A 70,275-nucleotide genomic window follows, 5' to 3' on the forward strand; every position below is an offset into this window, starting at 1 on the left:
AAATATGTTGATATGGATTATTATTGTTAAAGTAACAGTCTTTAATTTTATTTAGTGGGAATGCTGATACAGCATTCCAACTATCTGTTATGCTACGCACAAAATTCTTTATTAGTCCGCTGGGTTATTTGCGCCTCTTCTTCTCCTACATAGAAACATCGCAGAAACTCTGTTCAAACTTCAAACATTCAGCTCGCTCGGGAATCGATTGCTATTACTTTTATCATTCATAACTTTCATAATTCCGGAGGTACATCCCATAATTCATCAACATTTTAACATGGAAGTCAATGGAGAAACTCTTCAGACTTCAACAATCTTCATGCAACTTCAACTGCTAACTGCTCCTTCTTCAACTGCTAACTGCTTCTTCTTACTTTCACTCAGAATCCTCATTCCAACTTTAAAATGTTACACATCTTTCTGACATTATTCGTGTAACACAACCTTTAAATCTGATTATTACTTTTAGAGATATTAAACATTGTTCAGACCTTGGTAAAGAGGCCTTCTTCAGATTTTAGAGTGTGTGATGTCACAGCTAGAGTGGAGGACAGATTTAATTTTGCCTTCATATTTTCTTTTAAACCTGCCATAATCCCCAAACCCTACATTCCTGAGACATAATTTTTCATGAGAAACGTAGGAAAACATCTCGTTGCTTGAAAAAAAAAAGCAAAATAATTTTATTAAATGCCTCTTGAGGGTTCAGCCTCATCGTTCCCCACCACAGCAGCCGCACACGTTTAGGTAATCTGCCAAAAAGGCCACATTATTAACCCGAAAGTACACAAAAAGTACACTTCAGATGCTCAAGTTCCTTGACATGCTTCACGCTTTGACATTTTACCGATATCTGTTACGGTTCTTCAACAAAACGTTCACATGTAAGAGGTTTATCTCTCAGTCAGAACAATGAAAATGCTCTCCTCTCACCATGGAAACCTTTGATCTCTGGACACATCGTTAGCTCAAATATAAACACCTGTGTCATGGAATGCGATGATGTCATAACTCCAACTGACATGCTCAGAGCAGCAGACTTCAGATAATGGTTAACACAGCTCTACGTCAATCATGGGGTGTCATCATATGCCGTTTCCAGGGAAACGCATCCCTCGCCATAAAACAAGATGTCACTATAACTCCAATGGACACGGTTCGATCGTCTCCCAAACTTCGCTTCGATATCACCGGTCCATGCCTCAACAGCTCTACGCCAAATCTGAAATCTCACAATAGGCTGTTGCCATGGAAACGCATCCCTCGCCATAAAACACGATGTCACTGTAACTCCAACGGACACGGTCCTGACGTCCCACAATCTTCTCCTGTATATCACCTCTCCATGCCTCAACAGCTCTATGTCAAATCTGACATCTCACCATATGCCGTTTCCATGGAATCCCTCGCCATAAAACACGATGTTGTCGTAACGCCTATGAAAAGGGTCAAAACAGCACCAGACTTCAGATAATGGTTAATGGACCAGCTTTCAACATGTTTATGTGCCATTAGTGAGTTTTCCTCAAAAGCTGTTGCCATGGCAACGCATCCCTTGCCGTAAAACAAGATATTGCTATAATTCCTATGAAAATGGTCAAAAAGTGCTCAAACTTCACATGTGTGCTAATAGTCCAGCCGTGAAGACATCTATTTGACAGTTTTAAGATTTTTTCAAATGCCGTTGCCTTGGCAACACAATGCTCACTCTGAAACACGGTTTTCTCACAACTTCAGTTTCGAAATGGTCCAAAACTTCACAGGTTTGGTAACGATGCAGCCATCAACACATCTAAGCGTATTATGGGGTGTCATCAAATGCCGTTGCCAATGGCAACAGATAATTCGCCATCAAGTTAGTTCAAAAGTTTGCAGTTCAAAGATTCTGCTGATTTTCCAAGCCTTTTTACTTTATTTTCTTCTCTCATCACACATTCAAGCCCCCAGTGTTCATGTATCATTTCAATCTAAATTATTCACTCTCTTCTTACACATTACATTTCAGCATAGCAATTCAGCGTCAGCTTTTCAGAATAAAGCATTCCCACTAGCAATTTCTTCAGGAATTGCATTCTCTAGTTGTGAATAATCTTTTATTAGGTTTCTTTTATTTAAGTTATTATCTTTATCAAAAGTACCAGTATGTAATCATCTGTAGGAGTGTTCTTGAAAAAACAATCAGTTCGTAATGAGAGCGTGCTCCTCATGATGAGACTGCCCTGCAGCTATAATTGGTACCTTTTATAAATGATTAAACAATTAAAGTAAACAAACCCACAATTTTCTCCAGTAGGACAATCATAAAGGTAATTCATTTTTGAGTTGATTGCACATTCTTTGTTAATGAATAGAGATCCTCCCCGATGGGATCAGCAGACGGAGGGAAAGTAATGGATATCATAGCGGCCTGCGCTCATCTCTCCAAAGGAACTGAGTGGAACGGCAAAGTGAAGGTGGCAACATCTTAAAACAAGATACAGGCTTTAAAACAACATTATTCTCACTGGCAGATTTATGTTGCTTGTACTTCATGTTTTATATCAGTGGGTGTTTCTCAATGTCGAGTACTCTTGCTTGGTAGCACATGTCTTCCGAGTCACTTGCTTCAGAAGCGAGGCAAAAATACTTCCTGGCATTCGGAAAACAAAGAGTGGAACAGGCGAGCATGTGTGCGTCATATGAGAGGCCCGCCTTACATTTTCCGCCACAGATTTGGGAACAATTGGTCCGTGCGCAAAGCATTGTGGGGATTTTAAGACCGCGGAGTCTACACATGTATAGTCTAGAAATGTCTCGCTACAAAAATCAGCTCCTAACGTCTAACCCTATCGTCTATTCCTTGACCTCTGTGTGAAACGTCACAGGGTTAAGGGATAGTGGATAGGAGAATTCAAAAGGACTCGTACCCCTTTCACACCAAGGCTTTTCCCGTTCTAGCTCCGTGCTAGAGCTTTTCTGGTTCGGAACCAGTTCTTCAGTTCAGCTCCCGCTCTGTTCACACCGCTCAGAGCCCGACTGGTGCTGCGTCATTGCGTCATCGTTTGTGTCATGACGTAACCGTTTGCGTGCCTGTCTCATAAAGCCAAACCGCGCGGCACCCCATCACATCGACAACAACAACAATGGCCGATTGTTTTGAAGCGCTAATCGTTTTGCTCTGTCGAAACGAAATGGAAGAAATGGTACGACTTTACTACCAACTTTACAGTCGTTACATGCTACATTCAAAAGTTCTTTACAATCATCATCAACTTCAACGACGATTCCGTAGGAGAAAGAAGGTAAATCTACGTCCTATTCGATGGCGTTAGAGCTAGCTGCTGTTAGGCTCTGCATGCGCCAAGCTCAAAATACCCAGATTTGCAGCCTTAATTACTATGGTATAACATTCAAACTGATTCTCAATGTTATTTCCACAGATCATGTTGAAGCTGGTGGAAAGGCGGATGTTGCGTGTTATTTGGACACAGCCCAGATCCGACTTATGCGGTGCTTGCTTTCTAGACCGACAACTTTTTGGTGCTTGAAACAAACCGGATTCTGGAGCTTCCGCTGCGGTGTGAACAGGAAAAACCGGTGCTTTTCAAGCTCCAGCTCTGAACCGGCCCTGGAACCGCGTTGGTGTGAAAGGGGCATTAGGAGAAGAGACTGCGGTACTTTAGAGAATCCGACTGCACTTTCACTATCCGACGTGTTTATGATGTGCCAGCGGACGTCATAAATGCACGTCTATTGCTGTGGGGAAACTATGGAAACTACAATTTTCTATACAGCGGACTACAACATTGATGTAATAAGATTGATGGACTACTGTAAACTCATCTAGAGACTCTGCACCGTGCTCTGATGCTGTTGTTTTATGCTTTATGAACGTGGACAACAGAGAAACATATTCTTCATGACCAAAGTTGGAATTGAAATAAAAAAGAAAAGTGAAACAAACTGTCCTTCACTGCAAATATAGCTGCTACAACCCGCTGCTGCAGATACACTCTTTACAACATCAGGAGAATACGTCCCCAGCTGACCCAGAAAGCGACGCAGGTTCTGGTCCAGACTCTTGTCATCTCACGCCTAGACTACTGCAACTCCCTCCTGGCTGGTCTACCTGCATGCGCCATCCGACCTCTGCAGCTCATCCAGAATGCAGCGGCTCGTCTGGTCTTCAACCTTCCTAAATTCTCCCACACCACTCCGCTCCTCCGCTCCCTTCACTGGCTTCCAGTAACTGCTAGAATCTACTTCAAGACAATGGTACTTGCGTACCATGCTGCGAATGGATCTGGCCCTTCCTACATCCAGGACATGGTTAAACCGTAACACCCCAGCACGTGCACTCGCTCTGCATCAGCCAAACAGCACGCTGCACCGCACTGCGAGGGCGACCCAAGTCCCCATCAGCAAAAACACGTGGATATGCTATCCTGGCTCCAAAATGGTGGAATGAGCTCCCCATTGACATCAGGACAGCAGAAAGCTTACACATCTTCCGGCGCAGATTGAAAACTCATCTGTTTCGACTCCACTTCGAGCGATAGAACTATTAACAAAGCACTTATATACTAATAAAGGACTGGCTTATGCTAAAGCCAGTTGAGTAGCACTTGAAATGTTTTAGCTCTATGAAACCTGATGTACTTATATGATTCTTTTTCTTCAAGTTTGTATTTTGTCGGTCGAACTCACTTATTGTAAGTCGCTTTGGATAAAAGCGTCAGCTAAATGCAATGTAATGTAATGAAACTTATGCTTGTCACCCTCTCCCTCCGGTCCACATTAATACAAATGATCCCAATACGTATGACTGTATGAAAAGATCTTTAAAAATAGAAGCTGGTAACTTTTATATTTTTATTATGATCAATAAATCTCACGAAAAGACCAAAACTACTATTTGTTTGCAAAAAAAGTATTTTCCAACAAAAGACGGGAAGTGTCGTTTTTAGCAAAGGTGATTTGTCCCCAGGTGTGCTGAGGACTATCTGTGGATTAATACACATAGGGCTGTGGTCTGTATTAACGGTAACAGGAGGGTGATTTACATTATGTTTAATTCAAAATAAAATGTAGTGCCCTTGTTCATTGTAATGAAAGGACATGTCACCCAGTTATGCATTTTGAGTTATAAATCAGTTCAACTCAAAGGTAGGTGGATCAATTCCTTGATGTTGTTGGTCATTTAGGATTTATTGACAATAATACAAATGTAGAATAATGCCGCTTACTGTAACTCTATGACGAAAAGTTGGAGATCTGACTCTTCCTCAAACAGAGCGTTTTTCTTCTTCTGTAATTATTCATAAAAGAGAATGCATGAGCTGTAATTACACCACCTTTGTCTTTGTTGCCGTCTCTGTCCAGTGTGTCCTAAGGAACATTACAGTGCCATTATCAAAGAACAACCCTCTTTTTATGTGCTGAAACCCTTTTATTACATAGTTAATGATCCAGAAAGTATCTTATCTCTAGCTCTGTGCGTCTACCTGAATAATGTCCTGCTCATCCTCCCTCATGTTCTCTCCCCCTGCCCTCTTGTTCTATATTTCCTCTCACTTCAGTGCCTCCTCTGCACCTTGTCTGTTTTGACACTTCATTAAGACTGATTCAGAATTCTTCATATTATAGCGAGGATGCTCACTTCCAGAGGGGCAGTGCTGTGTTGTATCTAATCAAAGGCCCCCAGCCTACCTGCTAATTATAGCCTGTCATATTCAAGAGAGTCATTTCAAACTGCAGGTCCTTTATTTTGTCCTTTTGTCGTTAATGGATAATTGCTGTGGTGTTTCTGCTCTGCAATTGCCACGAAATTACCTGTCAGTCAAACAATGGTGGTGGCAGCTGTGTTTGCTAATGTTTTGTGTAGACAAAGTTTGAGTTTTTAAAAGTATAACTGCTCTTCAACAAAAAAGCACTACCTATAAAATGTGCAGTGATGACATATTTTTTGGAGAAAGACCTGGAAATAGGGATTCATATTTACATAATGAAACCCCTATTATCGTTTTTGAAGCGTAAACGCAACTGCCAGGATTAAAAAGCTATCGTTATGCTAGATAAAACGGACTACATCACAGTCACATGACTTATGGTCACCACCGCTAAGCTAAAGGTGGCTAATGCTTGACGTAAAGTTTAGTCTTATTTAGTCACCTACTAACAACCACCTTTTCTATGATTGACAGAAGTTTAAGCCATTCATAAATGGAGTTTTTACTGACGTATTTCATGTTGAATATGTTAGAATGTTTAAGCAATATTAACCACAGACCTACATTCATGCATCTAGCCAAGAGCATGTTTAACAAATGTATTTGACTTCAAGGTAAGAGAACCTGAAGTGGTAACATCCTAACTCTTTTCCGGATTTTAGGACTTATTCCTGAACCACTCTAAGGAGGACATATTATGCTCATATTCAGGTTCTTACTTTTCACCCTCTGTCTGAAGCCAGAGCCCAGTCTGCTCTGATTGGTAAACTGGCCAGCTCTGTTGTGATTGGTCAACTGCTTAAACATGTCCCACCCCCTTATCACATACATTGGGTTGGAGTGCTAGCCAACAGAAGCACGTCATTATCTGTCACTATGTTACGGAAGTAAACAAAGGAAAATAATGGAGGCATTTCAGGCAGGGGGGGGGGGGGAAGAAACTCCATCTGGAGGGAACACAGGGATTTAAAGGTGGCGTCGGTAATTTGGAGAAACCAGCTCGAGTGCGCTCTAATTTAAAATACACAACCTGAAAAAATCTGCCACTTCCTTACAGAGCCCCTCCTCCAACACACACGAACGCGCACATGACCAATGAGGGCACGAGATAAGTTTGTGCACAGATGCAAGGCTGACAGGCAGGTAGGCCATCCAGTTATTTTAGCCCGGCCGGCTCAGATGATTGTCCTGCTTTTTACAGCGCCACGGCTTCCACAGATTAAATGTTGTATGGATTTGTTGTCAAAGCACTTAAAATATTCATTGCTATCGGGATGTTAAGAGCATTCCATGGAATATAACAAAAAGCGTATCTTGATCCGGTTTCTCACCTACCCAACTTTTAACCTTTGCAGATCATCAACATCCAGAAAAAACCTACACTACAGGAAAGGAAACAAAACCAAAACATAATAAGGCCCCTTTAATGTTCGGTATAGACTAAATGGGGTTAAAAAGTAACATAAAGGAAAATCAAAAACTGTCATGAGGAATGGCTAAAAGTTAATGCAGTTTCTTTCTAAGGTGTTTTATAGACTGTCTCACATCTGAACCTTAAGCCGACAGCAGAGCAGTATGGAGTCAAATTTGGGTCAATATTCTAGCGTGCAAAAAAAGCTACTCACGAGCGGAACATGTGCTTTTACACGCGCATAAAATGACCCTCGCGCGCAGATTAAACCCCCGCGAGCAGAGACAGCCCTCTTGCTCACTCGCTCGAGTGTCAGCCTCACTCACTCGCTTCGCGAAGTCTGTCTGCGCGCGCGTGAAAAGTTTCTGACACTTTGGGGCGGAGCCACTGGACTTTGATTGACAGCTGCCAGGAAACCTGGAGTTGCCAGGTTTGATAAATGCCTGAACTACCAAGAGCCGAGGAGTGACAGCAGCAATATCAGTTGGACGAGATTGAATGGTAAAGATGTCCATAAAAAAAACATTATATTCGTAAAGTGTATAGCTAATATATATATATATATATATATATATATTAATTAATTTTATATAAAACAATATATTTTTGAGTGGGCTGTATCTGTCGAAAACTGCTAGCTACTGTCTGCTGTATGCACCTCTTATGAAATGAACTATAAATGAACTATAGTATTACTATAGTAAACTATAAGAGTTTTATAGTGTCCTATAGTAAGTTTGTAGTGTTCTGTAATATTTCAATAGTAATACTATGTATCTAGATCTTTGTAGTATTCCTATATTATTTTAAATAGTTTAACTATAGTATAATATATATAGTGTTTCATAGTTGTTTTTTAAACACACTATAGACCACTCCTGGTAATATCATGATATTGTCATAGTGAATGCATATTATTACTATAGTGTTTGTAAAAGTACTACTATAGTTTTTTTTTTGGTGTTTCCGTATTAAGACTATATTATTTTAAATAGTACTACCATAGTATAATATATAGTGTTTCTGTAGTCGTTTTTTTAACACACTATAGAACACTCCTATAGTAATAGTATGATATTGTCATAATGAATGCATATTATTACTATAGTGTCTGTAAAAGCATTACACTCCTAGAATTAATGTGTCATTTTTTGTATATCAAATTAATTGATAGTCCAAGCATTTATCAAACCTGGCAACTCTGGGCTTCCTGGCAGCTGTCAATCAAAGTCCAGTGGCTCCTCGGCAAAAGTTTGTTGTTTTGTGTCAGTTTTACGTCGCCCCCTCCATTAACATTATTCCTAATTGTTCCACAATGTTTATCATCATTAAATTAATATCTATATATGTTATACTATACTTGCACTGCTTACCGTTTCATACTTTATATATCTTAGCATATTCATACACACTGTTCATACTGCTCACAGGCTGCTGTGTATATTCATACCCCTCACTGTTTATTCATCATTCAATTATTCTATATTTTATTCTGTAGATTGTGTAAATTACTTTTCACTTTACTGCTTGTTGCACTCCTGGTTGGAAGCTAAACTGCATTTCGTTGTCTCAGTACCTGTAATATGTTCAATAACAATAAAGTTGAATCTAATCTTGAGCAGGAACACATTTATTTACTTAGTACATATCTGACATTAACAATTAAACACGTGTGCATTCTTTATAAATGCAAACCGAGTCACGCCGATTCCGGAGGTGGCGGTGTGCACCTTAAAGTTGTTTGCAATCCGCCAAAAAACCGAGAGAAGAAGAAGAAGGCGAATAAGTAGAAGAAGAAGAAGCCGACTCGGAGCTGTCCGACTTCAGGCGAGCTTTTTGAGACCTCCCCCGGCTGCGATCGGCTATTCTCGTCTACTTTCGAGGCGAGCCGCAACGCGTCTCAAACAAGCCTACTTTTCACACGCGCGCAGACAGACTCCACGAGCGAGTGAGGCTGAGGTTGCGTTCGGATAGTTTAAAAATCAGCTCCTAAATTCTAACCCAATCTCCTATTCCTTGACCTCTGAGTGAAACGTCACGGGGTTAAGGGATAGTGGATAGGAGAATTCAAAAGGACTTAGGAGAAGAGACTGCGGTACTTTAGAGAATCCGAATGCACTTTCACTATCCGACGTGTTTATGATGCGCCAGCGCAGGTCATTGTGTGCTGCTGTGGGGAAACTATGGAAACTACAGTTTTCTATATACAACGGACTACAACATGGATGTTTAATAAGAACGACGGACTCATCTAGAGACTCTGCACCGTGCTCTGACGCTGTTGCTTTATGCTTTATGAACAACAGAGAAACATATTCGTCATGTTGGTCAAGTTACTTTTAAAAAGTAACTGGTAATAGTTATAGTTACTTCTCTCAAAAGTAACTAGTTACTTTATTAGTTACTAAATTATAAAAGTAACTAGTAACAAGTTACTTTACTTTAAAAATAATAACAATAAAAATACAAGTTTTTTGTGTTGTTTTTTGCTGACTAGTTCTCTGAAGGCAACAGACTCGACCGTTGCGATGGGCAGCATGTCCTCAACAACATACCTGGCAATCTATTTAGTTGACTCTGGGTGACGTGGCGATTTGAAAGAATCGTTTTTTGGCTGTTTAGATGGTGTTGCTCCATCTGGGTCACTGCCGGTGGTTGAGACGGTAGGGTCTTTGGCGACTAGTTTTATAGCCCCATGCAAGGGTGTAACTTTGGTTTGAGAATTGGGGGGGACACAAAACAGGGGGTCCTCCGCAATGAAACATTGTTCTCTATTTAATACCATTTCCTGCCTTTCTACAAATATATATTAGGGACTATGGTGTTAACTAATCCAAGAAAAATGTGTAGTGTATATTAGGGGTTTCACCAACTAATCGACTAGTCGACTAGTGGACTACCTCTACCACTAGTCGGCGCTGTAGGCCCTAGTCATCTAGTCGTGAACAAAATGGAGGCAAACGTGGGAGATGATGATGCCGACATTGGCGCTGAGGTGCTGCAAAATGCTCCAGCAAAACACGTCCAACTTTCAGGGGTCCTCATCTTATGCGTAAATGCGCCGCACCTATGCACTCTACAGTTTCAGTTTTAGCTCCGGCACTAAAAGTTCACGAGCGTGCTCCACTAGCACCCCCTCTTTGAACAGCTGTTTGGACCTCATTTTGAAAGCAACAAGAAAACACCGGTCAACAGTGGCGCGGATGAGCTACGGGATTACTGCCAGCAGACACCCCATATCCCCACAATGGATAACCCTCTGAAGTGGTGGGCACAAAACACGAACCGCTTCTCCCGTTTAGCCAAGCTTTCCAGGAGCTACCTGGCTAGCCACCAGCACAAGTGAACGGATGTTTTTCCTGGCAGGCAACACTGTCACCCGACAGCGGTCAAGCCCCCTTCCCTCACATGTTGATGCGTTGGTCTTCCTTAACGCAAACCAAAAAACCTGGAAGGGTGGACATCGTTATCGAGGAGGACAGTGACAGCGAGTAAAGTGTTGCGCAATGCACACTGGATTTACGTAGCATTTATGTTCTTAACAGAGTTTTTGCAGTAGATTTGGTGAGTCCAGTTACTGTTTTTTATTTAATCAGCCATTTAACTCATGTAACCCAAATTAAAATGCTGCTTTGTTACAGTGTTTAGTGTAACTGTATGCATTGCAATACAAAATACAGTTTTACACCTCTCTTTGTGTGTCTTTATTATGATGTAACAACTAGTCGACTAGTCGACTACTATTTTTAAAAACTTGTCGACTAGTAAATATTGGTAGTTGTGAAACCCCTAGTGCAGGCCTATCCCAGCTAACAATTGCACGTGGCTGCCACGTTACAGCCACGTGATGCTGTTGTTGTGACAACGTGACAATTTACGTGGAGGCCACGTGATTTTGTATGGTTGAAATAACGTGGTCACCACATTGAAATATAACGTTGAAATGTAACGTTCACACCACCTTTAGACCACTTTCTATTTGCAATTATATTTTATTTCGATTAGCTTTAATTATGTCAAAGTAATCAACACAACTCAAATTTTAATAATACACTTCTTAGACAATTTTATTTGTATTTCAATGGTTCAAATGCATAATACATCATGACATGATTCAAATTGACATAGATATATATCAATAAGAAATTCCATAAACCCATAATTAATTTTAGGACATGTAGACAGTAGAATGATGTTTTTTATCATATTTCTACAATTATGGAAATTTAAATATTCTCTGCAAACTTAAGGTGTATAAGTAACCAGTTTAATTTGTATGTTCCTGAACAAAAGAACATAATGAAGCCATGGTCAAATGTAGTAACACAAAGAGGGATATAAATGATATCAATTGCAATCTCTTTATATGAAGGCATAACAGGTTTACCTAAACTACTTTCTAAGTACCTCAAGGAAATAACCTAACAATAGATAAAACATTGTCCAAGGTAATACAATAATAGCTGGCCAGCTGAACATTTGTGGCTTTCGAACCGAGACCTTGTAGACTAAATGAACATTTACGTTGGTGGCGCTATATGTATTTATTCAGTTATTATATATATGAATGGCAGTAACATGTATCTACTACGTAGGTGAATTTAAATGAAATAAAATATTTATTTATTCAGTTATTATATTTTTTGTACAAGCTGGCCGAAACGTCCGCCCCGACAAATATACCTGGCCAAAACGTCCGTTGGCCGAAACGTCCGTGCACCAAAGACCAGGCATAATATGTGAAATGTTAATCTGAATCTGTATCTATATCGACTGCAGATGCGACGCTCTTCCTTCTCTTTGCAGCAGGTTCCTAAAAAGCAAGAACGCACATTAGGGAATACATGGTATATTAGAAAATAAAATCCTTAATTGTTCCTAATTGATGAGTAGTGATAATGATAACTAACTTTGTGAGAATGCAAATATTTAAGTACTGATGACACATACTATATGTCAAAGTGGTAAATGTATGTATTATGTAAATGCTTTATTGACAGACATTTGGAGAGATGGACCAAATATTTAAGTAAGTCACTAGAATCCACTATCACCTTGTATTTTGGCCCTCCTTTTTTCTTCGGTGCATATTTGAGATTTTCGGACAGTTGCTCCTCCACCTCGGAAGCCTTGGCTTTAGGATGGTTTTTCAAGCATGCTCCTGTAGGAAAAGTAGCACAAAACTGCTAACCCCAAGCAATGCACGGAAGAAAGGAAGAGTAACAAGTATATGTACTGGTGAAAGAATTAACACTAAAACAACTATTCCTCACAAATCTAAACTAAATAATCCTAAGTCAGTTTTATATTTTAATATTTGTAATTAGAATGGTATTCACAGACGAACACAGGATACATCCCCCAAATCTTTACTGGCACCAAATATTCAAGATGGCCAGACAAATGGGTTTCTTGCTGAACCATTTCCCTCATTATCATGATCACCCACTGGGGACCAGTATCTCGCACTTGGGACCAATATCCCCATTAGCGCCGATGTAGGATCAATATCCCCCATTATCACCCACCTGGGACCATTATTGCTAACCGAGATGATTACCCCCCATGAACAGCTGAAAAATGTACGCGGTAGTATGGCCAAACCCCGGAGAAAATTAAGAAAATCCAAGATGGCCACAACAATAAAGATATAAAAATAGAATCAGCACCAAAATCATGAGGGTTCTTGGCCCATGGATGACCAATACTCATACAAATAAGTAAATTAGAATGTCACATAGTTTTTGAAAGATCCACTAACGAAGATGCAGACCCAGACACGTACCCACTCATGCACATGAAACATAACATCCCCAAAATGGTCGTTTCGGTTATAATAAATGATAATCAACATGTTATATTGAGTATCTCTGGAGTGCATCAGGCGAGCTTCATAAAATACTGAAGAAGCAATTGCATGCCATTTATGACTTAAACACTTACTGATGAGGACCTTGGTGACCGACTGGTCAATCAACGCGTTCTTGCCCTTCTTTCCCTTGAGGCTATACGTTGACCATAAGGCATTGGTTCCCAACTTGGAGAGCATCCTCCGGATGGTGTCTCCGATGTTGTGGCCACCCAAGGAAGTCATATAGCATGTCTGCAATGTAGATAATTAGTTTTCTTAGTAAAAAACCCTTGAGTACATCCAAGTGAAAATGCTAAATTGTCAGATATATATAACAAAGGCAGCATTGAATATAACTACTACAGTTTTAAAAATAATTCAGTGGTCCCAATTATGTCTATCTATCTATCTATCTATCTATCTATCTATCTATCTATCTATCTATCTATCTATCTATCTATCTATCTATCTATCTATCTATCTATCTATCTATCTATCTATGCCTGCCTGCCTGCCTGCCTGCCTGCCTGCCTGCCTGCCTGCCTGCCTGCCTGCCTGTTTAGCTGTCTGTGTGCCTGTCTGCCTGCCTGCCTGTCTGCCTATCTGTCTCTTTGGAAGATGGAGTTACTTCTTCATAACATTTAAGCGATTCTTAACAAAATAAGTTTTTCTTTCACAATGGAACATACCAATTGTCTCTTGAAGGCCTTATCTGTAAGCCTCTCACAAAGCCTATCCAGCTCCTCAGTACTGCTGACAGGGTCTGGTAGTACATCGTCCAACTCCTCTCCTGCTGCTCTGCTGGCACTTCTCAAGAAGCGCAGCATTCTAAGGATTTCCCCCTGTGACTCTTCAAGGTTTTGCATACGCATCAGCATCCTGCTCTGGAATCCTGTAGCAAGATAACACAATTCCACATTTTTAAATACTATGCTTAGAATTTGCATCTATTCACACACATACATGTATAATGCATTAAGGCAATTGCGACAAATGATTCATTACATTTCATGTTGCGTTGAAGTTAAACACATATTTCAAGCAACGGCAAGTGCTAGATCCCAAGCTAAACGTAAATGGAATGAGAAAAAAATGCGAAAAGGATGCCATAATCATCAATCAATTTGTCTCAAAAGAACACAATGTTTAGAATGAAGAAATCAAAATTGAATATTTTCTGGATCACAATTTTGAAAGATATTCTTGAAGTAAAACTGTTACATTAGGCTTTGTTACCTGTTGGCTCACTTTCAGGATTTATTGCAGCAGATGTAGAAGCTCTGGGTGTTGTGGGGGTGCTGAAAACATAACATGAAATTATTACTTCACTGCAGTACATGCCAACAGTAAGCCATAGTTACATGGCATGAGTAGTAACAGAGATTCGCTACAGCTTAATATCAGATTGGTCTAATGTACTACATGTACTAGTCTAAATGCTTTAGCACGGGGTGACTGTACCAATGAATGGCCTAGACCAGGGGTTCTTAACCTTTTTGACCTTGAGGCCCAATTTTTATAGTACAAAGTGGCCCGGGGCCCATTAAATATTAACACTGTATAGGTTTAATTGACCTCATTCTCGGTTTGATTTGTATTCAATAATAAACCAAATCCACTAACTGTTTAACAAGCAAAAACCTTATCAAATAAAATGACATGATAAAATGGGATCATCACAAATACTTTTATTAAACATGTGTATGTAAACCTACACATACTGTATCAAGACACCGAACAGGCTGATAATTCCTGGACCAAATCAAGCTGTGACAAGAAAAAATGTCAAGGATCAAGTCAGGCTTTTAAATAATAATAAAAAAGACCAATATTAGGATTTTACTTTAAATTAATAAAATATATATATATATATATATATATATATATATATATATAAATAATCAATCAATCAATAAAAGGGGGTGATAAAATAAATGCATTCAAATAATATAAATCTATTTTTAAATTAAATAAATAAACTAAATGAAATTGAAATAAAGTGCAAATGAAACTATAGCCTTATAATCTGCAAAGCTATTTGAAAATTGCTTCAGCAGTCTCCATTTTTGCATGGCAGAACCAGAATAATCTTTATATCTGTGACAAATGAACAATGACACAAATAATAACAACAATGAACAACAATAACAACAATAATACAACTCCCTTTTTATCTTGACCTCTTAATGAGACACTTGGGCCTGCTTCTGAGACATAATCAGATCCAGTCTGGGTGGAATGGGAGAAAGGCTCACTCTCAGAGTAGACTCCAGTGTTGCTCTGAGTCTGTTTCGGGCTTTGGTCTTAGTTGTGGCCACAATGGAGAATCCTGATTCACACAGGTACGTAGTTGTGAATGGGAGAAGGAGTTTCACAGCCCTCAGTGCAAGACATGGGTACTCCTTTGAGACAGCAACCCAAAATGAGCCCAGGTCCAGTTTGCCCCACTGCAGCTTTAAAGTGCTGTCAGTGGAAACGTCCAGAAGCTGGGATTCCAGGTGTGAGGGCAAAGCAACATCATTTGCAGTGGGATCCACTGAAAATGGGTCCAAAATCCACATGTTTCCCTCTCTGGGATCCTCAGGAAAGTAGTCACCAAATTTCTCTGCCAGTTGTGAGAGGTGCTGGGAGACTGAGTCGCTGATCTTCACCTGAGGGGAGTTTTCCAAAATGTCAGACAAAAGTGGAAACATGTCCATCCTATTTTCCTGGGCCCTCTTGGTCCACAAAGCAAGTTTCCTCTTGAAAGCTTCAACTTTGTCTGCAAAACAAAATATGTTGCTGTTTCTTCCTTGAAGTGAGGTGTTCAGTTGGTTCAGTAGTGAAAAAATGTCACAGAGGTAGGCAAGTTTTGCTGTGAACATTGTGTCAGCATAGTAATCTACAAGATTAGATTTTTTCTCACTGAGAAAAGAGAAGACCTCATTCCTCAGTTCAAACAAACGATTGAGGACCAGTCCTCTGGAAAGCCATCTCACTTCACTGTGATATAGCAGTTGGACATGATCTGCTTCTATGTCCTCACAAAGCTTAGCAAAACATCTGGAGTTCACAGCATTGTTTTTAATAAAGTTTATGGTTTTCACACTTACATCCATCACCTGGTGGAGGTCTGGTGACATCTTTTTTGCTGCAAGGCTTTCACGGTGGAGAAAACAGTGTGTCCATTTAGCTTCTGGTGCACGATCAAGGATCTGTCTAATGACACCATGATGCCTGCCAGTCATTGATGCTGCACCGTCACTGCACACCCCGACACAGTTCTGCCAGTCCAGGCCGTTCTCAGTGAAGTAGTTATCCATGCAGCGGAAACATTCCTGAGCCGTAGTTCGTGTTGGTAGCTCTCCACAAAACAGTATGTCTTCGTGCAAACTACTGTCCCAGCGATAGCGAACAAAAACAAGCAGCAGTGCAGCATTCGTGACATCCGTGGACTCGTCTAATTGCAAAGAAAAACAAGGGCTGCTTTTTATTCTTTCTATAAGTTGATGCTGTATGTCTGATGCCATGTCCGCGATACGGTGACTCACAGTGTCGTTTGAGAGTGGGATGGTCAGCAGCTTTTTTGCAGCGGCCTCTCCGACCATCTCACGGCACATATCAACAGCGGCAGGCAGAACCAACTCCTCCGCTATGGTGAATGCTTTCTTACTCTGTGCCACACGTCTGGCTACGAGGTAGCTCGCTTTCAATGCACATTTAGAGTTGCTTGTCAGTGACACGACAGACCTTTTCTGCATCTGCAGCCCACTTTCCTTCCTCTTAAAATATTCCACCGGCTTTCCCACGAGATTCGGGTGCTTGGTCTCTAGATGCCGCTGTAGTTTTGAGGGCTTGAGGGCTTCGTTGGACAGCATTAGCCCACACTCCACACACTGGGCTTTTGGCACTGCCTCTGTTCCTCCATTTACGAAACCGTATTTAATGAAGTCGAGATTGTATTTCCGTAAAAACTTTGTCTTTTGGGTGGGGGGGTTGGCAGGACATTCGTCTTCATTTTTTCTTTTTAAAAACTTCTCCATTTTTGCCGCTTCATCTATGTGTATTGGCGCTTGTTAACAACTGAGTGGTAATAAAGATACATTGACAAAAAAAAAAACGCCACCACGTGGTCGAAAGCTGCACGCAGTCTCGCGGCCCTTGCGGCCCACAGGTGCAAAACTGAAAGTTTTTTGTGGCCCTCTGGGGGGCGCTGGCGGCCCAAGTGTGGGCCGCGGCCCTATGGTTAAGAATCACTGGCCTAGACCAATCATGGTGAGCAATGAGATATACATGTACGTACTACTCTCAGTAAATACTTGGGTAAAACTACAAAGCCTCAGATTCCTTACCTGGTATGGAAGGGTAGCTTTCCTCCACGATGATCCTCAGACAGTCGTGCACTTGAAGTCATCACTGTATACAGAGATAGTAATGTAATTAATTTATAAATGTCTGTATCAGAATATTTAAATTAATATAAAGTGAAAGGCTAAATGGAGCAAAGTGAAAACAGTGGTGCCCCTTTTGAGTGACCTCATTTTAAGACCACCTCTCTTGGGAGACCACTACAGCATGCACCAATGGCTACACATCCCATGCTATTGAACCTCTTATGAGAGACCACCCTTTATGACAGATCGGTTTGGCTTGGCAGATGGGGTGGTCTCTCAAGAGGACCAATGTATATCATTACTCGAAACAGTTTTTTTTTTTAAATATGAAGACAAATGCACAATGTCAATAGTCCTAAATACCTGATCTTGTGTCACTGTTAGGACACACAGGAGACTGGATTCTATGCCCAGAAATAGACCTGGAAGGGGTACTGCTACTTGGTGATATCGCTCTCGGTGCAGAACAGCCTTAAACAGAATTTAATGAGTGCGGTTATCGATAAAACATTATTAATGCATTTTTCATTAGGACATGAAAGCAATACTTTATTTTCACTGCAAGAAGATACTCCCAAAATATCAATTTACCGGTACTGATCTACCTGGTACTGCATAAATGTCTGTACCAAAAAGTAATCATTGTTCTATATGTCAAAATAGCCCATAGTTAGCCAGTTAGATACTGTGTTTAAGAAAAGGTTGGACCTCCTGGGAATAAAATTAGCATACAAGCAAATGCTGTTTTTTTCCTTTTGTGACTCAAGCTTCATGTTGAAACTAAAATAATTGAAATTAACAGTTGAGGATATAGCTCTACTTGATCCTTGTGCCAACCTCATTTACCATTTGTCCGTTGAGGAGGTGTTGGTAGCTCGGCCAGAACTAGAGCAGGGACACTGTCACTTGCCTCCAGTATCTCCCCTTCTTCGTCTGTATTAACATTATTTAATAAAGATTAACAGGTGAAGTGAAGCACCACATTAAATGACATTTAATAAAGAAAACTGAAAGGGTTAATATTTCTTATTCCGTTGAACTGTTTTTCTATTAATTTGTGGCAATTATGAAGCCATCTATGTCGTCACATATTTAAATATACTCTTATGCCCAATTCTCTGTATTTACCATCAGCATCTTCAGTTTCTGAAACCTGAAACTTTGCAGGCTTCTTAGTTTTCTGTCGACATTCTTCTGTGTCAGTCTCTACATTGGAGGTATCCTCAGCCTTTCTCGCCCTTTCTTGAGCCTTCTCATAGGTGTCTGAAGTTGGAAACAATATGTTATATTAAGAGACCTGATATACTGACAAGGTAATAAAATTAACGTCATTCTGTTTCCTTTTTTCACTTCAATTTATTACAGTTCCCGCTTAGTACACAAAACTAGCATGAATTATGTACTTAATCTAACGTTTCAAACTGTAAATATTAAATGCTTCCTACCTCCAAATGAAAATATCCTAACTTCATAAAGCTTCCATTTCTCTTTGTCAGGCAGCTCCCCTCTTCTGGCTTTTGAAGAGGCTCCACCCCTTGCTGGCCAATAGCAACACAGACGCTGAAATATAACAGCAGCGACTGAATGTAGTTAAAATGTTTTAATGAATTGCGTAGTGATATACAGTGGTCCTGTATTGAGATCAAGGGCTATACATCCCATGTTATTGAAACTCTTATGAGAAGTGACCTCTCTTAAGAGACCACTTTTTTGGCCGGTTTTTGGTGGTCTCACGAGGCCTGTAGATAGTAAAGATGATAAAAGCTTAAGGCGCAGTCACCGAAATGTCACTAACACCCCCCCCCCCCCCCCCCCCCCCCTTGACTCCTGACTAGTACACCTCCACTGAGTGTGGAGGGAGTGGAAAAGTGCGTCCACCAGTGGGAAAAAGGGCCAAAATTCCTCTAAAGGGGGAAGAAAAGCCCCCTAGACACCACCGCCCCAACCAACCACATATGTGAAACGCTTTAAGTTCTATTTTTTATCAAACGGCTGCAAACCCATATATTTGACAATGTTCCAAGTACATGCATGTATTTACTTACATCTCTTGTTGACTGTATCCATGACTTGTGGACGACTTCAACAGCCATCTCGTCCACAAACTCTACTACAACAAATTCGCCCAACATCTTTTACCTGAAGACCAAGACACAAAAGCTGTTTATCACTAAGCTTACTATCATATATTTAATTGCTACATCATCTGTGGTATACTTTGGATAAACTATAACCCATGCAGAACAACTAAATACTTGCAAACTTTGTAGCAGTGGTGCTTATTGAAATGAAATAATGCACTTAACTATTATAATCCATGCAGAATGGTAAGAAACACCGCCTTTCTGCCATTCCCTTTCTCAACCATGATGGCTTTAGTGTGGAGGCTTTTTCTTGTCAGGAGCTTCATGCAGCTGTCGTTCAAGTGGGTGCAATATACTCCAATAATCTGGGAATCGCAGGGCTCCATGAAGACAGATTCAGTTCTGTTGTACACCCTGCACAACACTTTCTTATTTCCCTCTTCATCTTTCTCATTTGATAAAGCCACCGCCTCACAACAAGATGGACCATCCAAAATAAATGCATTGTTCGGCTTCTGTAGTTGCATGGTGCTTTCTGCCCTTGTCAAACATGTTGTGCATGGAGCGTTTTCCAACTCGTGAATCCTTTTCACAATCTGTGCCAGGGCATTCTTCCCAGAACGGACCATTCTCTTCATCTTATGGAGGTAGTTTTCAAATGGGAAGGCCGCACAGCTGTCCAGGCTTCCAAACCGCTCAGCATCAGCGGATATGTGGAGCATGGCATACACGTTGTACACAAGGAACTCCTTGCCATAGAGTTCACGACCCCTCCGTACAAAGTAGACTAAAAGGTTGTGAGCATACTCCTTATGAATTTGCACAAGAGTTGGTGAAACAAGAATGCACATAGCAACAGATATGGCCATGAAATGATCATAAAGGTCATTCCTAAGAATGCCTTTGAGCACCAGCTTTCCTGTATACAGCAAAAATTGACGGTACTCAGTAGCCTTCCATCTTTCAATATCTCCAAGGCCTCTGGGTTTCCGCGCAAAACTATTTGGAATACACCTCCGAAGGTCCAGAAGTTTTTCACTGATTTCTTCTATGTGTGTCGCAGGGAGCCTCATTTCCTTTTTGCCTCTGACCCACAGAAGAATTAGCCTTCGTGTGACCCCAAGACAGGCCTGGTGCATATAATCCATAGAAAATACATTCACAGCATCCACTTGAAGAATAGTGAAAGGGGAAACTCCTTTATGGTGTTCTTCTTGAGACTGATCCCTGAATGACTGGTTTGTTCTTAGCACAATGTTGTCAATGTCTTGGTATGTCAGCCTGCCATACCAAACACCTCTCTGCGTACATTTTTCACAACCGTAGTATCCAGAATACTGTTTTGTAGCCCGCACCATTGCTTTTGCAGGAGCATCGCAAACGATGCACTTCAGTATCACTTGAATTGCATTGTCTACTGAATGCCATGTTGCAAGATGTGATTCAATTCTGTTATTGTGTCAAGTAAGAAATCTAAATTGCTTGGTTTTGAATTGCCACATGTTATGGCAACAGGGAAGACAGTGACTGGTTCCATCATTATTGCACACAAGACTGGCCACACACATGTATTCGAGCTGCGGAAAAGAGGGAGACCATCGATATTGAAAGAAATTTCAATGCTGTCTGTATTGTGCAGTATTTCCTGGGGGTACTTGTCCAAGGTCTTCACCAAGGAATCTTCAAGTCCCAAATATACATAACTCATGCCCGATTTTTCTTCAGTTGTCACCTTCTTGTCTGTTTTTAATAACGTACGAGCTGTTGATGGCAGATTCTTATGTCCAATCTTCTTGAACACTTTGAGTAGGTCATCTACTGCCATATGTTTTATTTGGTGTGCATTGACCCATGGCACTAAGTATTCAGCTACCGGTACATGTTGTTCTTCTTCTTCTGATTCAGATGAAAGGATGACTGGATTTGCGTCAATGAAGTCCCACATTGACCCATCATCATCGCTCTCAGCATCAGCATTTTGTCCATTTTCTTCTTCCACAGACTCGCTTTCCAAAGTAACATGTTCATTCATTGGAACATCAGCTGCCTCATCTGAATTGCATGCAACATCTAACACAAAGTCAGTAATGTCACTATCACTGTCACTGTGTCTTGTCTGGACCTTTTTATTCATACGTGATGCCGATCTTTTGGCTGAAACCCACTTTCTATTGTATTGTGTACGACGCCGCCTCTTCTCATCCATTTTGCTGCAAAACAAGATTGCGCATGCATATGATCAAATTAAAATAAAAAAACATGCCCATGCAGGGGTGGATCCAGGAATTGAAAATAGGGGGGGGGGGGCAAGCCCCCCTGGATACACTACTGCCATGCACCACTGCCTGCACGGTAAGATTGTATGTTCCTCATTTCTTTTAAGTTAAGAATATGAGCGATCAACAAATATTACTACTTTTTGCCCCATTGCAATTTGTACAAGGTTTAGTTGCAAATGCTGATGGAAGACTATTGATTACTTCAGGATGTTACTTTTTCCAACTTAATCAACTTAAATAAATTCAGGGCAAAAGATAATCATAAAAACATAATTTCAACTGGCTGAAAACTATCAACCAATGTCCATTCAAAAACATAAAGAGTCTGTTACTCTGAAAAGTTGAATTTTGCATAGATCTAGACTACATAAAAAAAAATATATATATATAGCAGCCATAATTTAGCATCCTCTAGCTTTCTTGATGGAAATTCACTAAAAATCTGCAGTGTTCAACTTCACATTGTCATCTAAATTACCCTTCTAAAGTTCTATAACCTTAAATACCAACTTCTAGCATTGAAGGACCTAAACACAGTGTGTACCTGTGTTTAGGTCTTTCTTAGCCAACTTCATGCTCTATTATTAATCTACAATAAAGAGCCAGCGACGGATCCAAAGGGGGCGGGGGGTGCATTGCAGCAAGGGGCGCATGCCCCCCCCCCCCCCCCCATATGTGTTGTCCTAGACTGTGTAATTTCAGACCAGGATGTCCCTATTAAACTTTTGGTTGCCCCCCCCCCCCCCCCCCCCCCCCTATTGGTCGCCGAAATCACATACAGTCAAGCTGTGTCCACAGTCAAGCTGTGTCCACGTATGCATGGCCTATACTATTACTATGGCCCAACACTACGAGACTGCCAACGAAGCACAGCACTGGTCGCCCTACTCCTGGTCCTCCGTTGCAAATACATGGAATTCAATAAACATTGAATAGCATATCATGCAGTTTGTCTGTGCCTTTTCCTCCGTGTTGTCCTGGTTTGCTGTGCTGCCTCCTAGTCGCCACCATGGTTTGCTGTGCTGCCTGGGGATGCTCAAATCGCTCTGAGAAAGGAGTACGAATGTACGGCTTCCCCACTGACACAGAGCGGAGGAAAAAATGGCTGGCACAAGTCAGCAGGAGCATTTTCATGACCAACAGCAAAAAAATATGTGAGGTTAGGTTATTGTATACAAACACTGCATTTGCACTTTTTCACAAAACGAAAACCACACCATTGGGAAAGCTTAATGTTTTGTTTAATACAAAAAAACAGGGCAAGGCTTGAAAAACACTGAGAGTTGAGACTCAGGGTGCAGGGTGAGGGTCTCAGTGCAGGTATTCAGGCTCCATTGAATCCCCCTCTGGTTCTTGTGCTGAAAGAGGGAGTAACAGACAGGAGAAAGGGTTATACACACCTATATAGCACACCTATTGGATGGGAAATTGCCTTGGGGAGATAAGATGTGGTCTTTGTTCCCAACTGAAGTTATGGAACTTTATTATTTGTGAGTTTAACAAAGTATGACAAATAGCATCAGTAACAGTGATATGAATTTCTATAAAGTTGTCTCACATTCTTGGTCATATTTTATATACAGTATATAATGAGTATAACATGTCCAGTAAGTATAAAGTGTTTCCTAATACTGTGTATTCAACCACTATGGTATAGTGTATGGTACTATGGTATGGTATCCTAGCTTAATCTGTTATCTGTAAACGTTCCCTAAATCCACTAATTTAGGGATAATCCACTGACATCCTTTAATACACATGTTAATTTGAATCAGATGTACTGATAATATCCGCAATATAAATCTTTAAGCTTCTTCTTACCTTTAAAAGTCCGTCACGAACGGTCTATTATGCTGCAACTCTACAGCTCTGCTAGCCTTGGCGCTAACTTCCGAGGAACGATTGAGAGGCTCCACGATCCGCCATTGCTGTAAAAAAGTGGTCCATTGGAGTGAACGGAGATGACATAACTCTCAGTCTATACGGCGCTGGGCCTAACGTTCCAGAGATTGACAGCGTGTCCTCGTTTTCGCAGATCCGTTTAACCGTTTGTAGGTCGCTGAACGGCATTAATTTTAACCAGCGCTAGTGGGGGCATCGAGGGACAGGAAAGGGTGTCGAACTGGGAAAAACGATCAAATAACTGTCTGTTTTGCAAAATACATCCCATCTTCTGGGAGAATAGATGGATATTTGAGGGACTATATAATTTGTATGCGTATGGATCGACCAGGATGTGAAGTGGTAAATCCAGAACACTGAGAAAAGGCGCGAACGAAATTTGCCGTGATTGGTTGAATTCTTAGGCTGGTGAGAGCATATACAGTTATAAACATCAACAGCAACAAATGGACGAACAATATTCAACTACATAATAGAGTAGACTCCATCTATTTGCATACAAATCATATGTATGTGCACCCACTTGCATGGAAAGGAAAACGTTATATTTCAACGTGGCCACAACGTGGTATTTATACGTTATATTTCAACGTGGCCACAACGTGGTATTTTCTTTGTAAAACCACCCAAGTAATATTTTTTGCACAAATTACTATCCTTCAAACTCATATTCTGACAAAAAGGAAATAAATAAATAAATCTATAACATTAAACAAATCAGTATTTTTAGACGGGTGCTTGTGGTGAACCACAACGTTGGGGCCACGTGGCTACCACGTTGTGCACAGTGCCACCAAACTACCACTTTTAGGCCACGTGGTGGCAACGTGGCGTGTTAGCTGGGATTCAACTGGCGGCCCGCGGGCCAGATGCGGCCCAGAACCAACTCCCGAGTGGCCCAGCCTCCCGTAGCCAAATTCCTACACTAGTACAGACCATGAACGCAACACTCCGCATTGCATAGAAACCACCAAACCACAACGCAGCACGTTTTTTGAAAGTGCATCTAGTGGTGCTAGTAACGGTGGTCCTATGATAGCAACTCTAAAATATGTCTCTCTCAACTCTGAAGCGTAAACAGAGACAAAACGGTCATTTATCTTGTGGAGCAGATCCAAGTCAAGCTGGACCTTTTTGCGACCGACTTGAGCAAGGGTCGGAAGCTGCATTTTCCGACGCTCCCCAAACACATCACATCTCCGGCACAAATCACGGATGGGATGACAGATTTCATTGCGAGGTTGAAAGAGAACTTTGCCGATCGATTGGATGGACTTGCTCTGCCCACAGAGGTGATGGGCTTTGCCAGAGACCCCTTCACTGTTGCCATAGAGGGGGACGTATCAACCAGAGCAAAGGAAGTGGTCCCCTGCATCGACAAGGGGAAATATACATTGGAACTTATTGACATGCAGCGCACTAATGGGCCAGCGAAGCTTTGGAGTGATGTCAACAAACATCAGTTCCCTAACGTTCAGAAAGTAGCGATCTGTGTGCTCAGTATGTTTGGATCAACATACAAATGTGAATCAAGCTTTTCACACATGAACTCAATCAATAGTAGCACTCGCTGCTCCCTGACTGACAGCACTCTTCACCAATGTTTTAGGATTGACATCCTATGAGCCAAAAATCACTGCTCTTGTTTAAAACAAAAAATGTCCCTTCTCCCATTGAGAAAGTCAGCGATGACCAATCACAAATGAGGTGATAGTAAGCACCTAGTTTACTATAGTAGACGTGTAGTGTAGTATTCATTCATATAGTTACCCGTATCCCTTGTTATGAGTTTGTGCACTGAAGGGTTTGACAGTTCTTTCTGTATTCATTTAAATGCACTTTGTAATGTGTCTGGGTCAAATGTGACCAAAACGTATGATTTTTTTGTTATTACTTGAAAGTGAAAAAATAGTATTGCTTTGTGTTGCATCGGAGCTCTTTAGCAGTTTTTTTTGTATGTGAGGACATTTATTAAGACTGCTATTATTGTATTCAGTAAATGCACTTTTTGATGTGCCTGGTTCAAAAAACATAAGCTGAATATTTGACTTCTAAAGCAAACAAATGTAATGCTACAACTGTGCACTTTTTTTTCAGATTCTGTTAAATTAATGCTAATTTGTTGTGTTTTTATGCACTTTTTGACCTACATTTGTTAGATGAACAATGAATAAAAATTGCATGTTTTTCATCGCAGTAATATGTGTTGGTTTAAAATGTGTCACTACCCGCTTTTTACAGGGCGCTGAATGTCTGGCCCAGCTGAATTTTGTAGTTATAAAATCTGGCCCAACTGAATGTGTAGTTGAATAGCCCTGCCCTAGTGTATATAATGAGTGTGCAAACTTATCTATCCATGAACCTGTTTTATTTGTGATGACCTCACATCCTATAGGTGGGTCCGGGGGCATGCACGGTTTTTCTTTAAAATTGAAGTTAAAGCATCAATCTGGTGCACAAATTAAGAGATTTATGGATACAACTCTCAACACTCATATGAAACAGAACTGTATATATTTCAATACTCCAAAAACCATTAGAATATGCTCGCAACCAATAACACATCATTGATCAACTCCTCTCTCCTATCTTTATCTTACCTAGTCTGCATTCTTTCTTTTTATTTATGCATATTTCACTAATCACTTCCCTTTCAAACTGTGTTTTTAATTTTTTACTGACATTGGAATTATTTATTATTTATTTTGAACAACGATATTAAATAGATGGAAATATTTGTTTAGACCAAACCGTTTGAGACCCACTGAGATAACTAAGGTTTACAATCACTCAGCGAGTCCTTTACCTCCCTGAGCTGACGTTATCTCAGCCTCTCAGTCTGACAGGAGAGGACTCTCCCTCTCCTTATTGTTGAAAAAGCTTCTAATCTCCGTTAGCTCCGAGCTAGCACCAGATACAACAACCCCTGTAACTCTCTCTGTCTCTCTCTGTCTCTCACACAAACTGCGCTCCTGCCACACACACAAACAGACGCTCCTCCGTGATGATGACCACTTGCATAAAAATAAAAAAAACACATTTGAAAAGTCGGGGACACACAAACGAGATTTCGAAAAGTTGGGGGGACATGTCCCCCCTGTCCCCAGTGGAAATTACGCCCATGGCCCCGTAATATTTTGTGCGTCCTTTATCCCCACAAATAGAAAATAGTGGTTATATCTCCAAGTTGTAAATGCGCTGCTGCTCTCGCTGATACTTGCATCTGCCATTGTGTGTGTGTGTGTGTGCTGGTGGTGAGCGTTGCCGTGTGTGTGTGTGTTAGCATTAGCAAGTGTTTGTGTGTCTGTGTATGTTCCCCATAAGGCAAGACCCGCCCAACTCTGTCTCTGATTGGCTTACCCTGAAATGTTACCCCGCGTTAACCAATCATCACTCCTCTCTGGTTACTTTAACTTTTTGATGGTGCTGTGCGAGGACATCGCTGTATTCGCCTGTAAGTTACATCTGCAGGGAGAGTCGGTTCAGTTCCATCACATAATGTAACGCAGTAACGCACCCATTTAAATCACAGTAACTATAACAGCGTTACTTAATTGGAATAGGTAGATAGTAACGCTATTAGTTACCGCAAAAAGTAGTTGCGTTACAGTAACGCGGTAGTCCCAACACTGGTCATGACAAAAATTGGAATTGAAAAAAAAATGAAAGTGAAACTTATGCTCGTCACCCTCTCCCTCCGGTCCACATTAATACAATACAATACAATAATAATGCAAGAGTAATCCACCACCATTTGCAGAGATTATTTTCATACTGCGTACTGAGGAAGATAAACAGGCTAACAAAGCCAGTAGAATGAAACAACATTTCGGCTTCACAAAGTCTAAAGCCATCTCAAACATGCAAGCTGTAAACTTGCCCTGCACGGATGATGTCGAAAGCGTGTCAAAAGAAACTAATGACGTATTCTTAGACATAACCACAGACTTAAAGAAGCAAATTGCTGAACTTCAGGTTCAGATGGCGACACTCAGGGCATGCAGTTCAGAGAAGCCTGTGAAGAAAAAACGGTGAGTGTAAAAGAGAAATGCAATAATAAAGACAAACAAGCAGAAAACCAACTGCAGCAAGTTACTACAAGGTTGAGGCCGAGGCCATGGTATTGCTTCAAATGTGGTGAGGATGGCCACATACTATCCGTGTGCAGTAACTTGCCAAATCCCACACTTGTAGAAACCAAGAAAACAGTACTTCGAGAGAAGCAGCGTGCCTGGGACAGCCAAAACCGTCCTGCCACAACTCCTTTAAACTAGAACAGGCTTCTGTTGAGGGGCAAATGGAAGCCAATAAAACAACATGTTCCCCATCAACAGGCAAAATCGTGATTCACAACCACGGAGTCACAAAGAACAGTAAATTGCCAAAACGTCTAGTTGGAAGCAAATGTACAGGCGAAGTTAATGTGGGTGAGGTGGACTGTAGTTGTTTACTAGACACAGGATCACAGGTCACCACTGTAACCAAGTCCTTTTATCAAGCTCATTTATCTGAGCATCCTGTCAAACCAATAAGTGACATACTTGAGGTAGAAGGAGCTAATGGACAACAAGTTCCTTACTTGGGCTATGGAGAAATCAACTTGAAGTTTCCTAAAGCCTTTCTTGAATCAGAGCCTGAAATGACAACCTTGGCTTTAGTTGTCCTTGATAGGCGGTCAAACCAAGGTGTTCCATTGTTAATTGGCACCAACATTTTGGACCCACTGTATGAAAAGTATTGTACAGATCATTCACTTACCTCACATTGCTATGGCTACCAACAGGTTCTTCACACACTGCAACTGAGGAGAAACCAAGCAAAAGTGGAGAACTTGGTTTTGTGAAACTCAAGGGAGGATTGCAAGTAGTCCTTCCTGCAAAGCAAAAAGTTCTTCTTGAAGGTCACATGTGTGTCGATTCAATCAGCACAGAAAAGTATGCACTGGTAGAGCAACCATCCAACTCAACCTTGCCAGGTGGCATTTTTGTGGAATGTGCTTTCATTTCTTTACCAAAGCATGGAGCAAAGAAGTTACCTGTTCTCTTGAGAAATGACACTGAACATGACATAATTCTACCCACCAACCGTGTTATTGCAGAATTAACAGTTGTAGATTCTGTCCTGGAGGGTCAGCAATCAGTTGAAAAAGATGGTCAGAAGACTCATGTTGACTGCTCTAGTCATCAAACACAAGACAAAAATACGAAAGAGGCATTTTCCTTTTGGTCCTTCTCTTCCTGAGGAGTGGAAAGAATGAGTCACTAAGAAGCTGAGCACATTTTCTGATGTCTTCGCTCAGCACGATCTTGACTTTGGCCATACAAACAAAGTTCAACACCACATCAAACTGAAGGATGAGAAAACATTCAAACAGAGAGCACGCCCAATTCATCCACATGATTATGAGGCAGTGAAAAAACCTCTCAAAACTCTCCTTGATGCAGGTGTAATCCGAGAATCTGAATCCCCATTTTCATCACCAATAGTTGTGGTAAGACAGAAAAATGGTGATATACGTTTATGTATTGACTATAGGAAACTGAACCTGCAGACGATCAAAGACGCATACGCATTGCCAAACCTTGAGGAGTCATTTTCTGCTCTCACGGGTTCCAAGTGGTTCTCAGTAATGGACTTGAAGGCTGGATATTATCAGATCGAGATGAACGAAAGTGACAAGCAAAAAACTGCCTTTGTGTGTCCCTTTGGTTTCTGGGAGTTTAACCGGATGCCCCAAGGGATCACCAATGCTCCGAGCACGTTCCAACGGTTAATGGAGAAGTGCATGAGTGACATCAACCTTAAGGAAGTTCTGGTTTTCCTGGATGACATAATTGTCTTTTCAGACACATTGGAAGAGCATGAGAGAAGGCTCAGTCATGTACTCAGCCGTCTCAGGGAGTATGGTTTGAAGCTTTCCCCTGATAAATGTAAGTTCTTCCAGAATTCCGTCCGTTATCTGGGCCATATTGTTTCCAGCGATGGAGTTAAAACTGATCCTGAAAAGGCTGAAGCCTTAAAAACTAGGCCGAGACCGCAGAACTTAAAAGAACTCCAATCTTTCCTTGGATTTACCGGTTATTACCGAAAGTTTGTTGAAGATTATTCAAAGATAGTCAAACCCTTAACCAACCTCACTGCAGGTTACCCACCTCAACGAAAAGGGGTCAAAGTCAGCGTTGGTGATGGTAAATACCTCAAACCGAAAGAATCATTTGGTGATCGCTGGAATGAAGAGTGTCAGCAGGCCTTTGAGGACATAGTACACAAACTAACATCGTCCCCTGTCCTTGGCTATGCAGACCCAAAACGTCCCTATGTGCTCCACACCGATGCCAGCACAACAGGATTGGGAGCTGCCTTGTATCAAGAGCAGAACGGAGAAATGCGTGCGATTGCTTATGCTAGTAGAGGACTCTCTCGCAGCGAGGCGAGGTATCCAGCGCACAAGCTCGAGTTCTTAGCCCTTAAGTGGGCAGTTACAGTAAAGTTTCACGACTATCTGTACGGCAACTCCTTTACTGTTGTTACAGACAACAATCCGTTGACTTACCTACTTACCACAGCCAAGCTTGATGCTGCAAGCTACCGTTGGCTAGCTGCATTATCCACATTCACCTTTGACATCAAATATCTGGCTGGTAAGCAGAATATGGATGCGGATGGTCTGTCTAGACGACCCCATGGTGCACTGGAAAATGATGCCATTTCAGAAGAGGAAAGCCAAAGGATTGGCAGGTTCACCTCCCAGCTGTTGGCATCCAAGAAAGAATTTGAGCTCTTGACCCCAGACATTGTTAAAGCTACTTGCCAAAGACACACTGTTGGACTCAGTCAGGAGCACTCCACTTCCTTTGGCTATGTAGAATCACTTGTCATTAATGCTGAAGAAAGTCTTGCTATCTTTGATGAGAGTGAGTCAAATGAGGGAGTCTTTACAGTGCCAAAATACAGCGAGTCTGACCTTACAAAACTTCAAAGAGAAGACCCTGTCATCAGTAAGGTCCTAAGCTTGATGGAATGCAGCAACATCTTACCTGGAAATTACACAGCAGAATTCCCTGAAATGCGTCAGTCAGACAGTCGAAACACAAAATATATACTTGCCATTACAGATTACTTTACCAAATATGCTGTTGCTATTCCTACCAGAGACCAGAAAGCAAGCACCGTTGCTAAAACCTTGTGGGAACACTTCCTGGTCCATTATGTTTTCCTGAACGCCTACATAGTGATCAGGGTCGAGACTTTGAGTCTCATACCATTAAAGAGCTATGTGCATTAGCAGGCATACGGAAGGTGAGACAAAGTCCTTACCATCCCAGGGGAAACCCTGTTGAACGCTACAATCGAACACTACTCAGCATGTTGGGTACTCTGAAGGACAAAGAGAAAGCACAGTGGAGAGAACATGTCAAACCTCTCACTCATGCTTACAACTGTACCAGAGATGACGTCACTGGTTTTTCCCCATATGAGCTAATGTTTGGGAGACAGCCAAGGCTACCCATAGACATAGCTTTTGGATTGCCAGTAAAAGACAAAGAGTCCCACTCACACTCTCAATATGTGAGGAACCTTAAATCTAATCTTGAAGAAAGCTATCAAGTTGCGAAAGAAAACTCTCACAAGGTTGCAGAGAAAAACAAGAAGCGATTTGATAAAGCTGTCAGAGAATGTACACTGGAGGTTGGAGATAGAGTTCTGGTTCGTAATCTCCGGCTGCGAAACAAACATAAATTGGCAGATCGTTTATGTAGTTAACAGATGGATGGGAGACTTACCTGTTTACTCTGTGAAACCTGAAAGGGAGGAAGGAGCAAATTGGAATTTACACAGAGACCTTCTACTACCTTGTGGATTTCTTCCTGAAATTGAAAAAGAAGAAGAAAAGAGCAAAAGTAGTTCAAGAAACCCAGAACAAGACAGCAAAGTGCCATCCAAAAGGATTAGGAACCGTCTGCTTCAGACACCGACAATGATGACAGCTGGTACACTATACCAGATGTCCTTGACAGGAGGTTTGTCAAAGTGTATCAAGTACCAAAACGCAACCGAGTACCTGTCACAGGCGAACACATGAATAGACCTGCAAACTCTCAACCATTCTGTGTCGATGCAAGTTCAGTTCCAGAAGCATTAATACAAAATGAGGGTCATCACTTTGAAAGAGAAAATTGTTTAAGTGTGCATGACTCACCAGAAAGGGAGGATGAAGAGGGTAACATCTGTGATGAAACATCTGTCATACGAGCAGATGAGCACCCAAAGACACCAACACTCAATGAAACAGAAAACTTGGATCCACAAATCATTCCTGAAATGGAAATTCAAAACTTACCTGGAGACCTGCTTGATGTTCCTTCAGCTGGAGCCAGTTCAGAACCTGTAGAAGTAATTCCTGCTGAACTGGAAGCTGCGGATTTCCCTTCTGTGGAAGATTTAACAAACCCAGACGAGGCAACTGTTCATGAGGAGATGGAGTCAAGTCAAGGAAAGACAGAGGAACAGACAGAAGCAAATAATCCTGTAAGGAGATCACTCAGACAACGTGAGCCGTCACGTCGGTTCCATTATCCTGAGCTTGGAAATCCACTAGTTTCTGTTGTTACTTCCTTGTTTCAAGGATTGAGTACTGCCATTGTTAATTTTCTTAATGATCGTAACAGTACAGATTGGTTTACAGACATTCCTAATGCGGTTACAGAACCAGTTACCCAGCAGCCCTTTAAGCATGCACAGGGGCAAGCATATATTTAAGGGGGGAGGGTGTAACCCACTGGATAAACCAAGGTTACAAGGTTAACAAAGCTTATTGGTTCATAATGCAATCATGATTGCAGTTGGACTCAAATCCGCCAAGTCCCGCCTCCTCACTCAGGTTAGTGAGGGCACGTTGAAGACGTGTGTGAGGGAGCAGCGTCACGCTGGAAGAACGGAGACACTTTTGATCATCATATGCAAAAAACAGCGCAAATTGAGAGTTACCGGGGCGGCAGTGGACCAATCTCTGAGGCTGTTGCTGGAGGTTGGAGCTGCTTTGGAAAGCGGGAGTTTTCATTGTTTTATTTTCCTCGGTGAGTGAAGCAACACGCTACATGCTACATGCTAGTTGCTGCCTGCATGCTGCGGGCCTCGTGGTGTGTTAGCCACCTAGCTCTTTTGAGAGTTCAGTTAAATTGAGCGAATATGAGTTATGGTTGATTACAGTAGCTACTGTATATAGTGTGTATTACTATACAGTGCTAATAAGCACTAGACATTTATTTTGTTTACTACCATCTTGATCTAAATTTCATGATTTCATGGTTATTGACGTCAGTGTGTTTTTACTAGTGCATGTAGAATGAATCTTTTATTTACAATGCAACAGTTTTCCATATTATGGTATCTAAATGTGTTGTATATTTGCATTGATAATTTAGCACTGCACAGTTATGATATTTGATGCACATGTGTTGAAGATACATTTGCAATGTTTTAAGCTGTGTTATATTACACAGGCTGGGTTTTTTATGATACCCTTGGATTGTGGATTCTGGATTTTCTTGATTCTGGATTGTGGACTCTGGATTTTCTCCCTGACGAGGGGGATGGCGAGCTACCAATGACAACCTGAATACCTCATCTTTCCACTACCAGTGGTAGGATTTTGAGAGGACCTTACAGGAACTGATGAAAGAACTATTTTCTTTTGGGGGTTTATTTTAATTTTATTTGGGGTGCACCCAAGTGTCAAGCGCTTTATTTAGAAGAATGTTGTTTATTCCTGTGCCAATATATATATTTTTTCCTTTATAAAATCTCAGTATTCACTTCATTCACTCTGGTGTTCGACTTAAGTTATTACCCATCCTTTAAGAACCTGGAAGACTGGTCCAGTTTTCACACACCTGACAGACTGGTTACAAAAACATAGCACTTTGGCAACTTACCATATACGTTTTAAAATGCTTAATAAGCACTGTAACTTTCATGATATAATTTCTCCGTCATAATCGTTTGTGTCCGTGAACGGCCGACTGTTGTGTGACGTCAAATGCTGCGGCTGCAAGGCATTGTGGGGCAGCATTTTCTCCTCTCCTTTGGGTTAGGGAGGTCCAGTGGTTCCTAAGCTAAAGGAGGTTATAAAGGAAGTTTGAAACTTCCTTTCCTATCATTCTAGAGAATTCGAACGGCACTTATCATGGCTGCCACTGAGGGACTTCCGGGTCATTTCACTCGGTTAGGAAGGTTCCTAAGCTAAATGGACTATTCCAGCGCCATATAGACTGAGAGTTACGTCATCTCCGTTCACTTCAATGGACCACTTGAGGAGCAAAACTGCAAGACTGCAAACTCACAAGACAGGCAGGTGGAAGAGCAATGTTTAGTCCAAATATTTCCATTGCAACGACTAATGGAAATGATTGCAGCTGTGGATCTGTTTGGGGGTTGCTGGATGTGGTAGCTTGGCTGCTGTTGTTCCTTTTCACCTTTTTGGATTGGCTCTTGCTTCCAAAATGGCCATCTTTTAATTATTATTATTTTCTGTCATTTCTGATTTGTTTGGCCTCAATTCTCAGTCTCAGCCGTATGAATCTTTTTACGAGTTTTTGTTGTACTCCACAGCAAGACGGAAGCCTGTTGGAGAGGGCCTGAGCTTCTTTCTCCAAGACACCCACTGCGTTGGGGAGCTGCATGAGGGAGGAACCAGTCTTGGTCCTAAATAGTTCCTCAATTTGGTGAATGAAGTCAAGGCTTCTTGGGAGGGACGACAAAGAGCACCTGCCTTGAAGTCTCTCAAGTCCACTAACAAGCTGTTGTCACCAGAAGGACTCTCATCATGGTGCTCTGTTGCAATTTTGCATTTTTCTAAGATTCTGGCAAACTTGATGATTTTGTGGATGATGTAGCCTGCAAGATGGAAGAGAATACATTTCTCAGTTTTTGTGAGGTCAGGTGCAGCTGCTCTGTTCACGGCCATCAGCTGTTCCACTCTGACTGATGGAGTGATTTTTGGCTCCCCTGTGTCCAGGAAGTCTGCCAAAAAGCTACTGTGGTATTCCTGGTAGCTCCCAGAGCTGATGGTGGTGAGGAACTGCCCCACAGATATGATTCTCAGTGCATGATGGAATTCCACTGGAGTTGGGACAGGATTTTTAGACCTCACACAGCTGAATGTATTTTCAAGGCAGTCTTGTGTGAACCTTGACGTTAACACAAACCTGTGTCCTTGTGTAAGCATCTCCTCTTGTATGGCCAAAATTGATGTTGTTGCCATTATCACCCCTGTTTGAACAGGCTTCCAACCTCCCTTTTGACCTATCTTTATCCCACGAAACAGATGGACGATGTTCTGGAGGACGGTGATGGCCTTTTGGTACTCCTCCATCTTGAGCCTGCTCAGGGCTGTAATTGGATGGCGAGATGACATGAGATCAAACCAACGATCAACCTGTTCCAGGAACCACGCTGTCGTCAGGTAGGACAGAGGGCGGTTTTGTTGCTGCACCATGTATTTCAGCCCAGCACTTGTAGCCTTACTGAACACATTTAGAGCAAGACCAACTTTCATCTTATCAAAGTGACTTGGCTCGATGGCTGCAGCTGAAAGATGGGGAGCTATTTTTAAGGCCATCCCTTCCTGAAAGGTCAATAAGTCCTTAATGGGGACCACAGAAACCTCGTTAGAGGGGAGGTTCTCTCTGTTTACAACATCCTCAGGAATTATGAAGACCTGCCCACGGACAAGGGCACTTTTAAAAAAATGTACCAGATGTGGGACATCGGGCATGAAATAAAGCTGCCTGTCTGGTTTTGCTGGATGTGGCACCGATGTTTTATTTTGGTCCACCCCAAAGGATTTCCACATGGCTCGGTTAGGGCTACCCATGTCGGTGGTGACATCAAGCACATGTAGCCCTATGGATGCTGCCCTCTGTATTATATCAATAATGATTGGCCTGTACTCTGCTCCATTGGTAGAATTGCCAGTGTAATGATATGTCACTACTTGCTTCCACCGTGTTGTGTTTCCAGCCAACATAAACACACAAGCATGTGTTGCCACCCCTGTGTGACCTGGTAAAGTCACATCACCGTACAGTTTGCCTGTAATCATGTCTAACTCCACACTTGGTGTGATTGCCATTTCATCCAAGGTCAACACACACTCCCTTTCAAGGTCTGTCAATCTATCTGCCTTCAATTTTAGGAAATCAAAGACCTCTGTCAACACACCAGGCTCAAACTTAACACATTGCATCCTTCTTTGCAGTGTCCTTATTCCTGGAAGGGGAATCTGCAATTCCTGCAGAGTTTTGTAACCCGTTGGTCCGCACGCTAAGCACATTTTTAAAGCCTTCTTAATTGTCTCATTGCTCCATTTCATCCCTTTTGTGATGAGTCTACCTAATGCCTTAAGTTGGTCTTTTGAAAACGTTTTCTTATATTTCTTGTCCCTAATTTTCATTGTTTTCTTGAGAGCTGCATTTTCCTTCCTGATTTTTCTTAGTGCAGCCTTTGCTTTTTTGGTGATTCCTTCTTGGCTCTTTAATTTTCTCTTACATTTTTTTAATAGATCTGTTTGACTGGCTGCTGGTTCCCTCGTATGCTGACTGGCTCCTGGTTCCCTCGTATGCTGACTGGCTAGTGGTTCCCTTGTATGCTGACTGGCTGCTGGCTGAGTGGGTGGTGTCCGCCCTCCCTGTCTCTCCTCACTAGCCATGTCCTCTCTTTCTTCACCCTCACTTTCCTTTCTCTCAGTCTCCTCATCCCTTCTTCCCTCAATCTTTGAGACTAATGTAAGTAGAAGACATGGCACTGTAGATTTTCGAACATTTAAAATAATATACCACTTAAAAATAAGAAATATGACTTTTGTTACTAAGAGTTCATACTTATTATACCTGTGTCACCTTTCACACTATAGCTGTGATCATGAGCTATGGGCTTTGTAGATACAGGTCCCCGGGTGAATCGTGGTGCAGGGGCCCTTCTCTTTTTGACCACAGGGCGATGCACGAAGATGGTGGGTATAGCCTCTGCTCTCAGCCTAGTCTTGCCCTTTTTTGTCTTGACAAACTGGTCTGCATCAAAATGTGCCTGCGGAGTGACTTGAGGTTACTTCACACACAGAACAACTCAGTTTTGTCTGCCCACATACATCTTCCATAGTGGTTGAATACACAGTATTAGAAAACACTTTATACTTACTGGACATGTTATACTCATTACATACTGTATATAAAATATGACCAAGAATGTGAGACAACTTTATAGAAATTCCTTTCACATCTGTTACTGATGCCATTTGTCATACTTTGTTAAACTCACAAATAATAAAGTTCCATAACTTCAGTTGGGAACAAAGACCACACCTTATCTCCCCAAGGCAATTTCCCATCCAATAGGTGTGCTATATAGGTGTGTATAACCCTTTCTCCTGTGTGTTACTCCCTTTTTCAGCACAAGAACCAGAGGGGGATTCAATGGAGCCTGAATACCTGCACTGAGACCCTCACCCTGCACCCTGAGTCTCAACTCTGTGTTTTTCAAGCCTTTCCCTGTTTTTTTGTATTAAACAAAACATTAAGCTTTCCCAATGGTGTGGTTTTCGTTTTGTGAAAAAGTGCAAATGCAGTGTTTGTATATAATTACCTCACATATTTTTTTGCTGTTGGTCGTGAAATTGCTCCTGCTGACTTCAGCCAGCCATTTTTTCCTCCGCTCTGTGTCAGTGGGGAAGCCGTACATTCGTACTCCTTTCTCGGAGCGATTTGAGCATCAACAGGCAGCACAGCAAACCATGGTGGCGACTAGGAGGCAGCACAGCAAACCAGGACAACACGGAGGAAAAGGCACAGACAAACTGCATGATATGCTATTCAATGTTTATTGAATTCCATGTATTTGCAATGGATGTTCCTAAAACAACACATTTAACATCATCATCATCATGCTGCTGCTGCTAGTCCTTTGATAGTCACCTGTCGGTCTCCTGTCCTTTCTGAAAGCCATAAAGATTAGATTAGTCATTTAGATAACTTGTGTCCTCAATTACCATGGGATTACTGAAACTACCATGAATTTAAGAAAATGGTAGAAATGAATCTAATCTGAATTTTGAAGCATTCCTTTAGATCCCCTCCCTCTAAATATATCAATAAACATTAGAAAGTGATGCTCCTGACTACCATACAAGTTTAAGAAGATAACATTGGTTTTAAAGAATTCAAAGCTATAAACAGCAACAGGCTCTTTAACCAAGGCACTGTTAGCCTAACATGGAAAGTAGTTGTTCAATCTAATCCTAATATTATCACTTAATATTAGCAAATTCTATTTTATTTTTTAAAACATATTGATGTAAATACATACACATATCGATTTGTTGTATAAATATTGCAAATCAAAACCTTTATTCACTAATAATTACCAAAAATCGTAGTTCTATCTCCTGTTATCAATGCATTCACATTGCCCGCCATGAACTTCCAGGGAACGATCCTCGTCTGCATGAACCACGTGACGACAACCGTTTTTGGACTTCCGTTGTCGTAACTCTTTTATCTATATGGCGCTGGACTATTCGATCGCAACCTGACACTCCCGCGAGCGAGCAAGAGGGCTGTCTGCGCGCGAGGGTCATTTCATGCTTGTGTAAAAGCACATTTTCCGCTCTTGAGTAGCTTGTTTTGCGCGCAAGAATATTGACCCAAATCTGACTCCATAGAGCAGCATCTGTGCACACGTTGTGGGCTGGCACCATAGACTGTATATATAACGGCTGGCACACGTCAAAACATTATTTACATTCCAAAGAAATTGTATGAAGCCTTTTGAAATTCCACTCACGCAGTCAAGTCTGCGCTATGGCAGTAAATTAGCAGTTAACTGAAACTGTTCTCAGACTTTAAATTGGTCGATGCGCCGTAGATGGAAGCACAATTTACATTTATTGAGAAGTGCAGTGTTTATGTAAATGTTGGAAGGGGGGGCTATTTGAATGCAAATGAGTGACATTGTTATGTCCAATTTAAAGTGATGGATGTTGGCTGTGCTTTGACACATTTACATACTAAACATCAGTCAATTTCCATTCTGCTGAAGTCTGATGTCAAAGGAGCTGTCTGTTAATAAATCCCTATCGTACATGAATATCATTTATTGTCTCCATGGGATATATTAGGCAATCTTAAAAGAATCATTTCATACACAGTATTCAGAGTCACGATTATTATAGTCCTGACTTCAAATAAATAAACTATCAATAACATACATTCATCTTATCTGAAAATAACATTAATAAATGATTTGTATTGCCTTTTTGCCTGCATTTCTCATATGGTGAATGACCATGCTCCCGACATGAAAGCTAAATGCAGGAAACGTTCACCCTGAGCTGAAATATTAATACCTGTTTGACAGCTGATGTAAAACAAATGAAAGGATCCATTGAATTGAATTTAACAGGTACATAGCAGTTGAAAAAGGCCCATATCAACGTCCTTACTATTTATACATCTGTCCAATACAGAGAAACATCAGCATTTGTTTGGAGTTGTGTTTCTGACATGAATGCTATCGCTGGTGCACTCACACCATATTTTTGTAGCACTTAATATCTTTAATTTGATAAGGAAAACATTTATTTTGGCTGCAAGGAGTATTTTTGAATGAATGTTTGGATTTGAAGAAAAGTAATTTCAGACACTTTGGATTTGTTCTTTGGAATGTTCTCCTGCATGTCCTTTGACTACAGCCCAGAGCTGCTCAGTGTGGGTGTATGTGAAGAGATATAATGAGCAGAAGGAACAGTTGATTATACAAATCTTGGATGCTCATGTCATCAGTTTCATTTATAATAAAAATTAGATGTTACGTCCCAAAATGCACAGTTATGTACCCAGAAATGTGTAAAAACATCATATAATCTGATAGAAACAACTTTATTTGGAACATAAAATATACAATTTTGCAATTTCTATATAACCATAAAGCATACCCACTGCATCACATTTCTCTAAAAAAGCAAGACCAAGGCAGCAGCTTCCAAATTCAGCAAAATCACAAAATATTATATATCATTTTAATGGGCAATAACAAAAGCTAGAGAATAATATACAGATAGCTTCTGCCTGACAAACAGAAGAATCACCATAAATAACAATTCAAATACACAGGCAACACACACTAATGCATGACTCTAATATTCAAAGGCATTTACAGTTTTGGTACACGAGAGCTTCGTCTTCCTCTGCAGCCCAATTACATTCCCCACAGACAGCCTCATGTCTGAAGCATCACACGTCCATCAGCCATGTTCACTGAGAGCTGTCACAACTACAGAGTCAAACAGCAGAGCCACGGTTTGTTAAATCCACAGTTCACATGATACAAAGTATGGACCCACATATTCACTTCACTTCAATGTGAACACTTTGATGGAGCTGGTGCTGCAGCAGAAATACATTATGTTAATAACCTTTAACGCTATGTACATTATTTTACTGTGTGAAGCAATTAGGCTGCACCACTGCTCAAATAAACATTAAACACTTTTTTTTTCCGAGAGAGAATTCTAGACAAATGATTTCAAATGTGAAGGCTGTACAGTACCATAATTTAATAAGGCATATCTTATAAATGTTTATAAGGCTGTCGTTTATTAACATTTACAACTGTGAACTATTAGAAAGCTGAGATAAATAACTGTTATTTTTAAATTATTAATAAATACATCCATTAAAGAAGCAATAGATAACATTTTGCTTTCACTTTTTTAAATGATGAAGTCAATGTTGCACAATGTTATGGTTGTAGAATAATGACACCATCAGATTTTAGATTGGTTTCCTTTGCAATTCTCTCTGCCTCCAGGTCAGGAACTCCCTTTCACAATAATAGTCCTAAGCGTTCCTATAGCAACATCCAGGGTAATGTTGACTATGGGAATGCAACCTGGCTAAATAGCCCTGCTTAAGGCAAAGAAGGAAATAAATGTTCTTTCTACTAAGCTAGCTCTGTAAGTAACAAAACCTGCGTAGGTACTAACACTATAGGTTGTTTTACTTAAGCCAGGTTGCTAACGGCAATCTGTTTGTTTAAATACAAATCAATGGGCAGATATTATGTTATCAAAGTCCCTGTTGAGCTGTTTGTTTTGGCACACGTCCCACCCTGATGGCAGTTCTTAGGAAAATGACAGTGGCACCAAAAACAATACCAGTTTAACATGCTAAGAGGCAAAGCTATCTGTTTGTAGTATTTATAGTTATTTACTGGAATTGACTGTCTTATTTTTGTGGTGTAACTTCTCTCACCTCGTGTACTCTCTGTACTGCCAGTACACTGTGACATCACAGGTGGGTGTGGTTTCAGGTGCAAATGTCAACACATTGAATAGTTGTAAATATCGATGAATTAATAGATTTTGGTGTCTATTTTGCACCCTTTCGTTATTCAATAGGGGGTTTACTTGTATATTTAATTTTCTTTTTGGATGGAGTGGTATATTTGCTCTAACCAGTTTAAAGCGACTTGTAACTCCTCACAGACACTATTCTGGCATTGGCACATATTCAAGTAAACGGACACAATTGTATTTCCAGGCTGATATACAGTAACGTAAGGCAAATCTATTCATACTGAGTGATAAACAGCAACTACGAATGACGTAATAACATATTATAAAATATGCCTTAGAAACTGGATGTTACTGTGGAAACAACACATAATAAACTTTATTATGGCACTTTTAGCATTTAATTTACAGAGCACTTTATGAACTTGTTTCCCCTCTCTATCAGTGAACGCTTTGCAAAAGAACATCTTAACAAAGCCTCAGGAGATCTTTATATAAAGACTGTGCCCGGTCCTCCTGAACAAACTCGGTACAGTCTGTCTCGGTTTTCTCATCCTGTTCGAGGCCGCGCACGCAGTCATTCACAATAATAATAGAGCCAGTTCTGTCCATGAAGCTTCAGGTGTGACTCACCCTTTAATGGGCTGCCTGTCCTGAAAAACATCAAGGGGCATACAGTTATTAAAGCTGCACCGGGTGAGGTGTTTTATTGGTGTGAAAAGATTTTCTCTTCACACTGAAACTGAGGAAAAACACCCTTTCTGAAATTCAGCATGAACAGTGTAGTCAATTCACTCTTGGATAATGGTAAATCGTGACACGAAGAGGCAATTCAACTCCTTCAATTCTGCGTTTTTTTCTCTTTGCTTCTGTCATCTCTTTGGTATCCTTTGGTATGAGCATCACTGAGCGGCTATGATGGTAAACGTGTCAGTTTGCAGGATTTCTGGGTATTGGAGTTATTTACACCGTACATCTCAAGTGAGAATTTTGTGTTCACATTCATGTTTTGTGGACTCATTCTCAGTTTATTACTTGGGTAGGTCCAGGATAAGATAACAGCTGTGCAATAAGAGGGTGCTTATCTGTCTGTGTTTGTTGCTTCACAATGTCCGGCATCATTCTGGGCTTTGCGCCTCAAACACTGTCATCACGCATCAGCGGCTGTAATCTGTGATTACATCTCTGGCTCTGAAAAGGTCAGCAGGCACTCAGGAAACCATATTCCACTCAACGGACTACATTAGTCAACTTTTTCAAATCCTTGGTTGACCCTCCGCAAACGAAGCTCAGGCGTCGCTGAAATTCTCCTTCTCGTACACGCAGGGGTCGGGGAACATCATCTTCTGATCAGACAGCAGATCGTCGGTGGCCGTGAGGTCTTCCAGCTCCGTGGTGAAGGGGTCGATGCTCTCCACCATGGACGTCTCTTTGGCCGCGCTGTAAGTCAGGGCCACGCTGTAGGCGGCCGGTTTATCCGAGCCTTTCCTCCCGCAGCCGCAGATCTTGCGGAAAGCGGCGCGAAACTTCTGAGACATGGCGTTGTAGATGACTGGGTTGATGGCGCTGTTGAGGTAGATGCAGATCCGGCAGAACAGCAGGAACCAGCTGTCCAGGTAGGCTCGGTCCAGGAAGGAGTTGACCAGTACCAGGGTGCGGTACGGCATCCAGAGCGTGGCAAACAGAAACACCACCACAGCCAGCATCTTGGTCACCTGTAGGGGGCGACACGCAGAAATAGGAACTGCTGCTGCAATAAAACTCCTTATTGTATAGCAAGCCTCTGTGAACCAGTGACCAAACGGTGATACTACAACGACCGTGTCAGACAAAATATAATTTGAGCCCAAAAATACCTTTTCCCCTTACGGTCCCTACACACGGCGGCGTGCGTTGTCGCTTGCCGGTAGGCATGTCTGGAGCTAGACCAACAACCAATCACCTGAATCTCCCGCCCCGGACACACAAGCAGCGGTTTGATTGGCTAGAGCAGGGGTGGCCAACCGGTCAGAGGTTAAGAGCCACATTTTTTCTATGTTACTGCAAAGAGCCACATCAAACACACAGTCACTGATACCGCTTGTTTCAGTTTTTTGTTTTCTGGAGACAAGATTTCAACCACGTCACTGATGCATTTTTGTGGCATTGGGATATATATTTTTTAAATCCTCTGGAGCAGAGAGAGGAGCTGTGGGTTATTGTTATTGATTAATGCATCAATGTTTCTTAGGGTCAAAAACACTCAACTCACAACTTAAAATGAAAGCGTTTAGTTTATTTAATAAAAGAGCACATGTTCAATGTGAAAAGTGACAGTAGTTATAGATTATTTGCAATTTGGGGTGCTATATATATATATATTAAAAAATATATATATTATATATATATTTTTTTTAAGCACCTTGAATTTCAGGGGGGGCGCGGGGCTCTGTTGGCGCCCCTCCAAGACAATGGTAGGGGAAACACTGGATAGTGTTTAATCAACGATAGGTTTTCCCCCCCTCAAAGGTGATTGGTTCTCTGCATCCAGGTATTATTGTGATTGGCTCTTGGGCCACATCAAAATTAGACGCGCTGTCATCCTCTCATACTGACACCACACACGTAGGGAGAGCCGGGACGAAAGTAACACAGGACGAAAGTAACGGAGCGATTTTATCCGAGCCCAAACAACTTTGACCGGCCAAATTACGTCAGAATGGTCAGCATTCAATACTTAACAGACCTACTAATTATCAGGTTTAACTGTCAGGAGTAGTGTTGTCACGATACCAACATTTTGGTTTCGATACCGATACCAAGTCAAGAATTACGATTCCGATTATTTTTCGATACTTTTCTTAAAAAAAGGGAAACAGTCTTAAATGTAATTAGTGTGCTTTATTTCACACCAGAACCATAACACACACTTTTAAACAATGAGAACAATAAATAAAATAAATGACAAGAATTCGTATTAAATAAAATTAATACATTTCTTACAGACAGGCCTCGTGGTGTCCGTAGGCTTGCCCTCACTGTCAGAGATATAGCTAAAATACATCAAAATTTCGCTTCTGGCGTCTTTTTTGTCAACAAGACGAGGCGCAGCGGCAGTTGCACTCCCAGTTGCAGCCATGTTTCAGGTTTTCTCACATGCTGTGGCAGCTAGCGCGTGCACGAGAGAGGGGAGGCACTTGAGCGTGCTTGAGAGGGGCGGGACTGCAGGCACGGCTGCAGTGCAGGGATTGGAAGCAGAGCGCTGAACACACACGGCTCTTATTAAAACGGCGCATTCTCACCGGAGTACTTTCCCCCGTCATTCTTAAAGTACCGATACTAATGAAACGGAGGAATCGTAACGTTTTTAACGGCACACTCACAGAAATATTTAACCCTAACTTTTAAGATTTATGTAAAATAATTACATGACAAAGTTCCATTTAATTTTTTTAATATTTTGAACATAAACCTACCTAATAAACTTGACATGATGCATATGCATCAGTGTAATAAAGCCTATTCATTTGAAATGCATATTCACTAGGTTTATGTATTCAGTATTAATATAATTTATTGAATCTAAATGCATATTAATCAGATTATGTATTCAGAATACATTAAGTATATTTGTTTGAATTACACAGTAATTAGGTTACCTATTCAAGATGAATAATGTGTATGTGTTTGAAATACATAACAATTAAGCTTAAATTCAATCAAAATGCATTAGATTTATGTATTTTTGTGATTAATATCCAATAAATTTTTCTATTTTCCATTCAACAATATCTCAATGATTCATACAATCAGACCACCTTGTTGATTCAACAAATGTATTAACATTAAAGCAAACCTCTTCTCTTCACACAGACACAGTACTCAGCAGGTAGTGTAGCTCTTCCACCAAGTCATCTACTGCTGTAGATGGAACATGTAAAATGTTTTCTAACTTTAATAGAACAGAGGCAAGTTAAGAAGATTAGACAAAGTGTTGACTGAGAACTTGCCGTTTCTAGGTTTCTGTGTGTTCGATACGTGTGAATCACCTGAGCAATTTGAGTTTCAGTGCTTGTACTTTGGGGGAAAGCTTGGACGATTCCAGATCCATCAGGATCTTCAGGTAAACTTCGAATGTATTCTTCAAGCTTTTTGGATAGCTAAGTGCGTAGATCAACCCATAAAGCATCACGCATGCATGGTTGATACTCTGGAGGTTGTGGAGAACTTCGACCCCTTCCAGGACCACACCGACATCTGCAAAGCGTCCACCAGGACCATCAGGATCATCACTCTCAGCTCGAACGGTGTAGATTGCCATGGTCGTCCCTGCGACATCTGCCTCGGCCTCACGGCATTCGATGTCCTGAAAGATGGAGGGAACAGAGAACAATGAACTGTGTCACTCTAACCTTGACCTTTGACCACCAAATTCTAAGCAAGGACAATCTACATATGGACATGGATATCGGCATGTGGTGGAAATGTCTCAGCCTAAAATGTTTTATCAACTCATACCTGGAAGATAGCGAACTGTCACACAATTTGCATGGCCACATTCACATAGCACCTGTGAATGAATACAAAGAACAATAAGTCAGTTATGTTATTAACACACAAACAACAAGCTCACCCCTGGCTACAAAAACATCAGTTTTCAAAGTGCATATATAATCTGCAACACTACTGAAAAACTCACACATCCAACCTTCTGCAAGATCAGAAATTGTAGGCCATTTGAATTTTTTGCTTATCAATGAATTTATCCTATTGACTCAAAATCGTATTTGTCAGTCGCAGTGTTTTATTTTGAAAATTGACCGGATTCTCCCGTTGTTTTATGTTTGACTTCCTGCCCGGTTTGACACGATCGCTCACGGCTCGCGCACAAAATAGACCACACGCCGAAACGAACGACATAATCGGTCAACATGGGCGCCGAAATGGCTCCGCTTCTTGGTGCCAAAAAAAAATAAAAGGCCACTTGAACTGATCCAACGGGATTACAAACTGAAAAAGTGCATTCCAGAAGTAAAAAAAATAAATGTATATATAGAAAATGTATGCACTGTTACAAGTTAGATTCAAACATTTCTATGTAAACAGACGGATAAACACAAAAACACATCTCTCTATAATAAACCGTTTCGGAGATATTCACAGATATGTAAAACTTTAGACTTTTTGTCTAAATCTAAAAAGGTGTCTAAAAAAAATGCACCCCTACCCGAAAAGCTTTGAATGAAATGCATTTCAATTCGTCAATCATTGATTATTTTCCTACTCAGCATAGAGCACCAAGTTTAGTGAATTGCTAGCTAACGTTAGCTAGCGAGCACCGGTACACAACACGTAGTAGGACTAAAGATAAAACTGCTTACAATCATCACAAACTACGTAGATTTGATCATCAATGAATTGATATTAATGTAATATGATACAAACTGCACAATTAATACACAGATGGATGTAAGTAGACAAAGGATGACTCAGATTACTCACCATTAAGCCTGAGGTACCACATGTGGTCCAACGGAAAATAAGGATGTCATTTCCTGTTTCCCGATTTCACTTCCCCCAAGTTGTACCAATCACATACATTTTAAATAAAATAATCTTGTTTGTTTCACTGCTTTGATTATTTAAACCATGTTAATATGTATTAAGTAATTACATTTAATATATTTTAGAATTGACAGAATTATACAGATTATAATTAATTTCAATACATACATTTAAAAAATATGAGTATTTAAATAAAATCAAATAGATTTATATGCTTAAAAATAAACTCTACCATGATTAATTTCTGTGACTGTCCTGCTATTGTTTAACCTCTAAGTTATTACAATCAATATATTTTAGAATTGACAGGAATTATACAGATTATAATTCATTTCAATACATTTAAAAAATATGAGTATTTAAATAAAATAAAATAGATTTAAATGCTTAAAAATAAACTCTACCATGATTCATTTCTGTGAGTGCAGGGTATCACGGTATACCTTTCAAGTATCGGTACACCGTGCAACACTAGTCAGGAGTCAGTGTCTCTCCCCCAAACTCACACATATCCAACTCGATATGAACTGAAGAGCCGCATGAAACTAGGCAAAGAGCCACATGCGGCTCGAGAGCCGCGGGTTGGCCACCCCTGGGCTAGAGCTTGTACTGGCATATGATTAAATTGGCTGACGCTTCCATCGAAGCGTCAAAAGTAGAACATTGCTGTACTTTTGCAGCTACGCTTTGCTCCCACAATGCAGTTCGGCGAGGCGTGACGTCACCCCATTCAAATTGAATGGGCAGAAGCGTTGAAGCGGCAACGCACGCCACCGTATGTAGGGGCCGTTACGGCCCGTCCACACAGCAGCGTTAAAAAAATCTTCCAACGCTTCTGCCCATTCACTTTGAATGGAGTGACGTCACTTTGCCTCACTTTTCGCAGAACTGCATTGTGGGATGCAAAGCGAAGATTTCCAGGCATCTCAGGCTTCAAAAGTTGAGCAATGTTCAACTTTTGAAGCTGAGGTGGAAGCATCAGCCAATCAAATCCCGTTTATGCAAATCTGACAGTACAAGCGCTAGCCAATCAAACCGCGTGTAAAGTGGGAGTGACATAGCCTACTGTACCGCAGTTCATTTTCTATATTCCTAACAAAATGGAGGAGAAATGAGTTATTGCGATAGCAAATCACCTGATTCTTTATGACCAGTCCCTATTAACTTACCGGGATACAAACCGGAGGAACCAGGCATGGAGGGAGGTGGCAGAGACAGTGGGTGAAACTGGTATGGTTTTCGCCTGTTTGGGGATTATATATCCAGTTTACTTAGTTTTAACATTGCTAGCAAGCAGGGGGGCGGGAGATTCATGTGATTGGTTGTTGGTCGCGTTGCTCGCAAAAAATCCCCAAGCTTCAGATACGCCCACCTCCAAGATTTTTTTAACGCTTCTGTGTGGACGTACCGTTACGATGCCTAGACACGGCGGCGTGCGTTGAAGCATGCCGGCGGGCTTGTCTGAAGCTCGACCAACAACCAATCACATGAATCTCCCGCCCCGGACACACAAGCACGCGGTTTGATTCGCTAGAGCTTGTACTGGCATATGATTCGATTGGCTGACGCTTCCGTCGAAGATTCAAAAGTAGAACATTGCTCTACTTTTGAAGCGAGCAACACGAGCAAAGCGAAGCGTTGCTCCCACAATGCAGTTCGGCAAAGTGTGACGTCACCCCATTCAAAGTGAATGGGCAGAAGCGTTGAAGCTTCAACGCACGCCGCCGTGTGTAAGCGCCGCAACGGCCCCTAGACACGGCGGCGTGCGTTGAAGCAATGTTCAACTTTTGAAGCTTCGATGGAAGCGTCAGCCTACCAAATCATATGCCGGGCGGGAGATTCATGTGATTGGTTGTTGGTCGAGCTTCAGACACGCCAGCCGGCAAGCTTCAACGGACGCCGCCAAGTGAACGCTGCGTTACCTTGCATTGCAAAAGAGACATCTTTAAATCAGTGCATCATATTTTTTCAGCTAAATCAACTAGTAGGAACAGTTGAATAGACCTATTGAAATAATTTGGTTCTTCAAGTGAAATGCGCTTAATGTCTAATCAACAGTTATTTTCCCTCTATCCGTTAGCAAAGACTGGACGTGACAAAGCAGATTGAAGGCGGGGCTTAAGGAAAGCGCATTGGCCCGAACCCCCGGGTATTTTTGTTCAATTGGTTAGTTAGTTATAACGTTAAGTTAGGCTACATTAAATGAAGTTTTATTCTTTTGAGTCTTTTACAGTGGTGGAAAAAGTGATGAGGGTATTTACGCAAATGTATGCAATCCACACTACAAAAATACCCTATTACAATTAAATATCATAGTAGCCTACAACTGTTCAGTAAAAGGATGGATAAGTAACTCGTAAAATGTACTTAAATATATATGCAGAGAAAAAGGCTCCTGAGTGTTATACTTTAAAAAAAAACATATAATGGTATCATTGTAGTAATGCATTTGTGAGTGTGTAACACATTTCTATTATAATTTCAAATATTTGATACACTTTATTGTATGTATTCCTATGCATGTGTAAAATAATTACTATAACTTTTACTTGCTCAAGTACAAGGACAATGTATTTGCACTTTCCCGTCATTTTCAGACACTGCATCAGCATCTTTTCAATGGTTTGGTGTGTCACAGTGTGTGAGGGTCGCAGCACCCACCTGTCTGCGGGAGGTGGCGGTGGAGCTGGAGTGGCGGGAGTTCTTGCAGCTGGTCCTCTTGGTGTTGCTGTGGTTGTTGTGTCCGTTCTTCTTCTTGTCTTTGGGGTCGGAGGGCAGCGGGTTGATGAAGAGGATCCTGGCGATGAGTCCGTACAACACCGCGGAGAGCATCAGCGGCACCACGAAGAAAACTCCGTAATCAAAGAAGTAGATGGGCAGGTAAAACTTCCTGGACACTCTGTATCCGCACGTGATGATGGTGATGTTGTCGTACACCAGCTCCTGGATGTCTGACAGGTAGAACCACATCACGCAGTACAGGGAAGTGAAAGCCCAGACGCACAGGATAATCTTTTTGGCTCTCGAGAGGGTGCACAGAAACTGCGCTTTAATGGGATGGCAGATGGCGATGTACCTCTCTATGGTGAACGCGGTTATGGAGCAGGAGGAGGCGTTGATCCCGAGGTACTGGAAGTAGGTGATGCAGAGGCACCCGTAGTGTCCGAACACCCAGGATCCGAAGATGCTCTCTGTGATTGTGGGTAAACCAGCCGCGCTCAGCACCATCAGGTCAGCCACCGCCAAACTCACCAGGTAGCAGTTAGTGGGAGTCCTCATGTGTTTGGTAGTGAGCACCACCAGGATGACCATAACGTTGCCAACGAATCCTAAAACGCAAATCACGAAAAGCAGCACACAGCTTATCACTTTGTACTGGAGGCTGTGGTCCGTCCAAACCCCCAAAGTCTGGTTCAGCTCCCGAGCTGTTGTAAAGTTTTCCATCTTGATGATTTGTCTCAAAATCAGAGAAAAAGTTGACTTCTTTAAGCGGTTATGTTGCCTCCTGGCGCATCGAATAGCTTTTTTCGCGCGTTGGAAGGAGATCAATCTACTCTGCAGGTCCGGGAAAAATGTTTATCGATCTAAAAAAACTCAGAATAGCACCTTAACGTGTGCTGCACGTGAAAATACTATTAAAAATAATAATATCATAATGTGTCAAAGAGCTGCTGGGTATCAGCTGTACCTCCGTGGTGGTGTGGTGCGTAAAAAGCGATGCGTCGCAGTGTTCTCGTCAGAACAAAGTGTGTCTGTCAGGCAGATGGCACTTTGGTTTTGAGCCCTGATGTTGGCACAAGCGTTCATTACGCATGCGAGGGGATTAGCCCATCATTACATTTTCCTCACCGGACCTCCCCCTCCATCAAAGCTGCTCAAACGCCAACATGAAACAGCATCGTTGTGTCATTCTCATCTTATGTGATGAGAAGAACAAACATCAGGTTACACTTTAAATAATTCATAAACAACTTTAAAAATAGGCAACAATTTGTAGCATCATGTTAATTAGTTCCATTTGGCATTATTGTGTTGATACTATTTTATAATCTGATTTAACCAATTGAGTACAGCCTGCATAATTGTTTTGACCTTGAATATTTTCTGAGAATATTTAACAAATTGTACGGTGTCCTTGGTGTCATGAAAGGAGCCTTAAATAAAATATATTATTATTATTTATTATTATTATTATTAGCTTAGTAGAGTTTTAACACCTTAGTATTAATTCAACATGTGTGTATTAAGTGGTCAAATGTATGGTATTTATTGATGCTATTTTTACTTATTTATTTAATTGTGTAATCCCATCAATACCGATGCAAATTGGTACTTTCATTTTTCTAACGATTACAAAAATGATTTTGCTTAGAATACACAACACATCTCAGTTCCACTTTTCCACAGTTCATTATTAAACACTTTGAACAACTTTCTTTAAACAACGAAGCATTTTCATGGTACAGTGGGTGCACAAAACAAACGTCCAAAATGCTAAGTGTTGCCTGTAAAGATGATTTAATCATGCAGCCGAGCTGGCAGACGGCTCTTTTTGTGTCTTTTTAGTCTATGAACGGTTGGTGTGTGTCTTCAGAGCAATTTTAACCTTAACATCTGTATTCAGTTTGTTAGATGTGCGATTTTTCTCAGGGCGGTCTCACCTCAGATAACCAGCTCCAACAGGCTGCCGCCTTGAAAGAGAGCGGCATTATGGGATGCCCTGCAGTCCCTGGAAGATGGAGCTGATCAATAGTAGCATCTCTTTAGTTGAAGTTTTAGGCACTTTGTCATTTATAATCTAACAAAATGAAATCCCATTTTTAGAAGAAGGATTTTGCTGACTGCATTTGCAAGTGTCTTCACATTATCGTAAGTCATTGTGAAAATAATATAAATGTTCTTTGGAGCATTTCCAAGTTACAGCTGATCGATGATTGCTTGGCATCAATCTGGAAGAAAATGCTGACTAGTCTTCCGGCAAAGGGTCGGGATAACTTATGAAGAAAATGCAATCTGAAAATTTAACTTTGGAGAGGACATATCCTCATTTTCAGGTTCATATTTGTATTTTATGATGATTAAATGGTTAGTTAGCTTCTTGTCTTTGTTGTGATTGGTCAACCACTTGAAAAACAGTCGATGTACAGACAAATCAGATGATTAAACATGATCTTAAAATATATTTTAAGATGTATTTATTTGCATTTTTTAGGAATTATTATTTGAATTACTTTCTGCTGACACTAGGTGAGGCTGTGCATGCCCCTAATGACCAGTCACCACTGATGATGAGGCATATATCTCCCTTTACATCTTAAAGTGGACCTATCATGCTATATTTGAACAATATATTGTAGGGCCATACCTATATAGTATATAAATATAGTTTTTTTTTCAAAATACCAAACAGATCCTGCATTTTAGCCATGCCTCATTTCGCATCTATTTGCTCTTTCCAGCCCTGTTTTTGCAGGGGCTGATTCTGTAACGTAGCTTTAATGCAAATGAGCTGCAGCTGACCATGCCCTCCTGCAGGAGAGGGGAGTGCTTTGAGATCAGCTGCTGGGCTGTCAGAAGAGGGGGAGAAAAAGAGATCTCCGTCCTCCGTGTTTTATTCTTATATGATTATATAGAGTCATTATTCATTTGTTTTAAAGCTCAATAAATAACAAAGAAGACCTTTGACCGGCACTTCTCTAATTTTGTGTTTGTCATCTGCTGGTGGACTACCGGAGAGAATTATAGTGCTTGCCTCGACGGGGAAGGATTGCATTGAATTACAGCAGGAGGCGCACCACAGGGTGTTTCTCAATGTCGAGTAAAGCTGTTCCAGAGCCACTATTTCAAGCATACTACGTCATCGAGTGCCGCCGAAGGACTGTTCCAATGTCCAGCATACTTGGAATTCTACCGAGTCCGGCGTACTTCGTAGCGAGAAATTTCGAGGCTGCACATGTGTCGACTCCGCGGTCTTAAAATCCCCACAATGCTTTGCGCACGGACCAATTTCCCCAAATCTCCAAATCTTCGGCGGAAAATGTAAGGCGGGGCCTCTCATATGACGCACACCTGCACACTTGCTAGCCTGTTCCATTCTTCGTTTTCCGAATGCCAGGAAGTATTCTTACCTCGCTTCTGAAGCAAGACGCTCGGAAGACATGTGCTACCAAGCAAGCGTACTCGACATTGAGAAACACCCAGAGATCCGCCGGTGGAGAACAGCGTTCAAAAGTGACAATCTAATCTACAGAGCTCGATGTGGTCAATGCTCGTTTGCCATAACTATTTTCGAGGAAATACGAGCCATCTGTCCATCACCTGGCCAAAAGGCATCATATTCATATGGAGAAATGCACCGTTTTCAACTTCCTTAACTCTGAGTTCTGTTGCTCCAATTACGTGTAAGGTGGGAGAAGTACTCAGATCAAGTAGGCTACTTAAATAAAAGTAGTATAGCCTACTGCAGGGTAGCTTGTGAATTTACTCCAGGTGTAATTAAAGTCTGATTTCAGAGTTGATTATATTTCACATCATTAATCCAGATCTATAAAGTAACTAAAGATTTTAAATGTAAATACATGTAGTGGAGTAAAAGTACACCATTTACCTCTGAACTGTAGTGGAGCAGAATTACAAAGAAGCAAAAGTGGAAATACTTCAATATAAGTACAGTACTTGAGTAAATTACTACCACCAACTGCAATTTTATGTGAGATAGCAGCCCATAATTCACACTATACATAACATTAATCAATGTGAATTATGTTTCTAATTTGTTTAGTTTTTCCCATAAAAAAGAACACAAATAACCTAGAAAAATACTGTTAAAGTACCGGATTGATAAAACGTATTTGTAATTGTTTCAATTAGGCCTCATTATTTCACAGTGGCATAGGATCATCTGCCAATACAAGCACTTTTGTTCATTATAGTTGGATATTTTTGTGTTGTTATTATTAGCACAGAAAATGTAATGTTTGTACAACTATATACAATTAATTCTACCAATCTCGGTGGGAACCGGATTAGGGGGGGCTCGAAAATATTTCCAATTACACAATTGAATGAAAAAAGTTGGGAACCACTGCCTTGGCCTATCAAAGACCACTTAAGTTGTTTAAGGCAGGGGGGAGGGGGTTCGAGAGAAACTCCCTCTGCAGGGAACACAGGGATTTGTTTTTTTGAGTCTTCTGGCCAATCAGAATCAAGATTTTTGCCCGTAGTCCCCATGGAGAATAACTACGGTAGAACTATAGCTACTCGTTATACATCCATGGGTACAACTTTAAATAAAAATAAACAAATAATGAAATATGACCCCCGGTTTGATGATTGACAGGTTACAGAACAATGGGGGCTATCTACTCTACCCACAATTTAAAGTAATTCACACAGACTATCTCCTCTTTACTCTTCTCTCTGTGAGGAGCAGCAGGTTCAGCTGTCAGAATTAAGTGAAAAACAAACAATGGCATAACATATTATTAATATGTCGGGTAGTAGGCCCAATAGATTTATATATTTTCTTCTCAGAGTGTAAGTAAGTAAGTGAGTAAAACTTTATTTATATAGCACCCTTCTCAACATGGATGTACAAAGTGCTTTACAGTACATTACACAGGACACAATTCACAGTACAACTATAAAATGTTGAATAAAAGGCATAAAACAACAGCAGGTAATACATAGGATAAAACACCAATGAATGACAGCTACTAACTCACCTCATCCAGCGACCCAAAGGCCTGTCGGAAAAGGTGGGTCTTTAACTGCCCCTTAAACATCTCATTGATGTAGGCTGGGGCTTGGCCATGGACAGCTCTATATGTGAAGACCAATACTTTGAATTGGGTTCTGAGATGGACAGGGAGCCAGTGCAGGGCAGAAAGAATCGGAGTGATGTGACATGTTTTGTTGGAACGAGTGAGCAATCTGGCTGCAGCATTTTGGACCTGTTCTAAGCGGTTTATTGATGTTTTGTTGAGGCAGGAGAACAGAGCATTACAGTAATCAAGCCGGGATGAAATAAAGGCATGGATGGCCATCTCCATTTCTGCGTTGGATAGAACCCCCCTGAGCCTGGCAATGTCCCTGAGATGGAAAAAACAGGTACGGGTCAGGAGTTTTATGTGTTTGTCTAGTAGCATAGACTGATCGAAAGTTCAGTTTGCCCTTATGTTACCACTGAATGAACCCAGGTGGCTTGCTAACTTAGAGGCGATGTTATCAGCTGCCAAGATCAAGACTTCCGTTTTTGATGCATTGAGCTGTAGGAAGTTGCTTGACATCCACTCCTCTATTGCAGACAGACATGTGATGAGGGTCTTTACATTTTCCATTTTGACGGGTTTGAAAGAGAAATATATCTGGATATCATCTGCATAACAGTGATACGAGACACCCTCAAATTGGCTAATTAAGCGGCCCAATGGGAGCATGTACAGGGCAAAAAGAAGGGGGGCTAAAACAGAACCCTGGGGCAGGCCGCAGGATAGGGGAGTGCTATGTGTCAATGCCATCATAATGTCATTGGAAACCCTGAGGAGAGCTGATTCTGTGGAGTGGTGTTTTCTGAAACCCTTGTCATGGATGTTATTGTCATTCAGAAATGTATTGAGTTGATTAGCAACAACGTTTTCTAAAACTTTTGACACAAATGGGAGCGTTGAGATGGGCCTGTAATTATTCGGGAGGGAGGGATCTAGATTGGGTTTTTTGAGAAGGGGCTGAATAACCACCTGCTTAACAAATGATGGGACGGAGCCAAAGACAATGGAGATGTTTATAATGTGGAGCAGGGGTGGAGCGACACATGGAAAAACGTATTTTAGCATGGACGTCGTTGGTAAAGCATCCTGAGGGCTTGAAGAAGATTTCACAGCGCTCACTACAGCGGTCAGGTCAGCTATGGTTGATGCAGGAGAGATTACTCAGTGTGGCCTGCCTAACTGGACAGATAGGGAGGGGGAGTGGGAGGGGGTGGTGCTCACATCAGCTACCTTGTTTATAAAAAAGTGAGAAAACGGTCGCAGTCGTCATTTGAGTAAATAGGAACTGAGGGGGTGGACGGGTTTACAATGGTATTTATGGTTTTAAATAGTACTCTGGGGTTGTGCTTACTAGAGGAGATGATCTTAGAAAAATAGTGTACCAGAATATGTAGTTTATATGTTAGTATTTCTAAAAACCCGCTGGCGGGGGCTGTGGGGCTTAACAGGTTAACTTTTTATGTTCAGGTCCATCGTTTCAAATTCCGAGAAAGATAACAGGACATGACCTCAGTGGCACTACAGCCTGAATTAGGATAACATCATTCATAAAGTGGAGATTCATGTAAAATTGTGATTATGTAAAGGGTTCATTGTTTTGCATTTGATCATTTCACACTGATATGCTGCAACACCTTCTGTCCATTTTTATCAACAGATTTGACACACGGCTTTATAATATCTCACTTTGCAGCTCCCTTGTGTTCTTAGTAAAAATATGTCCGAACTAGGGCCGGGACTTTAACGCGTTAATTAAGATTAATTAATTACACAAAAATTAACGCGTTAAAAAAATTAACGCATTTTAATCGCACTTATTTTTGCACCGCGGAACGTTTCTCACTGGATGAGTTTCAGTGGTACCGATTATACTGGAGCACCAACTAACGTTCATGACTTCAGACAACAACAAACCACAGTGAACAATAGTCAAACATGAATGAAGAAGCTGATGAGACCGCTTTGGTTGGCCCCGTGGATGGGACATTTTGTTTTAAAAAACGGACAGATGGAAGCGTCAATAAGAGCACGGTTGTTTGCAAATTATGCAAAAAGGAATTTGCATATCACCGCAGCACATCAAGCCTCGAGTATCACCTCAATGCAAAACATATAGCAGCTAGCGTGGAAGCTAGCATGGATGTTAGCCCGACTCTGAGTATAAGGACCCACACCCAATTTGCGTTGATCAAACAGTGGCCTATGCAACAGAGAGATTTTATTTTTCATCAGGATATTGGAAGAATAGGAGGGATTGAGGTCAATCACTGGCACTTTTTTATTTTATTTTAAATGGTACACTTTATGTTGAACTATTTATTACGTTGTTGGTGCAACTGGCACTTTATGTTGAACTGTTTATTGTTTTGGCCAAGGTTATTGAGAGAGTTGGACTGAAATTTATTAGATTTTTTTAATCAAAAGTCTGTTATGGCCTCTGAAGTAACAGAGAGATGTTTTCTAATAGTCAGGGTTTCCAATGTTCTGAATGTACTTGAAAGTATTGTGTTTTACTTAAAAAACAAAGTGTTATAGTTTACAGAAGGTCTACCTACCTATAGGCTACCTGAATCTCTGAAATGTACTATATTCCTAAATATGCTATTGCTACACTTTATGGCAAAAATTGCACTTTTCTGTTGGTCTTGGTTTAGTACCACCTTGAAAAAAATAAACAATGTTTTGTTGCTTAAGCTTATGTATTCAGTCATTATTCAATGGTATACTAAAATCCATGTGAAAAAAATTGCTTCTCACTCTTCTCAGGTCAAATATTTATATGTGATTAAAAATGCGATCAATTTCGATTAATTAATTACAAAACCTCTAATTAATTAGATTAATTGTTTTAATCGAGTCCCGGCCCTAGTCCGAACAGACATTTTGATAACACTACGAAAGAACCGGACACATAATACAGTTAAACTAACATTATGTAAGTACCAACTGCAGCAGAAATGTGAGCCGTTGTCACACTCCTAGGCTCATGTCACGTTGGTAATTTTGTATGTTTAGGTTATGTCACGTTCTATGTCTAGGTTTGGGCGTTTTACTGTTTTCCCTGTCATATTTTCCTCCTGTTTATTGTCTGGTCCTTTTCCCTGTGTTTTTTCTCTTGTCATTAGTTTCCCTGGTGTCTCTAATTGTCTGATTATGTTCACCTGTGGCCCCTGTGTTTCCTCCTCCCTCCTCACCTGTGTCTTGTTGTGTGATTAGTCTTTTGTGTATTTAAGTTCTGTGTTATCTGTCTGTCTTTGTCGGTTCGTCTTTTGCCTTGACTAGTTCTGCGGTGAGTGTTCTGTTTTGTCTTTGCTTATATCATAGCCTTAAAATAAAGGAGTTTTTTCAGTTTATATCTGCATTTGGGTCCTGCTTCCTTCACAATCCTTAACAGAACGAACCGACCACTAAAATGGACCTAGCGGATTTTTGTGAGTTTGAGATGGATCTGTTCGATCTAGACTTTTCTCTACAATGTTCTCATGCCGAGTGGAAAGGAACTTCTTCCAGAAAGGACAAAGAGGCTATTCTCGAGAGGGCATGAATGGAAGTGGCCGAAATGCCTTGGTTGAGGAGTTTGTTGCCGGAGTGGTTACAGCTCTTCACAAGTTGTCCTGAGGACTGGTCCGATGCTTTTAACCCTTTCCGTGGATCCGACTACGGTCCTTTTGGACGTCCACGGAGTTTCTAAAGAGCCTCTAGGAGACGCAGGGCCAGGATTCCAGCCCGTGCTCCAACAGCCATGATCCCAGTGTGGGATTCCCGGCCTGCTAGCCCCAGGCATGCTAACTCCCTGTCTCCCAATTCCCAACCTGTGACCATACGCCTCGGTGGGATCCGTCTGAAGTCAACCCATGCTTCTGCCCCAGTTCCTGCTCCTGTTCAGGAGTCGTATGATTGAACTCGTCTGGCTTATGGAGGTCCACGGAGTATTCAGGCGGCTGCGAAGAGAAGGAGTCGCAAGGCCAGGCTAGCAGCCCCAGCAGCCATGGCTCCATGCTCCAGTACCGGCCCACGCAGCTTTGCTTCCATACTCAATTACCTGGCTTACACAGCCAGGGTCCAGGCTTCCGCTCCGCGCCCAGCAGCCATGGTTCCGGCTCCAGTGCCGGCCCCAGCAGCCATGGCCCCTGCTCCAGAACCGGAGCTTACAGCCATGTTTCCGGCTCCAAATCCGGTCCACACAGCCATGATCCAGGCTTCAGCTCCGGACCTTACAGCCATGTTTCCGGCTCCAGAACCGGACCTTACAGCCATGTTTCCGGCTCCAGAACCGGACCCTACAGCCATGTTTCCGGCTCCAGTGCCGGCCCACACAGCCATGTTTCCGGCTTCAGAATCGGACCTTGCAGCCATGGTCCTGGTTTCAGTACCGGCTCCAGTAACCATGGTCCCGACTCCGGCTCCTCGTCACCTGTTGACTCATTGGCCGACGCCAGCTCCTCGAGTCCTCCAGCACCTCGTCTCCTGCTGGCTCTCCAACCGACGCCAGCTCCCCGAGTCCTGTCGGCATACCAGCCGACTCCAGCACCTCGTCTCCTGCTGGCTCTCCAGCTAACGCCAGCTCCCCGAGTCCTGTCGGCATACCAGCCGACTCCAGCACCTCGTCTCCTGCTGGCTCTCCAGCTAACACCAGCTCCCCGAGTCCTGTCGGCATACCGGCCGACTCCAGCACCTCGTCTCCTGCTGGCTCTCCAGCTAACGCCAGCTCCCCGAGTCCTGTCGGCATACCGGCCGACTCCAGCACCTCGTTTCCTACTGGCTCTCCAGCCGACTCCAGCTCCTCGTGTTCTGTTGGCAAACCAACCGTCTCGAGTCCACTCTCAAGGTCCTTCTCAAGTCACCTCTCGAGTATCCTCTCGAGTTCCCTCACAAGTCTCCTTACAAGTCAACTCTTGCGTTCCCTCTGGAGTCTCCTCTGGAGTCTCCTCTGGAGTCACCTCTGGAGTCCCCTCTGGAGTTCCCTTTGGAGTCACCTCTGGAATCCCCTCTGGAGTCACCTCTCGAGTCTCCTCTCAAGTTACCTCTCGAGTTCCCATTCAAGACACTTCTCAAGTCACCTCTCGAGTTCCCTCTCAAGTCACCTCTGGAGTCTCCTCTCGAGTTCCCTCTCGAGTTAGATTTGGGTCCTGCTTCCTTCACAATCCTTAACAGCCGTACTGACATTAATTAACAGTTAGATTTTCAACAACTCCCTATGGCACTGTCAACACTTCCTGCTTATAGCACACTTCATCAACTTATTTTAATAAAGAAGAAGCTAATTCAGTATATTCATATAAGTGAGGTTATGTATCTGAAAATAAAGCTGATTCTATTGTGTCGCCTGGTATCTGCACAACAGTGTGGAGGTGGGAATCTCTCCTCCACACCAACTGTGAGCATTCTCCCACACACACACACACACTCTCACTCTTAATTCACGCTGTTACGCTGCAAGCACTGAAGCTGCAACAGGTGGACCGGGACGACAGGGAATTACAAAATAATGACGCCCCCCCCCCTTTCATTATTTCCCTTGATTCCCATTATCTCTCAGCTATTACGAAAGAGTCTGCTTTAGCTCAGTTTCTTGTATGCCTCTGATTTTCCTTAAAAGAGTCCCGATCATGCTAAAATCACAGGGATTTTAGCCTTTGCAGACCATTTACATGCACTAAAACCCAAACTACAGGAAAGGGACAACCCTTAAGAGCATAATAGGGCCCCTTAAACAAGTGCAACTTTGATTTGTTTTCTGCGTCAGTTTAATTTAAAGTATTTAATTGTGTTTTAATTAAGAGTCTTCTGTCTTTACTTTAGAGAGGGAAGTTTAACAATGAGGATTTGAGTAGCTACTTTTGTCCCAACTTAAGTAAAATGGCACACATTCAGATTTCAGCCATCTGTCAGCATTTTTAATCACTTGTGTTCAAAAGCCCCTATCATTTTATTGAAATGTAGAGATTCAGGAGGCAATCAATAGTAATAGTCAAAGAATAATAATAATTTTCTTACATGTACAGTTTGATAATGCAATCATAAATGGCTCCTGTGTAAACATATTTTCCAAATATCAAAAGAAAAAACTGAGTTAATTCAACATTCTAAATAAGTAGGTTTACAGTCAGATACACACAATAACCAACACACACACACACACACACACACACACACACACACACACACACACACACACACACACACTCATTAAACTATTGAAATGACAGCAGCAGAATAAAAATTCTGAAGGAAATCAGAGAAAGGGTTTTACTGCCACCAGGAGGACAACACTGAGCAGTACACACACACACACAAACACATACGCACTGACACACTCATACACAGCTGCATGCACGGACACACTTGCACGTAAAAACACACACATCTACAGGGACACACGCACACACACAAAGTCTCATTAATGGAAACTGTCACACAAACAAATACATGCAGACATACACACACACTGACTGTACACACACAGACACACTCACACAAACACATACAGACAAACAAACATACAAAGGTTTTTTTCATGTCCCTTTGCTGGAGAAGTTTCCTTAACAGAGCTTTATAAATGAACCTCCAAGATGTTAGTATTCAAATAATATGTCATTTATGGTCCCTTTTTTGGAATTGTAGGTACTTCCTTATTTTTACAATTATAAAATGTATCTTCTTATACAGTAAAGAACTACAGTAGAACCAGACTTTTCTGTTGCCTTATTCTCTCAATCTTATTTACATTTGTAACTTTCTTCCCACAGAGTTGAACCCAATGAACCGTTTTCCTCTCATTTCTTACAGAGAGCAATATACAGCGGTGCGAAGAAGTGAGTGGAGCGAGATGATGAAAGACATGCATTCACATTCAGATCAATATTGTTGATGAGAACAGTTTTATGTGACTTTAATGATCAAGTGAGCAGATCCAGAAATATGTTGTCTGATTTTGAAAAGGCTTTCACTGCTACTCAATAAACATTTGGAATGAAATGGGGACAAAAGATTGCAATAACCGAAAAAAATCAGAGAAAAATAGATTTTAAATATAGATTGTAACGGTATTGAGAGGCCTTTTTATGAAACGTTTTTTAGGAAGAACTAAAACTTGCAAGTTTAAAATATAACTAGGATAAGAGTAACATTTTTGATGATATGACTTTAAGTGCATTAGGTTGTGAGAGGCAGTCGGTGCGTTTTTGTTCTATAAAAACACTTGGAAACATACAATTTTTTCTACCATCCTGTTTTGTTGAGAATTATTGACTTTTTTGTTTCTTTTAGGCCCATTCATTTGTGCTCCCACAAACTAAAATACATTTCAGATTAAAAAATAAATAAATCCCAATTTGGGATCAATACCGTAATCAAATAGACTGATCTGTCTCTGTATTTTTACTGTAAAGCTAAAAAACAATAGAATATCATAAAAGGATACTAGGCAATTAGTGTCCTTAACACTTATTAGAGGAAGATCTAAAAAAAAATTGGCCAAACTTCATGCAGCAGATGGTGAAATACTGTGATTTTAGTCACAAGGATGAATCTACCTCCAAAATGAGACCCAGTCTGTAATGCAAAAAAACGTGTTGTATAATTTTGTTAATGTCAGATTAATATTAAGAAAGAAAGACAGAAACAGAAGAGACGCATGTGGAGAATTAGCTCTACCTGTTGCATGTTGCATGTTGTTGATGATGCCGGCCCACTGACCATTACCTTCGGATTGTATCAGCCCCACTGCCATGTTTCTGCTGTGCTTCTCTAACATTCAACACATGTACTGCTGAGCTATTACAAAAAGGAATACCATAAAGAAGGCGTCGGGGGGGGGGAGAGATTTGCAGGTACTTCATGAATATGTATATCTCTGATGATACTATGCGCCATTTATCCCCGTATATATCTGTGTGTGTGGCTCCTCCCAAAGAGCCATAAAGTATAAAATGTGTCCGCTCATCTGAGTTATACTGCTGTTACACAATGCGCACAGCAATTGAACACATAAGTTCACTCCTTTATTGTTCAGTAAATCAAAATAATTATTTTCTGAAAAAAAAGGATTGCTTTTGCATTTCTCTAGACGTTTATTGTGTTGTCTAATAACTCACAAAGAAGCACAGCAGGGCTTTAAAATGTGAAATGACCTTTGGCCGCTCTGATTTACTCACACACGGTGGCAGGTCATTTTAAAGGAAGTCAGTGTGAGACCCTTGTGGCTGTCAACCACACACACACACACACACACACACACACACACACACACGCACACACACACACACACACACACACACACACACACACACACACACACACACACACACACACACACACACACACACACACACAGCAGCTATGACTCAAGGTCTGTAATAAACAAGCTGCCCCCCCCCCACCGCCTCCTGTTTCCTCACAGTGTTGCAGGAAGCTTCCCAGTGTGACAATGGGGAGGCATGTGGGGGTAAAAACCACAATACAATTGTTAAAAAACAAAATTTTAATCGCGGAAAGCAGTCATTGCAATGTAACCTGTAAAAATTAAGTTTGGGATTCACCAATACTGTTTTTCCTTTTAGTGCTTAGTGGTTGCCATATCTCCTGATAAGAGCATGTCTTGCTCATTTCAGGTTCTTATTTGTATGTTTTACCTCTACTATGACATGTCTCCATGCTTTAATGTTCAAAAAGCTCTTTATTTTTCTCATACTGCCTGTGCTGCAGCACCTCTTTTCACCCTCTGTCTGAAACTAGAGCCCAGTCTGCTCTGATTGGTTAGCTGACTGCCTCTGTTGTGATTGATCAACTGCTTAGAGATGTCCCTCCCCTTAGCCTGCCACGTACAATAGAGTGGTGCAGGGATGACGTATTTACCCGGAAGTAAGCTGCGCACGGGTTCCCTCGACAAAAAAGCAATGGGATTTCGCCATAGGATTTTGAAAAAAGGTCTGTGGAAAACGAACCTGTTTTATAAATGCACGTTTTGTTCAGTCGGATAATCTCCACATGTCTACCCTACTTTTATAATTTTCGAATCATAAATCTAATCGCCTGAAGCAAAATGCTAAAATTATGCTATAAACGAACAACAGCAGAATACAGCAGGGTCGCACGACTTCAACGTCACACCAACTTAAGATCCATATTCAAAAATACAGATTCAAAATTGCACAAGTTGAAGCTTTTGTTTTAACAGCCACATGTTAACAACCATCGGTTTTCAGACACGGAAACTCTTCAAAAATCACCAGTGGGGTCACAAACGTGATCCGTCTCTTAAATTTGTGTCAACCACAGACCTTATTTCGAGCTATTTTCCAAAATCCTATGGAGAAATCCCATTGACTCTGAGACGAGGGAACCGGTAGTGGTAAAATGCTAACTCACTTCCGGGTTTTAGGACTCGTCACTGCACCACTCAATTGAAGCACGAGTGTCATCTACTACTAGGTGGCTAGAAAGTGCAATCGACAATTACAAAGTGTGAAACACTTTAACAAAGCTCGAGACAAATATACATTTTCTAAAACAAATTTACATTTTCTGAAACAAAATTACATTAGCAAAACACTTTTACCAAAGAAAAAACTATTTAACATTAACAAAAACAAATTAACAAGATGTGAAACACTTTTATAAAGTTAGAGACAAATTTACATTTTATAAAAACAAAATTACATTTTATAAAAACAAAATTACATTTTTACAAAAACTGAGGCAAATTTACAAGTGTCAAAACACTTTCACATTTCCCGAAACACTTTTTTTTTTAAATTACTTTTTGAGTAATACTCTGTCAAACTCCCCTCCTGAGTACAATCATTCATGTATTTTGCTATATTTGTTGAGGGATAAAATGATTTGTTACCATAAGTTCTACATGAAATTGATACTGTTGGACTCAGTAGGCCTACTACTTGGACTACTAGCACAAGTACAATCAAGTATTTTTATTGTGTACTTTTTGATTAATACTCGGTCAAACTCCCGTCCTGAGTAGAATAATTCCTGTATTTGATATGAACTATGATTTATTGTACTCAGGACAGGAGTTTAACCAAGTATTACTCAAAAAATATAGAGAAACAAATGCCAGTGTCACACACACACACCCTGGTGATTGGATATCTCCTTCATAAAACGAATAATAAGGCGTAATAATCGGGCAGTTCGATGTGCGCATGTGTGTGTGTGTGTGTGTGTGTGTGTGTGTGTGTGTGTGTGTGTGTGTGTGTGTGAGCCCTGTGTGAGCCCTGTGTGAGCCCTGTGTGAGCCCTCTCCTGTAGTGTGTTCTATAGGTTTTTGTGCATGTAAATGGTCTGCAAAGGCTAAAATCCCTGTGTTCCCTCCAGAGGGAGTTTCTCTCCCATACTCCCCCCCCCCCCCCTTCCTGAAATGCCTCCATTGAAAATAAATCTTCATTGAAATGAGCAGAGAGATATAGCAGAGAGAAACAGAATGTTTTCTGAAGCCTTCAGCCAGTGCTAGGCTCCGCATTACAGAAATGTGACTCCAAATAGTTGTTATTGTGATTAAAATATCTTTGCTTTTGTTATGGTTTTAAAGACAACATGGGGGACATCTTAAAGACCGCACGAAAAACCATGGAATTAATATGATAATTTATTATGATCAAAGCTCAACAACTCTTGTCTCTTGAGACTCTGGAGTTTCCCACATAACAACAAAGGGTCATGTCTAGTGTCAGAGTATAATAAATGATAGTAATTCTCCATACTAAAAAAAACAGGATGTTGCCCAGTTCTCTCCTTGAAATGCTAAAATTATCCTTAGAATAAAGTTTGAAAGTCTGCCAAAAGAGAAATCTGCTGAAATATATTTCCCCACAATTGCAGTTTTCTGTTGGGATGGTGAAGCACAGTGAAGTTATTGTTTCAGAACTCTCATGTAAATAGCAATGTAAATACAAGGCCAAAACCAAAATATTATATAATCTACTTTAAATATAACGTTGAGTAATTCTAAACTTCAAATGCAGTATTATTATATACATAAATGTAAGTTAATTTTCAGATTGGATTTTTTAAATACTATAACTTTCTATAAACTAAAAGTATTGTATGTGAACAACTGAAGGATGAGGTGTCCCTTTATGTGTTGAGAACATTCTTGTTCTTCTATAGTTGTAAAGTCTACAAAACATATCATCATAAAACTGATCCTTTGTCTAAGAACCTAATGAAAAGTGAACTTGAAAGACAGCGACATAGCTCCAATGATGATGCCATGGAATATGATGTATTGCTGTCATTTTAGAACATTGAGCTGAGCGTGTACCGTGTTAAACAACATATCAATCAGACCGACACACCACCCGCAGAAAAAACACGTTTAATGTATTTATCGATTTTTTTTTTATCGAGAAAATGTACCTCTGTAAATGTGATTCTGTAAATGTATTAGTTAAATGTGCCTTTACCTTTTTACTAGACCTTTCTCTGGCTTCTGTGTTGTGGTTTAAAGTAAAAAAGATGAAGAAAGTTGCACATTTCAGCATTCCATCTTAACATATATCTTATTTACTTGTCATGTCATGTTAAAGAAATAACCAGTGATTTATTATCATCCTGAAAACAGCACATCTTTCTCCATCCATGTTTAACTCTCATCCCAACAGTCATTATAAGCTTCTACAGGAACACCCTAATTTCTAACTGTGCTGCCTTTAAAACAGGACTTTTTTTTAATCCTTCAAAACTGCGAGCAAATAAAAACTTCTCAGAAATATGATGCGGCAGCAACTGTTTAGACAATCTGGTGCAAGGGAAAAACACATAACTTGGCATCCTTCCTCCTGTGCTAGCTGGAAGAAAACCTCCCCCCCTCCACAGATCTCAGCACAGCAACTGCAGCAGAAAGTAACTCTGCTCCAGAACCCAGAACTTGGACTGGGAACGAGTCCAAAGATCCAGGGGTGAACTTACTGTATCTGCGTGCGTTTAAAATTGAGGTTTCTCCTTCTTGGGAGAGTATGTACGATGCTATTCTGCTATCAGGGCGTCATTGGGGGAATGTCACTAACTACATTTACTCAAGTAATGTTGAGTTTACTCAAGTACTGTACTTACCAGGGGCGCAGGTGAGATTTTTGGAAAGGGGGGGACGAAACTGAGATAAATTATTTTCGCTATATTTACTTACTATTTGTTTTACTATGTGTTTTACAATCATAAGTAACATTAACCGTAACCTCAAAAAGGAACTGTTTCAAGATCAAATATAATACAATGTAAGTATTTACATGGATTAACAAATGAATTGGTATTTACATTTAAGTGCAAGAAGGATCATTTATTAAGGTGTTTGAGGAAATAACAATTTAGAGGACTAACAATTAACAATTAAAACTGCAGTCGCACTTGTGCGCGCAGTGATGAGCGGGCCCTCGCGTCCGTGCGCCTGTCGGGGAGGGCGGCCGGTCGTCCCGGCGTCAAGCAGACGCGCGCGAGTCCTCGGAAATGAGCCGTTTGTCATTTCTCTAATTTCGATTCCCAGACTCCCAGGTCCTCCGGCAGCAACCCGGAAACGGATGTCGGCGCGCGGTCTGGAAGGAAAACTAATTTCTCTGAAGGCTCGTCGAGGATCGATTATCGAGGAGGCTGTCTGGATGAGCCGTGACCGAGAATACACTGATTTAGAGAAGAGAGGAGTGTCTCTGGAGGAGCTATAACCGAGGGTACAATGAAGTATTCTCCGGAGACGATTTCAGCCAATAGTGATGTTTAAAAGAGGCGTGACGCATGGCTGGATGTCAACGAAGCACACCCCTCAAACTGTCCCCGTTGTGATTATAAGTTATTCAAGATGATCAAATGTGCATCAGACTTTCTGCCCTTTACCGTTTGTTTGTTTACTCACTAATGTGTGTGTGTGTGTGTGTGTGTGTGTGTGTGTGTGTGTGTGTGTGTGTGTGTGTGTGTTTGTGTGTTTGTGTGTGTGTGTGTGTGTGTGTGTTTGTGTGTGTGTGTGTGTGTGTGTGTGTGTGTGTGTGTGTGTGTGTGTGTGTGTGTGTGTGTGTGTGTGTGTGTGTGAGAGTTGATGGTGCAGGCAGACAGGCAGGTCTCAGTAGTAGTCTGTGACATAAATGGTCAAAAATGGTACATTCTCCATTAGCTTACGAGCTCCATGTTCAAGCGATAGACTATCCCTTTGCAATGTAGCATCACATTGGATATGCGCTTAAGTTGCCCGAGATTGGAATTATTCAGATCATTTCCCTATGACGAATTAGCACAAATGTGCTTAAAGTGCATGAAAAACGCCCATTTTTCAAAATGGCCAGCTTTCTGGGGCGCGGGGCTAATGAAAAGCAGATTGAAATATGTGTGCAATCATAATAGCAATGTGTATACAGCGTTTCGTGAATATCGGAAAAACTATATGCGAGCAGTTTGGAGCAATTTGTGACATGTAAATCATCAAAGATGGTGTATTCGCTGTTAGCCTACGACCTCCACGAGGGATTTTTCCAAAATGTGCTCCGCAATTAAGTATCATATTGGATAGGGGCTGAACTTGTCCAGGATTGGAATTTTTCCGATCATTCCCCTAGGAGGAGTTTGCAAGAATGTGCTTAAAATGGCTGAAAAACGCACATTTTTCAAAATGGCCGACTTCCTGGGGGGCGGGGCTAATGGAAAGCAATTTGAAATATGTGTGCAATCATAATAGCAATGTGTATACAGCGTTTCGTGAATATCGGAAAAACTATATGCGAGCAGTTTGGAGCAATTTGCTCCATGTAAATTGTCAAAAATGGTGTATTCGCTGTTAGCTTACGACCTCCACGAGTGATTTTTCAAAAATGTGCTCCGCAATTAAGTATCATATTGGATAGGGGCTGAACTTGTCCTGCATTGGAATTTTTCCGATCATTCCCCTAGGAGGAGTTCGCAAGAATGTGCTTAAAATGCATGAAAAAAAGCACATTTTTCAAAATGGCCAACTTTCTGGGGGGCGGGGCTAATGGAAGGCAATTTGAAATATGTGTGCAATCTTAATAGTAATGTAGATATAGCTTTTCGTGAATATTGGAACAACTATATTTGAGTAATTTGGAGTAGTTTGGAGTCATTTGCGACATATAAATCGTCAAAAATTGTGTATTCGCTGTTAGCTTACGACCTCCACGATTGAGCTATCAAAAATGTTCTTCTCAATTTGGCATCATATTGGATAGGGGCTGAACTTGTCCTGGACTGTAATTTTTCCGATCATTCCCCTAGGAGCAGTTTGCAAGAATGTGCTTAAAATGGCTGAAAAACGCACATATTTCAAAATGGCCGACTTTTTGGGGGGCGGGGCTAATGGAATTTATTTACAAATATGTCCGCAATTCCATGAGGAATGTCTGTGCCAACAATCGTGAAGTTCTAAGAAACTATATGTGACTACCACACAATAGGGGGCGCTAGTGAGCAGCTTTTTTGAAAAATTACGTTTTTATTTTACATTCTCGAAAAGGTCGTGGGCTCTGACGTGTGTTCCAAGTTTTGCGTCCGAAGCTCATTTTATGCTATCGCAATTTAAAAAAAATGTATAGGCCAAGCCCACATTCTGATCTTTTTGCGACACTTTAAATCTGAGTTTGTAGTCACCCTGAGAGTATGTCTAAAAAAATATAATAATAATTAGTCCATCCGCTCTTGAGTTATAAATTGGTGGTGTTCTTGGCGCCCCCTATAGTCCAAAATGAAAATGCTTTAGTGTGTCTATTCCCCAAGACAGTTTGAACCTATCTACCGAAATCTGTGTTGTTTGGATACATTGTTGATGAGTTATGAGCATTTCTTTCTAAGCCCCGCCTTTTTGCAAGTACGTTTTGATTGACGGCGGCAATATTTATCGTCCTAACATGCTCATTTTCTACGGTAATATGTCTGACCCTCCACCGATGCGGGATATGAAGTTTGGTGTTGAAAAACTGAAAATTGAAATTTAAGTGAATATTTAACTGTTTTGAACATTATGCTAATTTAGAAGAAAAACATGTAGGCGGAGCTTAGGGTTCCAAGAAGATTATTTGTAGAGCAGGTCCACCCGGATATGTGTGCAAAATGTCAGGTCATTCGGAGTTACGGTGCGACTTTGTAAATTATTCCGAAATGGGATTTTGATAGGTGGCGCTATTGAGCACGTTGGAATATTTTAACCCATTGACTCCAGAATGTTGCAATTTTTACAGGTCCTGGCGTCTGTGCAAATTTAAACAACTTTGTCAGCATCCTAAAGGCCTCAAAAACAGGAAAGATGGCGACTAAAAATAATAATAATAATAATAATTCCACCAATAACAATAGGTTTCCTCGCACTTCGTGCTAGGACGCCGTTGGGTCCTAGCACATCGTGCTCGGGCCCTAATAAGCAAAAGTATCTATATATTATACATATGCATATTACAGCGATCATGTGAACAAATATAGATATTGAAAAAAATGATAACAAAAAAATCAAAATACATATATTTTTTATATGAATTAATTTTTTTAATTGGGGGGACAGATCAGTGTCCTTGTGAAATTGGGGGACGTATCCCCCCGTCCCCCCACTATCTGCGCCCTGGTACTTACTGTAAGTTTAATTTTGGTTGCTTTGACTTTACTAGTATATTTCCATTTTCTGTTACTCGCTCTTCTACCCCACTACATTTCACAGGGAAATGTTGCACTTTTACTGCACTTACACTTGTAGTTGCTTTTAACAAAATACATGAGTTTATAATATTTGTATGACTAATTAGCTCAGTGATTTCCAAAATGTGCTTCATATTGACGAATAACAACGTTTAAAAACTCTTATATGTATGTTCTAATGTTAAAAACAGAATGATATAATGCTCTATAATATAACAAAACATTTATAAGAGGTATTCTGCAAAAGTAATACATTTAGCTGATAGTACTACCATTTTCAACTCAGGACTTTTACTTGAGATAGAGTATGTTTAGACTGTACTATTAGTACTTTTACTTAAAGGTATCCTATTATTAAATGTTTAGGCA

General features: G+C 41.0%; 2 protein-coding genes and 3 long non-coding RNA genes across 7 annotated transcripts; 2 read left to right on the plus strand and 3 right to left on the minus strand.

Annotated features, from left to right (window-relative positions):
- Positions 1–11,231: 11,231 nt before the first annotated feature.
- Positions 11,232–18,834, minus strand: LOC307027092 (uncharacterized protein). Of its 3 annotated transcripts, XM_079695295.1 has the most exons (7): positions 18,193–18,468; positions 17,305–17,368; positions 14,210–14,271; positions 13,663–13,865; positions 13,066–13,225; positions 12,177–12,283; positions 11,232–11,935 (listed from the first exon to the last, which is right to left on the minus strand). In XM_079695295.1, exons 2-7 carry the CDS (start codon positions 17,364–17,366, stop codon positions 11,870–11,872), a joined length of 660 nt encoding a protein of 219 aa, XP_079551421.1. In that variant the 5' UTR covers positions 17,367–17,368; positions 18,193–18,468; the 3' UTR covers positions 11,232–11,869. The 3 variants fall into 3 exon arrangements, with proteins under 3 accessions (XP_079551421.1, XP_079551420.1, XP_079551419.1); XM_079695294.1 differs by lacking the exons at positions 11,232–11,935; positions 12,177–12,283 and adding an exon at positions 18,475–18,834 and having other exon boundaries at positions 12,428–13,225; positions 18,193–18,279; XM_079695293.1 differs by lacking the exons at positions 11,232–11,935; positions 12,177–12,283 and having other exon boundaries at positions 12,428–13,225.
- Positions 18,835–33,486: 14,652 nt separating this feature from the next.
- LOC307027093 lies at positions 33,487–36,179 on the plus strand. The gene is made up of 3 exons (XR_013804522.1): positions 33,487–35,075; positions 35,755–35,777; positions 35,871–36,179. It is a non-coding gene; the product is annotated as an uncharacterized lncRNA (long non-coding RNA).
- Positions 36,180–36,536: 357 nt separating this feature from the next.
- LOC307027094 lies at positions 36,537–37,192 on the plus strand. Its single transcript, XR_013804523.1, has 2 exons — positions 36,537–36,623; positions 37,061–37,192. It is a non-coding gene; the product is annotated as an uncharacterized lncRNA (long non-coding RNA).
- A 2,448-nt stretch (positions 37,193–39,640) lies between these two features.
- On the minus strand, positions 39,641–50,179 carry LOC307027090 (thyrotropin-releasing hormone receptor-like). The gene is made up of 2 exons (XM_079695292.1): positions 49,164–50,179; positions 39,641–42,673 (listed from the first exon to the last, which is right to left on the minus strand). Exons 1-2 carry the CDS (start codon positions 49,944–49,946, stop codon positions 42,248–42,250), a joined length of 1,209 nt encoding a protein of 402 aa, XP_079551418.1. The 5' UTR covers positions 49,947–50,179; the 3' UTR covers positions 39,641–42,247.
- On the minus strand, positions 44,462–46,507 carry LOC307027091. The gene is made up of 3 exons (XR_013804521.1): positions 46,440–46,507; positions 45,456–45,507; positions 44,462–45,303 (listed from the first exon to the last, which is right to left on the minus strand). It is a non-coding gene; the product is annotated as an uncharacterized lncRNA (long non-coding RNA).
- Positions 50,180–70,275: the final 20,096 nt, after the last annotated feature.

This window comes from Notothenia rossii, assembly GCF_949606895.1.
Source record: "Notothenia rossii genome assembly, contig: scaffold_236, whole genome shotgun sequence".
In the NCBI taxonomy this organism is placed as follows: domain Eukaryota; kingdom Metazoa; phylum Chordata; class Actinopteri; order Perciformes; family Nototheniidae; genus Notothenia; species Notothenia rossii.

Coding starts and splice junctions, on each gene's coding strand:
- LOC307027092 (XM_079695294.1), bottom strand. CDS start 17,366: ATGACTTCAAGTGCACGACTGTCTGAGGATCATCGTGGAGGAAAGCTA. Junction 14,272..17,304: donor AAGCTACCCTTCCATACCAG/GTAAGGAATCTG, acceptor TTATGTTTTCAG/CACCCCCACAACACCCAGAG. Junction 13,866..14,209: donor TCCTGAAAGTGAGCCAACAG/GTAACAAAGCCT, acceptor ATCTTGCTACAG/GATTCCAGAGCAGGATGCTG.
- LOC307027090 (XM_079695292.1), bottom strand. CDS start 49,946: ATGGAAAACTTTACAACAGCTCGGGAGCTGAACCAGACTTTGGGGGTT. Junction 42,674..49,163: donor CCGCCACCTCCCGCAGACAG/GTGGGTGCTGCG, acceptor CGCCCCCTACAG/GTGACCAAGATGCTGGCTGT.